Source organism: Dreissena polymorpha, unplaced genomic scaffold (assembly GCF_020536995.1).
Source record: "Dreissena polymorpha isolate Duluth1 unplaced genomic scaffold, UMN_Dpol_1.0 chrUn064, whole genome shotgun sequence".
Lineage (NCBI taxonomy): Eukaryota > Metazoa > Mollusca > Bivalvia > Myida > Dreissenidae > Dreissena > Dreissena polymorpha.
Window position 1 is genome coordinate 51,540 of NW_026273378.1, and position 72,089 is coordinate 123,628.

General features: G+C 33.0%; 1 protein-coding gene across 1 annotated transcript; it reads left to right on the top strand.

Moving 5' to 3' along the window:
- Nucleotides 1-25,943: 25,943 nt before the first annotated feature.
- On the top strand, nt 25,944-41,859 carry LOC127863940 (uncharacterized protein KIAA1958-like). The gene is made up of 4 exons (XM_052403622.1): nt 25,944-26,201; nt 26,490-26,662; nt 26,808-26,930; nt 41,727-41,859. Exons 1-4 carry the CDS (start codon nt 25,944-25,946, stop codon nt 41,857-41,859), a joined length of 687 nt encoding a protein of 228 aa, XP_052259582.1.
- Nucleotides 41,860-72,089: the final 30,230 nt, after the last annotated feature.

The window sequence follows — 72,089 nt, forward strand, 5'->3', positions numbered from 1 at the left end:
TCAGCAACAGAGGAAAAAGTCTCATTTTCTTGTGTGTTTTTTGTTTGTTCAATTATATATTTGAACGTCTCTTTCTTCTGAAAGAAAACATCAGAATAAAGCGGTGCCAAAAATCATAAAGATGCGGTGCTTTTACGGACATTGATGAGCGGTGTTCATATTTCTAATATGTCAGTGTTGAGCGGTGCATACTTGCTAACACGTGTAAATGTAAAAATCACAGTTATATTCAATAAAGCATGCCATAATGTGTTGTATATTGATTCTTCTACCATAAAATACCGTTTAACAAAAAATATTTATTTTAAAATGTTTAAAATCTGCAAAAAATGCGATTTTTTGCGTCATGAAAGTCACTTCTTTCCCGACATGCTCAAATTGTTTTCACTATTTTTAAGTTAATAGCGACTCAATTTTGATGCGATAAACGGCAATTAGATGTTAAGTATATACTTCGTTCGATGGAATATCTTTTTATTACCAACTTACCTTCTTTTCTCGTGTTTATCTTTCATTTCTGGGCTCGCAAAAAAGTTTGCGGCCATGTTTTTGACAGAAGGATACGGTGCTCTTGTCAGAGGTATAAAATTTCGACGGTGAGCGGAAAAGTTGTGGTATTCGACCTTTCACCGTGTTATTTGGCTTAAATTAGATAGTGAGTTGTTTTACTTAGATGAACATATTTATTTATGTGCAGCCTATGTTTAGAGTGAAGATTCGCCTATGTATATAACGTTTAATATTGACTTTTTTGAATTTCTAGAAAACGATATATCATGCTTTTCTGAATCGTGTAAAGTATTTATAAATGGGGATCTAAACAGTAGAGTATGCAGCAAACGTAATTATATTGTATACGACTGTAGGAGTCCTTTTTACGATGATATAGATTATTGCCCTGATCAAGTCTCTGTTAGGGCCTCGGTTGATAATGTATATAATAGACATGGTTGTAAATAGCTTGATTTGTGTAAGTCAACATCTAAACGTATTGTTAATTGTAGAATATGTGACAGTTCGAGGGCTGAACGGAAAACTGTCATATCTCCTTCTTTATTTAATATGAGTTACAACCGTCTTCCGTTCACCCCTCGAGTTGTAAACATACATTTTATGGCCATAACGGGACATCCATGATTTATTACGTCTTCGCTACTGAACGAAATGTGTAATGTATTGTTGATTTTACAGCGAAAGGCGAAATTAATGAATTAAGCGATCATGCCCCGTTACACCTGTCTCTTTGTTGCAGTAACTTTTTACCCAAACACGAGAAATTTACTTACTTAAAATGCAAATGGGACAGTTCCCTCAAAGATTGATTTCGAACAGAAATCATAGCTAAATTACCTGTTTTTAATCATATTGTACATAGTATTGATTATTTTAATAGATTGTCAGTAAATAATGCCATAAATGAGTTAACTGATACTCTCCGCATTGTAGCGGACCCATTATTGTCACATGCATATACGTTTAGTAATTAACCTAAGTACATGTTCGAAGAATACGATAGTTTAAATAATGCTGACTGGTTTGATAGTGATTGTAGCGATTGTGAGTCTGCCCGTCGTTTATATATTTATACCTTAAAGTGTTTTTATCTGAATAAATCAGATGATAGTAGATCAAGGCTTCGTCATAATAAGAAACTATATAAAGATTAAATACGGAAAAAAGGGATGTGCGTACCGTACACAAATGTCTGATATTGAAAACTTAAAGAAAAAAGACTCGCAATTAATAAACGCATCGAATGTTTTTATGAGAATAATACAAGTATTTTAGATGCACAATTCGGATTTCCTAAGGGTTATTCAACAATCGATGCTATATACATATTAATGTCTATTGTACAAAAATATGTTTATGAAAATACAAGGCTCTGTGTAATATATGTAGACCTGATGACATATTTTGATAGTATATATAGAAATGCATTGTGGGTAAAATTGTATAAAACTGGCACTAGAGGTAAAATATTGCATATTCTATTATATCAAGGAAACCACATAATGAGACATGTATATATGGACAGCTGGATGGCATTTATTTCACGACAAATCGTTTGTCTATTGTTACTCATAGAATGTTTAGTTTTGTCAAGCCCCTGAACGTCGCCCGAGAAATGGTAGGTAATCGGTTGAAATGGAGGTACCTGAAAAATATCAACCAGCGCCATGTGATAAACCGTTGAGGAATGAAGAGAACACCGTTAATAGATGTGATTCAGGTAACATAAGTAGCAACAAACAACGTCATGTGATTAGACATTCAAGTTATAAAGGTAAACATGTTTCGTAGGTTTCCGCTGTGGATTAAAAGAACACCAAAAGTGAACAAGTTTCATGACAATACAGGAAACAGATGAAATCACGCAAAACAAATGAATGGACAAGTCTATTGGTAAGCCAGTAGATTTATATCCAGCGTACCCCTGCTAAATTAGAGGTGTACCTGTCTGCTCCTTGTTTTTTGAAAAGAATTGTAATCGTATATTTACATATAATGATATGACATCAAAAAAGCATTGTATCACACTAAATATGTTAATTGTACCATAAATCATTTATTCATATACTATTATTTGGATTGGACTGTATGTTTTCCTTTGAGTATATACCGTAAAAAATAGTATATATATATATATATATATATATATATATATAGATATATATATATATATATATATATATATATATATATATATATATATATATATATATATATATATATATATATATATATATATATATATATATATATGTATGTATATATATATATACTAAAAAACTATTTAGATATTTATGTTGCAAACTAAATTACATTTCAAAATGAACTTCCCTTTTTCCAAGGTAAAAATACATTATAATGCATGTCAATTAAAAAAAGGCCATTGACTTTTTTCGGTAAATTCTAATTTGAAATGAGAACATAATGAAAGGTCTTCAAATGTCACATTTCATTGAAATTATCTAACAAAATTACGTTTTCTTTTCAAAATTAAATGGACTAAATCATGTGTTATGTAATATAGTGATAGTATTATGCCTGTAATTGAAAATGTAATTTATGTTTTGACATTCTCTGTATTTCGAAAGTATCTCGATGTTTAATAATCAATAGCTTGTCTAGAAGCCACATAGTTTTAAAATAACTTTTCGATATGATTGTTTTACATTGTTTTGTTATTTGCGTATCAGAATAGATAATGCACATTCCAAAAATAAAAATGTCTTCACATATTTAGCGTGATAGCATTTTAAAATAATCTTTTAGCTCCACGATGTCTAGATTTTTTGTATTTATCAATAACTTTAATTTTGGTTTCGTTATGATATGCTTTAGCTATTTAGCAGTGCATAAAACATAACTAGGATATACGGAATCAATGTACTTTCTAAAACCATACAGCCCCGATAACATTAATTAGTGTTTACATTAAGATCACTGGCTTTTACAATATTTATAAATGTGTTCTTAATATATAGTCCAAACGCTTCGATTGATCAAAAATTCATTAATATATGCACATCGTCATCAACTAAGACTTTGTGTTAACAATATTCACTTCAAGGATAAAACAATGTACATTAATAAAATATTTATAACGCAAAGTTTGCATCGTAACCGTTTTTGGTTCAATATCTGGCATATATAAAATCAGTGATACTGTTCAAATTGTAGAACATCTAAGTATGCGTTGGTAATGTATGTGTACGTTTCTGAATATACTATTTGATTTGCTGTTCTGTTTTCGAATATTTCCTATTGTTTTGGTATTCTGCATCCAAAGTAAAAGTGTACAAATATTGTACAGAAAAATTAAGGATTCTTAGACATTCGTCGTTGCCGAATCTATATCTTTGTCTCACATTCTTTTCGAAGCCACTTGTTTGCAATTGGTACCCATACATTTATATTGAACAAGCGATAGGTATTTGAAATTAATGAAAGAAATCGGGCAATAAAAAGCTGCTATTGCTTAGCTCATTTTGCTCACCCAAGCAAGTATTTTCAGAAGTACAGGTACTTTCTTTTCAAATACAATAATTAATGCAAACATGTTCAAGCACCGGTATATATTTATACATAAATGGGTAATATAGTTATCAATAACAGTATACGGGTTATATCAAGTAGACTAAAGACAAAAACACAATAAAATGATGTTATCTCTACTAAAAAACGTTATGAGTCATTTTTTCAGATATTTTGTATTGGCACAAGGAAAATACAAACCTTGAACATAGAGGTTTTCAATGCGGTTTAATTGATAAAAAATGGATAACAAAGTTTAGTTTCACCAAAAGCAATCAAAGTCAGAGCTTTACTTGCCTCGGCAAAACCAACGCTTTACTTCTACATTATGGAATATTTTGTTCTATTTGCTACTTTAAAAATAATAAGATGATGCTATTATAAACACATTGGGATAAATATCAAGCTGCTCTCAAATAAAACACACATTTGTTAAAAATGGGTGATTAACTTTGATTGTCAGGGTACTTTTCAGTTTTGGAAAAATTAGAATGTCATCTACAAGAACTAATTTGTCCATGGTCAGGGAAAGCGCTTATTTTTGACTTTTGGACGCTGAAAAATGGGCACCATACGTCAAAGGAAGTTAAAACACTAGCTGAACTCTATGAATGGTCACGTGCACGTTACATGACTATATCACCGTTGTACATGCTTGTGTACTTTTGGACGCTGAAAGATTTGCACGTTCAGTATAAATTATTAAACAATAATGCTAAATTAAATCACATACGAAAATGAATAGAATATATGCGTTATTCATATAAAAATGACCTGCATGAAATCATGGCATGTGTATGCGAACACAGGATCCTTTGTTTAAAGAAGGGACAGTTTATTATTATACATCACATTTCTGGTTTGACATTAAAATAATTAGACAAGGTTGTACCAGCAAACTACTAACATACGTTTGAATACTTTCTTTGTTCCCCGAATCAAACTAGAAGATGATGCATGTATTATTCGATTAATAAAAAGCACATGGTGTATTATGATAGTGATATTATATTCTTAAAGCGAAGAATCAGGGCATACATGTACTTAAAGGCTGGTATAGCATGTCATTTTAAATTGTTTTCTGTTGACTGTTTCCATGCTTATCTTGTAATTTGAGTGTTTTATCAACACTGTATTCATCTCTTAATTTATAAAAAAATAAAATGTTGGATTGTTCTTTTTAATTCTTTTATTATATGTACACAATTGATATATTGAAAAAGCCTTGAGTATTACGTTCAAATGAATGGTCGGGCAAATCTTCGTCACAGAAACATGAGTTAAAAGATTTCTAATCTTATTGCGTTCAACCAAGCTTTTTATCTGGATCAAGAGCACTTACACTTCCAAGTTGTGAGCAATGGAAAATAATACAAAAATAAAGTTAAATATGTACAGCTATTTTCGTAAACATAGTTGATTCATGAATATATGCTTTTATAAATGTGTCGTAGTCGGTCGGTCGTACAATTTAAACAAAACTTTAACTTTAAATTAGTGTAGTATTAAATTATGATTGTGTATTCCAAATTTAGTGTCAATCGATTTATTTAAATTTGATTGTATCGAAAGTCCATGGCTTATTGAAACGCTCTCGAGTAAATGTTTGGTAGAACCAGTACTCAGTGTCTTTTTGGAAAGTTAACAGAATGCCCCCAATAGCGATCGAAACGTTGGTCTCCCGGTCGCAAGGCGGACATAATATCCACTACCTATTCAAAATTTAGTGATTACAGATTCGTCTTTACTGTAAATACAGTGTTCGCAGAAACATAGACACGCGCTATCGTCAGAAGAAAATATTGTATAGAGTTTAAGAAATCGCCATCTAAGCTTAAGTCAATTGCTTAAGTTACAATAATCAGTAAAATGTTACCACATTAATAATAAAAAATATAAGCTCCATGAAATTAAGTATTTTTTTATGTTGCCACTAAATTCGAAATCATCTAATATAGTTATTGAATATTTATATTCAATCATATATAAAAATTACCCATCAAAACCTAAAATAAACATAAGTGACACGCAGGGGATATCCTGTATGGTATTCCACTTGCCAACCTGTGAAGTGCAGCATTTAAATTGTGCCTTTATTGAAGATTCTCTTTATGTATATAGAATTAAGTAATCAATAAATATATGTGTTTCTATGTTCGTTTAACAAGTGCAATAATTAAGCTTTCCCTAAATTTAAGAATTTGATATTTCGATGGCGTTCGTTTTCCCCGTTGCTTTTCCTCTAAAAAAACATTTGTAAAGAAAGTCTTAGACATATACACTGAATGCATTTGTCATTGAATAGTGATAGTGTCTATCGTATTTAAATCTCGAAAAATTACACATATATTAGTATATGAGTGTTTTAAAAAGAAGAGAAAGTAGATCATTGACAACGTGCGCATGACGTATCTCAATAACATCAACTGTTAACTTTAAATGGCATGTGGCTGTATCATTAGTATGTGTCTTGGTACTGACAAAACACGGAAAATCTTGCCAACTACATTTTCCACAAAAAGTATAATAACATTAAATATAATCATAACTAATGACCAAGCGACGCATAAAATGAAAGGTAAGTATAAGTGGACAAAAATGTTTGTACTTGAAACGACAGGAAGCAATGCATGAACCTTATAGAAGAAAATTATAAATCATAATTTCACATTCGTAATTTTGTTGTTGTTGTTGTTGTTTTTTTTTTGGGGGGGGAGGGGTAACGTGGTACTAATAGTTTAAGTTTTAGATTGTACTGTTTCATTTATTGTCTTATAGCTATACACATAGGGTAGTTTTATAGTGCCTTGTTGATCTTTCTAATCTATGGTTACTGTGCATGTTTTTACGTAGTACTTATAGTATAGGTATATAAGAGTAGTTTTATAGTATAATAGAGTAGTTTTGATCGATTTCTTTTGAAACAGTTTTGCAAAATGTATTTGTATCTGCGATACGTCAAATGGTCTTATGTAAAGCGTATTTGAACGTGCACTCTTGCATGAAAATGGCGCTATATAAATCCGGTATAATAATAATAATAATAATAATATGAACATTTCTTACAGTTGATTTAGATCCAGGATTCCTTCAAATACACCGTCGTCTATTGATTCGAGTTCGTTAGAGGATAAATCTCTTTAACAAAAACAAAACGAAAACTTAAGTAACGAACGATAACTATACTGCTATTAAATACTCTAACAAATATATTAAATAAGCTAAAAATGTTTTAACATTCGTCTGCTTATGTATTTATATGTAAAAGGCAAGCACGTGTCTATATTCAAAAAACAAAATTATCATAAGACAAGAATATTTTACAGTTTCATTGATAAACAGAAAATGCGCCAAAAACATTTTACAATCATAAGAAAACGAAACAACAAGAAATAAAGTTATTCCATTCTATTAAACAGACCCAAAACTAAGACATGTATATATGGACAGCTGGACGGTATTTATTTCACGACAAATCGTTTGTGTATTGTAACTCACAGTTTGTTAAGTTTTGTCAAGCCTCTGAATGTCGCCCGGGAAATGTTGCGTAATTGGTTTCCATGCAGCCACCTGAAATAAAAACAAACAGCGCCATTGTTTACAACATTCAAGTAGCATATGTCAATGCATTTCAAATGTGCTAGGTGAGGAATGAAAAACAACACACCGTAGTTTGTTGTAACTAAGGTATCTGAAGTAACAACAAACAACGTTAAGTGATTAGACATTCAAGTGATACTGGAAAACATATTTCGTACGTTCCCGGTAAGGATTCATGACAATACAGGCAATATATGAAATCAAGCAAATATTGAATGACAAGTCTAGTGGTAAGCCAGTAGAATGATCTCCAGCCAGATTCTACTAAATAACATGTATACCTGTCAGCTGCTAGCTATGTTAAAATCAATACAATCATATATTTATAAACTAAATGTGTTTATTGTACCATACATCATTCATTTTTATAACATAAGATTGGAAGGGTGTTTACCTTCGAGTTTACACCTTAAAACTAAAACAATCTTGAATGCTTCTATGGTACTCGCGTTAACAAGTACAACACGTCCTGAACGTATATAACACCAATGTTTGGGTGTTTCTTTTTTAAACATCATTTAAGTTCAAATTGAACTTGCCCTTTTCAAGCTGGAAATACATTTTTTTAATGCATTCCAATTTGAAAAAAAAGCTATTGACTTATTTTTGCGATACATTCTAATGTTTAATTAGAGCAAAAAGAAGGGTCTTCAAATGTCATTTTTCATTGAAATCATATTACAATATTACTTGTTCTTGTCAAATTAAATTAAACTAGTTCACTATATATATATATATATATATATATATATATATATATATATATATATATATATATATATATATATATATATATATGAATTAAGCGATCATGCCCCGTTACACCTGTCTCTTTGTTGTAGTAACTTTTTACCCAAACACGAGAAATTTACTTATTTAAACTGCAAATGGGACAGTTCCCTCAAAGATTGATTTCGAACAGAAATCATAGCTAAATTACCTGTTTTTAATCATATTGTACGTAGTATTGATTATTTTAATAGATTGTCAGTAAATAATGCCATAAATGAGTTAACTGATACTCTCCGCATTGTAGCGGACCCATTATTGGCACATGCATATACGTTTAGTAATTAACCGAAGTACATGTTCGAAGAATACGATAGTTTAAATAATGCTGACTGGTTTGATAGTGATTGTAGTGATTGTGAGTCTGCCCGTCGTTTATATATTGATACCTTAAAGTGTTTTAATCTGAATAAATCATATGATAGTAGATCAAGGCTTCGTCATTATAAGAAACTATATAAAGATTTAATACGGAAAAAGGGATGTGCATACCGTACACAAATGTCGGATATTGAAAACTTAAAGAAAAAAGACTCGCAATTAATAAACGCATCGAATGTTTTTATAAGAATAATAAAAGTATTTTAGATGCACAATTCGGATTTCCTAAGGGTTATTCAACAATCGATGCTATATACATATTAATGTCTATTGTACAAAAATATGTTTATGAAAATACAAGGCTCTGTGTAATATATGTAGACTTGATGACATATTTTGATAGTATATATAGAAATGCATTGTGGGTAAAATTGTATAAAATTGGCACTAGAGGTAAAATATTGCAAATTGTTTAATATATGTATGAAAGTGTTAAAACGTGTGTAAGTCATGTTCAACACATTCTGACTACTTCCGTTACTCGGTTGGTCTACGCCAAAGGAAGGTCGTGTCCCCTTTGCTCTTTTCTCTTTTTGTAGAGGACCTAGAGATGCTTTTACAACATGAAATAGTCTGGTTAAACTATTGACGATGTTTTAGTTATATTACTCTTTTTCGCCGATGATATAGTCATATTGGGTAAAATCCTGAAGAAGTCCAAACCCATTTGGATAATCTGATTGTGTATTGTCACACTTTGGGCCTTAAAGTAAACACTTCAAAAACTAAAATTATGGTTTTCCGTAAGAGGAGCCGTTTACGCCATAATAAGGCATGTATATAAGATGGCCATAACATCGAAACAGTCAATAACTTTAATTATATGGGAACTGTTATACCTTATACAGGTAGTTTCACATTTAACCTAGAACATTGAGTAGGTAAAGCCTTTAAGGCTATGAATAATTTGCTATACAAGTGTAGTAATATACATGATCTAAAACCTAAAATCAGTTACTTGTTGCATTTGTTGGTTCGAATCTTAACTGTACCTCCAAAATATGGTGTTTTACAAAGTCGAAAGAAATAAAACGTATCCAGTTAAAGTTCTGTCTTTACATTAGTCGTTTAATAAGAATGTTAAAATATTGGTTTAAAATTAGGCTGAGTAATAATATTATTCTCCATACTGTGTATAATATGAATGTTGGAGAGTGTCATAAAGGACACATCAATTAGGTCTCACATACTAAACAGTTGTTAACCGATTATTATTATGGATATGTTGTTGTTTTTTTAAACTAGCTCTGTGTGTGTTACTTATTTAATATGCCAGTTTAGAAATATACGTATAGATACATTTAAACAAGAATGGTATGGTACATTAAATAACAGTCCTGTATTAGTAATGTATAGGATTTTTAAACCTACAATAGTATACGAATCTTATTTTGATTTGTTACCAAGGAGTTTGCGTATTCACTTTGTTAAATTAGGAATTTATGTACAACCATTGAGGGGGTATGTCCATAATAATATTTCCCGCAACAAATGATACTGTGTATGTTGCAATAAAAGAGATATTGAAGATGAGTTTCACTTCGTTTGTATTTGCCCATGTTATAGTGTTATACGACAAAAATACCTGTTAAGGTATTTATATGTTACTCATTATGTGTTTAAGTATCACCAATTACTGACTTAATCCGATAAAATCAAGCTTGTCAAGTTGTGTTAATAAATAAAAGAAGCATTTGTAATTCGCAAATCATTGATAATTAATACTATATAACCGGTATCACCTACGAATCTTTCTGTCATTATATGTTTCGAAAATTTACTATATGCATTTTCTTCATTTGTATTTATTTTTTGTATTTTTTATATTTGTATTGAACTTAAATATATTGAAAACGTAAATACTTAATTTTATACTGTATGTATTAAGACGATGTACTTATGTATAAGTCTAAATATAATGTTTGTTCCGTTCTGTTCAGTATAACAATATGACGTTTTCTAACTTGGCCATTCATTAACTACGAATCTATCACGAATCCCTTAACTACACAAAATTTAAATAGTAAATGCTGAAAATATTAAATATTTTCACGGAACCTCATGAATTGCAATATATAGTAATTCATTCAATAAATTGTTGTCAAACACCAGGATGAATTGGTAATCCCACTGAAAATAATAGTCAGGTGGGCTGTATCGACGTCAGGCAGTTTAATTCGTACCTCAAGCTGTGTTCACCATAAATCACGATCGTATGTTGCATTGAGCCTTTAATCGCATACCTTCGTTACTCAATACAATGAGTCACACCGTTGTACAATACAATATTAAATGTCACTTATATCAGAACGTTTTCGAATAGATATCGAAAAACAAATTTAGAATTCAACCAAATAATAGTCAACTATTCAAACGGAAACAAAACCAAACCCTTGAAAAACGAATATTGTATTACATGTGTTATATCTTAAGTGTAGTTTTGTTCACAATACGTGTAAAATGAAGTACGAATCTTACCAGAAAATATACGTCGATCTATCTTTCCAGACATGGGTATTCTGAACAATTGTAAGACATATTAAATGAGCTTTAATAAATAAATGTTATGCAATATTGTCACCAGTATTTATTATTTACGAAATGTGTTAATTTCATCAAAGTCGTGTAAAAAGAAAATTCTGTAAATTACGCATTTTGTCATTGAAAACGAAAGAAAGCTATGCCTGAACCAAAACGAAAATTATAAATCATAATTTCACATTCGTAATATGTACTGTATTTAAACATTGAACATTTCTTACAGGTCATTTAGATCCGGCATTCCTTCAAATACACCGTCGTCTATGGATTCGAGTTCGTTGGAGTTTAAAGTCCAATAACAAAAGAATCACGTGCAACGAACGATAACTATACTGCTATAAAATACTTTATATATATATATATATATATATATATATATATATATATATATATATATATATATATATATATATATATATATATATATATATATATATATATACTCAAACATATTTAGATATTTATCTTGCAAACTAAATTACATTTCAAAATGAACTTCCCTTTTTCCAAGGTAAAAATACATTATAATGCATGCCAATTAAAAAAAGGCCATTGGCTTTTTTCGGTAAATTCTAATTTGAAATGAGAACATAATGAAAGGTCTTCAAATGTCACATTTCATTGAAATTATCTAACAATATAACGTTTTCTTTTCAAACTTAAATGGACTAAATCATGTGTTATGTGATACAGTAATAGTATTATGCTTGTAATTGAAAATATAATTTATGTTCTGACATTCGATGTATTTCGAAAGTATCTCGATGTTTAATAATCAATAGCTTGTCTAAAAGCCACCAAGTTTTAAAATAACATCAAACCTTTTCGATATTGATTGTTTTACATTGTTTTGTTATTTGCGTATCAGAATAGATAATGTACATTCCAAAAATAAAACTGTCTTCACATATTTAGCGTGATAGCATTTTTAAAGCATCTTTGCTCTAACAAATGTTTTCTTCATTTTAGCTCCACGATGTCTAGATTTGTTGTATTTAACAATAAATTTAATTTTGGTTTCGTTATGATATGCTTTAACTATTTAGCAGTGAATAAACATAATTAGGATGTAAGGAATGAATGTACTTTCTAAAACCATACAGTCCCGATAACATTAATTAGGGTTTACATAGAGATCACTGGCTTTTACAATATTTATAAATGTGTTCTTAATATATAGTCCAAACGCTTTGATTGATCAAAAATTCATTAATATATGCACATCGTCATCAACTAAGACTTTGTGTTAACAATATTCACTTAAAGGATAAAACAATGTACATTAATAAAATATTTATAACACAAAGTTTGCTTCGTAACCGTTTTTGGTTCAATATCTTGCATATATAAAATCAGTGATACTGTTCAAATTGTAGAACATCTAAGTATGCGTTGGTAATGTATGTGTACATTTCTGAATATACTATTTGATTTGCTGTTCTGTTTTCAAATATTTCCTATTGTTTTGGTATTCTGCATCCAAAGTAAAAGTGTACAAATATTGTACAGAAAAATTTAGGATTCTTAGACATTCGTCGTTGCCGAATCTATATCTTTGTCTCACATTCATTTGGAAGCCACTTGTTTGCAATTTGTACCCATACATTTATATTGAACACGCGATAGGTATTTGAAATTAATGAAAGAAATCGGGCAATAAAAAGCTGCTATTGCTTAGCTCATTTTGCTCACCCAAGCAAGTATTTTCAGAAGTACAGGTACTTTCTTTTCAAATACAATAATTAATGCAAACATGTTCAAGCACCGGTATATATTTATACATAAATGCATAATATAGTTTCAATAACAGTATACGGGTTATATCAAGTAGATTAAAGACAAAAACACAATAAAATGATGTTATCACTACAATAAAACGTTATGAGTCATTTTTTCAGATATTTTGTATTGGCACAAGGAAAATACAAACTTTGAACTATTATAAACACATTGGGATAAATATTAGGCTGCTCTCGAATAAAACACACATTTGTTGAAAATGGGTAATTAACTTTCATTGTCAGGGTACTTTTCAGTTTGGCAAAATGAGAATGTCATCTACAAGAACTAATTTGTCCATGGTCAGGGAAAGCGCTTAGTTTTGACTTTTGGACGCTGGAAAATGGGCACCATACGTTAAAGGAAGTTAAAACACTAGCTGAACTCTATGAATGGTCACGTGCACGTTACATGACTATATCACCGTTGTACATGCTTGTGTACTTTTGGACGCTGAAAGATTTGCACGTTCAGTATAAATTATCAAACAATTATGCTAAATTAAATCACATACGAACATGAATAGAATATATGCGTTATGCATACTAAAAATGACCTTCATGAAATCATGGCATGTGTATGCGAACACAGGATCCTTTGTTTAAAGAAGGGACAGTTTATACTTATACATCACATATCTGGTTGGACATTAAAATTATTAAACACGGTTGTACCAGCAAACTACTAACATACTTTTGAATACTTTTTTTTGTTCCCCGAATCAAACTAGAAGATGATGCATGTTTTATTCGATTAATAAAAGAACACATGTTGTATTATGATAGTGATATTATATTCTTAAAGCGAAGAATCAGGGCATACATGTACTTAAAGGCTGGTATAGCATGTCATTTTAAAATGTTTCTGTTGACTGTTTCCATGCTTATCTTGTAGTTTGAATGTTTTATCAACACTGTATTTATCTCTTAAATTATGAAAAAATAAAATGTTGGATTGTTCTTTTTAATTCTTTTATTATATGTACACAATTGATATCTTGAAAAAGCCTTGAGTGTTACGTTCAAATGAATGGTCGGGCAAATCTACATCACAGAAACATGAATTAAAAGATTTTTTATCTTATTGCGTTCAGCCAAGCTTTTTATCTGGATCAAGAGCACTTACACTCCCAAGTTGTGAGCAATGGCAAATTATACAAATAATAAAGTTAAATATGTACAGTTATTGTCGTAAACATAGTTGATTCATGAATATATGCTTTTATAAATGTGTCGTAGTCAGTCGGTCGTACAATTTAAACAAAACTTTAACTTTAAATAAGCGTAGTATTAAATTATGATTGTGTATTCCAAATTTAGTTTCAATCGATTTATTTAAATTCGATTGTATCGAAAGTCCAAGGCTTATTGAAACGCTCTCGAGTAAATTTTTGGTAGAACCAGTACTCAGTGTCTTTTTGGGAAGATAACAGAATGCCCCCAATAGCGATCGAAACGTTGGTCTCCCGGTCGCAAGGCGGACATAATATCCACTACCTATTCAAAATTTAGGGATAACATATTCGTCTTTACTGTAAATACTGTGTTCGCAGAAACACAAACACGCGCTTTCGTCAGAAGAAAACAGTTCATAGAGTTTAAGAAATCGCCAGCTAAGCTTAAGTCACTTGCTTGATAGTAAGTAACAATAATCAGTAAAATGTTACCACATTAATAATAAAAAATATAAGCTCCATGAAATTAAGTATTTTTTTTATGTTGCAACTAAATTCGAAATCGTCTTATATAGTTATTGAATATTTATATTCAATCATTTATAAAAATTACCCATCAAAACCTAAAATAAACATAAGTGACACGCAGGGGATATCTTGTATGGTATCCCACTTGCCAACCTGTGAAGTGCAGCATTTAAATTGTGCCTTTATTGAAGATTCTCTTTATGTATATAGAATTAGGTAATCAATAAATATATGTGTTTCTATGTTCGTTTAACAAGTGCAATAATTAAGCTTTCCCTAAATTTAAGAATTTGGTATTTCGATGGCGTTCGTTTTCCCCGTTGCTTTTCCTCTAAAAAAACCTTTTTTACAGAAAGTCTTAGACATATACACTGAATGCATTTGTCATTGAATAGTGATAGTGTCTATCGTATTTAAATCTCGAAAAATTACACATAAATTAGTATATGAGTGTTTTAAAAAGAAGAGAAAGTAGATCATTGACAACGTGCGCATGCCGTATCTCAATAAGATCAACGGTTAACTTTAAATGGCATGTGGCTGTATCATTAGTAGGTGTCTTGGTACTGACAAAACACGAAAAATCTTGCCAACTACATTTTCCACAAAAAAGTATAATAACATTAAATATTATCATAACTAATGACCAAGCGACGCATAAAATGAAAGGTAAGTATAAGTGGACAAAAATGTTTGTACTTGAAACGACAGGAAGCAATACATGAACCTTATGGAAAAAAATTATAAATCATAATTTCACATTCGTAATTTTGTTGTATTTTTTTTTGGGGGGGGGGGTTACGTGGTACTAATAGTTTTTTTGGGGGGGTTACGTGGTACTAATAGTTTAAGTTTTAGATTGAATTGTTTCATTTATTGTCTTATAGCTATTCACATAGGGTAGTTTTATAGTGTCTTGTTGATCTTTCTAATCTATGGTTACTGTGCATGTTTTTACGTAGTACTTATAGTAGTTTTGATCGATTTCTTTTGAAACTGTATTGCAAAATGTATTTGTATCTGCGATACGTCAACTGTTCTTATGTAAAGCGCATTTGAACGTGCACTCTTGTATGAAAATGGCGCTATATAAATCCGGTATAATAATAATAATAATAATAATAATAATAATATGAACATTTCTTACAGTAGATTTAGATCCGGCATTCCTTCAGATACACCGTCGTCTATTGATTCGAGTTCGTTAGAGGATAAACCCCTTTAACAAAAACAAAACGAAAACTTAAGTAACGAACGATAACTATACTGCTATTAAATACTCTAACACATATATTAAATAAGCTAATACTGTTTTAACATTCGTCTGCTTATGTATTTATATGTAAAAGTCAAGCACGTTTCTATATTCAAAAAACAAAATTAAACAAAAGACAAGAATATTTTACAGTTTTATTGATAAACAGCATTCTTCACAGAATGCGCCAAAAACATTTTACAATCATAAGAAAACGAAATAACAAGAAATAAAGTTATTCCTTTCTATTAAACAGACCCAAGACTAAGACATGTATATATGGACAGCTGGACGGTATTTATTTCACGACAAATCGTTTGTGTATTGTAACTCACAGTTCTTTTAGTTTTGTCAAGCCTCTGAACGTCGCCCGGGAAATGTTGCGTAATTGGTTTGCATCCAGCCTTCTGAAATAACATCAACAGCGCCATTGTTTACAACATTCAAGTAGCATATGTCAATGCATTTCAAATGTGTTTGGTGAGGAATGAAAAAAAAACACCGAAGTTTGTTGTAACTAAGGTACCTGAAGTAACAACAAACAACGTCTAGTGATTAGACATTCAAGTAATACTGGAAAACATATTTCGTATGTTCCCGGTATGGATTCATCACAATACAGGAAATATATGAAATCAAGCTAATATTGAATGACAAGTCTAGTGGTAAGCCAGTAGAATGATCTCCAGCCAGATTCTACTAAATAACATGTATACCTGTCAGCTGCTAGCTATGTGAAAATCAATGCAATCATATATTTATTAATTATGATAGGGTTTTGTGTATAAATAAAATGATTTTATAAAAATAAATGTGTTTATTGTACCATACATCATTCATTTATATCAGATAAGATTGGAAGGGTGTTTACCTTCGAGATTACACTTTCAAACTAAAACAACCTTGAACGCTTATATGGTACTCGCGTTAACAATTACACCATGTCCTCAAAGTATACCACACTGTTTGGATGTTTATTTTTTAACCATCATTTAAGTTCAAATTGAACTTTCCCTTTTCAAGCTGGAAATACATTTTTCTTTAATGCATTCCAATTTGAAAAAAAGCTATTGACTCATTTTTGCGATACATTCTTATGTTTAATTAAATATTTTCACGGAACCTCATGAATTGCAATATATAGTTATTCATTCAATACATTGTTGTCAAACACCAGGATGAATTGGTAATCCTACTGAAAAAATATAGTCAGTTGGGCTGTATCGACGTCAGGCAGTTTAATTCGTACCTCAAGCTGTGTTCACCATAAATCACGATCGTATGTAGCATTGAGCCTTTAATCGCATACCTTCGTTACTCAATACAATGAGTCACACCGTTGTACAATACAATATTAAATGTCACTTATATCAGAACGTTTTCGAATAGATATCGAAAAACAAATTTAGAATTCAACCAAATAATAGTCAACTATTCAAACGGAAACAAAACCAAACCCTTGAAAAACGAATATTGTATTACATGTGTTATATCTTAAGTGTAGTTTTGTTCACAATACGTGTAAAATGAAGTACGAATCTTACCAGAAAATATACGTCGATCTATCTTTCCAGACATGGGTATTCTGAACAATTTTAAGACATATTAAATGAGCTTTAATAAATAAATGTTATGCAATATTGTCACCAGTATTTATTATTTACGAAATGTGTTAATTTCATCAAAGTCGTGTAAAAAGAAAATTCTGTAAATTACGCATTTTGTCATTGAAAACGAAAGAAAGCTATGCCTGAACCAAATAGAAAATTATAAATCATAATTTCACATTCGTAATATGTACTGTATTTAAACATTGAACATTTCTTACAGGTCATTTAGATCCGGCATTCCTTCAAATACACCGTCGTCTATTGATTTGAGTTTGTTGGAGGTTAAATAACTATAACAAAAGAATCACGTTAACTTATGCAACGAACGATAACTATACTGCTATAAAATACTTTAACAAATATATTAAATAAGCTTAGAATAGTTTAACATTCGTCTGCATATGTATTTATATAGAAACAACAAGAAGGTGTCTATATTCAAAAACAAAATTTAGCTGCAGACAATAATATTTCACAGTTTCATTGATAACAACATTTTTCACAGAATGCGCCAACAACATTTCATCATAAGACAACGAAACAACAAGAAATAACGTTATTCTATTATATCAAGGAGACCACATACTAAGACATGTATATATGGACAGCTGGATGGCATTTATTTCACGACAAATCGTTTGTCTATTGTTACTCACAAAATGTTTAGTTTTGTCAAGCCCCTGAACGTCGCCCGAGAAATGGTAAGTAATCGGTTGGAATCGAGGTACCTGAAAAATATCAACCAGCGCCATGTGATAAACCGGTGAGGAATTAAGAGAACACCGTTAATAGTTGTGATTTAGGTAACATAAGTAGCAACAAACAACGTCATGTGATTAGAAATTCAATTTATAAAGGTAAACATGTTTCGTAGGTTTCCGTTGTGGATTAAAAGAACCCCAAAAGTGAACAAGTTTCATGACAATACAGGAAACAGACGAAATCACACTAAATATGTTAATTGTACCATACATCATTTATTCATAAAACATTATTTGGATTGGACTGTATGTTTTCCTTTGAGTATATACCGTAAAAAATAGTATATATATATATATATATATATATATATATATATATATATATAGATATATATATATATATATATATATATATATATATATATATATATATATATATATATATATATATTATATATATATATATTTATATATATTTAAACACTTTTTAGATATATATGTTGCAAACTTAATTACATTTCCAAATGAACTTCCCTTTTTCTAAGGTAAAAATACATTATAATGCATGCCAATTAAAAAAAGGCCATTGACTTTTTTCGGTAAATTCTAATTTGAAATGAGAACATAATGAAAGGTCTTCAAATGTCACATTTCAATGAAATTATCTAACAATCTAACGTTTTCTTTTCAAAATTAAATGGACTAAATCATGTGTTATGTGATACAGTGATAGTATTATGCCTGTAATTGAAATGTAATTTATGTTCTGACATTCTATGTATTTCGAAAGTATCTCGATGTTTAATAATCAATAGCTTGTCTAGAAGCCACATAGTTTTAAAATAGCATCAAACCTTTTCGATATTGATTGTTTTACATTGTTTTGTTATTTGCGTATCTGAATAGATAATGCACATTCCAAAAATAAAAATGTCTTCACATATTTAGCGTGATAGCATTTTTAAATCATCTTTGCTCTAACAAATGTTTTCTTCATTTTAGCTCCACGATGTCTAGATTTGTTGTATTTAACAATAACTTTAATTTTGGTTTCGTTATGATTGCTTTAACTATTTAGCAGTGCATAAAACATAATAAGGAAATAAGGAATCAATGTACTTTCTAAAATCATACAGTCCCGATAACATTAATTAGGGTTTACATTGAGATCACTGGCTTTTACAATATTTATAAATGTGTTCTTAATATGAGTCCAAACGCTTTGATTGATCAAAAATTCATTAATATATGCACATCGTCATCAACTAAGACTTTGTGTTAACAATTTTCACTTAAAGGATAAAACAATGTACATTAATAAAATATTTATAACGCAAAGTTTGCTTCGTAACCGTTTTTGGTTCAATATCTAGCATATATAAAATCAGTGATACTGTTCAAATTGTAGAACATCAAAGTATGCGTTGGTAATGTATGTGTACATTTCTGAATATACTATTTGATTTGCTGTTCTGTTTTAAAATATTTCCTATTGTGTTGGTATTCTGCATCCAAAGTAAAAGTTCACAAATATTGTACAGAAAAATTAAGGATTCTTAGACATTCGTCGTTGCCGAATCTATATCTTTGTCTCACACTCTTTTGGAAGCCACTTGTTTGCAATTTGTACCCATACATTTATATTGAACACGCGATAGGTATTTGAAATTAATTAAAGAAATCGGGCAATAAAAAGTTGCTATTGCTTAGCTCATTTTGCTCACCCAAGCAAGTATTTTCAGAAGTACAGGTACTTTCTTTTCAAATACAATAATTAATGCAAACATGTTCAAGCACCGGTACATATTTATACATAAATGCATAATATAGATATCAATAACAGTATACGGGTTATATCAAGTAGATTAAAGACAAAAACACAATAAAATGATGTTATCTCTACTAAAACAATTATGAGTCATTTTTTCAGATATGTTGTATTGGCACAAGGAAAATACAAACTTTGAACATAGAGGTTTTCAATGCTTTTTAATTGATAAAAAATGGAAAACAAAGTTTAGTTTCACCAAAAGCAATCAAAGTCAGAGCTTTATTTGCCTCGGCAAAACCAACGCTTTACTTCTACATTATGGAATATTTTGTTCTATTTGCTACTTTAAAAATAATAAGATGATGCTATTATAAACACATTGGGATAAATATCAAGCTGCTCTCGAATAAAACACACATTTGTTGAAAATGGGTAATTAACTTTGATTGTCAGGGTACTTTTCAGTTTGGCAAAATGAGAATGTCATCTACAAGAACTAATTTGTCCATGGTCAGGGAAAGCGCTTAGTTTTGACTTTTGGACGCTGGAAAATGGGCACCATACGTTAAAGGAAGTTAAAACACTAGCTGAACTCTATGAATGGTCACGTGCACGTTACATGACTATATCACCGTTGTACATGCTTGTGTATTTTTGGACGCTGAAAGATTTGCACGTTTAGTATAAATTATCAAACAATAATGCTAAATTAAATCACATACGAAAATGAATAGAATATATGCTTTCTGCGTTATGCATACTAAAAATGACCTGCATGAAATCGTGACATGTGTATGCGAACACAGGATCCTTTGTTTAAAGAAGGGACAGTTTATAATTATACATCACATATCTGGTTGGACATTAAAATAATTAAACACGGTTGTACCAGCAAACTACTAACATACGTTTGAATACTTTCTTTGTTCCCCGAATCAAACTAGAAGATGATGCATGTATTATTCGATTAATAAAAGAACACATGGTTTATTATGATAGTGATATTATATTCTTAAAGCGAAGAATCAGGGCATAAATGTACTAAAAGGCTGGTATAGCATGTCATTTTAAAATGTTTTCTGTTGACTGGTTCCATGATTATCTTGTAATTTGAATGTTTTATCAACACTGTATTAATCTCTTAAATTATATATAAAAAATGTTGGATTGTTCTTTTTGATTCTTTTATTATATGTACACAATTGATATCTTGAAAAAGCTTTGAGTGTTACGTTCAAATGAATGGTCGGGCAAATCTACGTCAAAGAAACATGAGTTAAAAGATTTCTAAACTTATTGCGTTCAAACAAGCTTTTTATCTGGATCAAGAGCACTTACACTCCCAGGTTGTGAGCAATGGCAAATAATACAAATAATAAAGTTAAATATGTACAGTTATTGTCGTAAACATAGTTGATTCATGAATATATGCTGTGTCGTAGTCAGTCGGGCGTACAATTTAAACACAACTTTAACTTTAAATAAGTGTAGTATTAAATTATGATTGTGTATTCCAAATTTAGTTTCAATCGATTTATTTAAATTCGATTGTATCGAAAGTCCAAGGCTTATTGAAACGCTCTCGAGTAAATTTTTGGTAGAACCAGTACTCAGTGTCTTTTTGGGAAGATAACAGAATGCCCCTAATAGCGATCGAAACGTTGGTCTCCCGGTCGCTAGGCGGACATAATATACACTACCTATTCAAAATTTAGGGATTACTGTACTGTACTGTAAATACTGTGTTCGCAGAAACACAGACATGCGCTATTGTCAGAAGAAAACAGTTCATAGAGTTTTAGAAATTGCCAGCTAAGCTTAAGTCACTTGCTTGATAGTAAGTAACAATTATCAGTAAAATGTTACCACATTAATAATAAAAAATATAAGCTCCATGAAATTAAGTATTTTTTGTTGTGGCCACTAAATTCGAAATCGTTTAATATAGTTATCGAATATTTATATTCAATCATTTATTAAAATTAACTATCGAAACTTTAAATAAACATCAGTGACACGCAGAGAATATCCTGTATGGTATCTCACTTGCCAACCTGTGAAGTGCAGCATTTGAATTGTGACGTTATTAAAGATTCTCTATAAGTATATAGAATAAGGTGATCCATAAATATATGTGTTTCTATTTTCGTTTAACAAGTGCAATAATTAAGCTTTCCCAAAAATTAAGAATTTGTTATTTCGATGGCGTTCGTATTTCCCGTTGCTTTTCCTCTAAAAAACCTTTGTAAAGAAAGTCTTAGACCTATACACTGAAAGCGTTTTATTTGTCATTGAATAGTGATAGTGTCAATTGTATTTGAATTTCGAAAAAGGACACATATATTAGAATATGAGTGTTTTAAAAAGGAAGAGAAAGTAGATCATTGGCAACGTGCGCATGACGTATTTCAAAAAGATCAACTGTTAACTTTAAATGGCATGTGGCTGTATCATTAGTAGGTGTCTTGGAAATGACAAAACACGGGAAATCTTGCCAAATACATTTTCGACAAAACATGCGTATAATCACATTAAATACCATAACTAATGACCAAGCGACGCATAAAATGATAGGTAAGTAGACAAACATATTTGTACTTGAAACGACAGGAAGCAATGCATGAATCTAATAGGAAAATATAAATCATAATTTCACATTCGTAATTTGAAAATTTCTTACAGTTCATTTAGATCCGGCATTCCTTCAAATACACCGTCGTCTATTGATTCGAGTTCGTTGGAGGATAAATCCCTTATAACACGGATAAAAAAACGTTAACTTAAGCAACGAACGATAAGTATACTGCTATTAAATACTCTAATATTTTTTTAACATTCGTCTGCTTATGTATTTATATGTAAAAGGCAAGCACGTGTCTATATTCAAAAACACAATTAAACAAAAGAAAAGAATATTTTACAGTTTCATTGAAAAACAGCAATCTTCACAGAATGCGCCAAAAACATTTTACAATCATAAGAAAACGAAACAACAAGAAATAAAGTTATTCCATTCTATCAAACAGACCCTAGACTGAGACATGTATATATGGACAGCTGGACGGTATTTATTTCACGACAAATCGTTTGTGTATTGTAACTCACAGTTTGTTTAGCTTTGTCAAGCTTCTGAACGTCGCCCGGGAAATGTTGCGTAAATGGTTTCCATGCAGCCACCTGAAATAACATCAAACAGCGCCATTGTTTACAACATTCAAGTAGCATATGTCAATGCATTTCAAATGTGCTTGGTGAGGAATGAAAAACAACACACCGTAGTTTGTTGTAACTAAGGTGTCTGAAGAAACAACAAACAACGTTAAGTGATAAGACATTCAAGTAAAACCTGAAAAACATATTTCGTATGTTCCCGGTATGGATTCATGACAATACAGGCAATATATGAAATTAAGCAACTATTGAATGACAAGTCTAGTGGTAAGCCAGTAGAATGATCTCCAGCGAGATTCTACTAAATAGCATGTGTACCTGTCAGCTGCTAGCTATGTGAAAATCAATGCAATCATATATTTATCAATTATGATAGGGTTTGTGTATAAATAAAATGATTTTATAAAACTAAATATGTTTATTGTACCATACATCATTCATTTATATAACAGAGGATTGGAAGGTTGTTAACCTTCGAGTTTACACCTTGAAATTAAAACAACCTTGAACTCTAATATGGTACTCTTGTTAACACTTACAACATGTCTTCAAAGTATATAACACTGTTTGGGTGTTTATTTTTAAATTTTCATTTAAGTTCAAATTGAACGTATCCTTTTTCAAGCTGGAAATACATTTTTCTATAATGCATTCCAATATGAAAAAAGCTATTGACTTTTTTTGCGATAAAATTCTAATGTTTAATTAGAGAAAAGGAAGGGTCTTCAAATGTCATATTTCATTGAAATCATATTACAATATTACTTGTTCTTGTCAAATTAAATTTACTATTCCCTTTATATATAAATCAGTCATAGTATTGTGCCTGACATAATTGAAAACGTAGCTGTTTATCTTACATTCTATGTAGTTCGATAGCATCCCGATGTAAAAGAAACAATATATTGTCCATACAGTATTTTTAATAAGAGCAAACCCGTTTGTTTAAAATAAGAGCAAACCTTTTCCATATTAATTTAAATTTTATAATTATTTGTTTATTTATTTTCAAAGTATGAATTTATTTTGAAATCATAACTACATGTAAATGAAAGGTAAATTTGAATACATAAATAGTTTCAGAAAATGTAAATCATGCAGGTCCCATGTTTAGCCACGAAAAGGAAATGGATTACCAGTAAACAAAACGAAATGGAAATATGAAGGTATAATACGTTTGACATCATTGGTATATGAACAATTACTTTCATCGTTTGGTTTATGTTAAGATATTATTAAAGTTAAACAACTGCCAGTCCCATGTTTGGCTTGAATAGCATTATTGTCATAGTTATGGGATACAGCTTGAAGAATCAACAATAATTGCTAAAGTGAAAAAAGCCAGATCTTTATTCGGCTTGAACAAGCAGATGGGATTTATTTCCTTACTAATAAGTAAACCTTTGTAAGCATTAGTTCGAATAAATAGTGTCACATCAGGACTGCATTTAAAATGACTGTCAAAGCTACGTAACTCAGATCGATGTATATGAAATCATAAGGTAAGTTAGACAATACTAGCTTCTTATTTAGTTTTAATAACAAAATAAAAAGCCTCTTCCTTAGTTATTGTTTTCCCGTGATATAGGAAATTAAAATGAGTAAATAAAATAATGTAATGATATCTTGTATGCAATATTTTTATGTCATACATACATGAAAAATTAATTTCATTGTTAAGGGCTGCAGTTGGAAGAATGGACAATTATTATTGCGGTTCATAAGAACCAGTTCTTTATTTGCTAGATATGGGGAGTAAAAAAACTGGCTAATGGATTGTATTGTAGCCGTAAAAAAGAGCTTTGATTATTAATAAACACAACTATGTAAAAATATATTTTTATCCCACTTTTACAGCGATTTCGGTTGATTAAAGCCCTGTTGATTAAATATCATCTATAATCAACGGCAAGGCTATAATCAATGGCTAGAAATGACGTCATCAACTGCCGAACCGGGACTACTTTTTCCCACGCACCTCGTCACCTGTATTTGCCTAGTGCATCAATAATAAAAACAATCTCAAATGTTTGTCAATCTTAATGACATTAAAACAAATACAAGTAGAAAAAAACGTGTTTGTTGTCATTTATTGTCACTAAACTTCTAGTATTTGGTAAGTTTAACACTATGTTACAAATAGGTGCTGTTGTTGTTGCTCCCCTTTGACGGAGTCAGTTCGAGTTGCTCCCCTTTGACTATAGAACACAATCGTCTGCGAAATTGTAAATACCTCAAAATGTCTGACGAATTTGACAAAGTCAATTTCTCATTAAATTGTGATGAATTAAATAATGAACATGAGCAACAATCAACTGAAATGGAATTAACACTAAGCCAGTTCCAGGAACAATATGGGTTTGATCCATCTATTTTGTTCACAAATGAAATTGAATTGACCATTGAGAATGAAACCAGCCCCAGTAGTAGGCCTAACGCACCATCCAGTAGCAATGTCTTCCCCCAAAATTTAGATCTGCATGAGAATAAAGAGTTCTTAGATGTTAACCTCACTGATGTTGATGATTTCATTGTCCAAAATGAAAATAAAAAGACTGTAGCGAAGACCTTGTCTGACATAAACAAATTTAAACGGTTTCTAATGTCAAAATCTGAATCAAAAGAAATCCACCACATAGAACCAACTCTTCTTGATGAGTATTTGGCCACTTTCCTGTTGTCCCTTAAAAAGTCAAATGGCACAGATTTTGAACCAAGCTCCCTCCGTGGCATCATTGCTAGTGTTGACAGGTACCTGAAACGACATCGCTATGGATGTTCAGTCATGACAGGGACTGGAGCCCAATTTGCACTCACAAGGGACACCTACAATGCAAAGAAAAAAAGTCTTAAGAAACAGGTAAAATTGAGATGAACGGTTATAATTAAAAGAAACTTGGCAAAATAACATATTCAACAGAAAATGTATCATTTATGACAAAATTGTGAAATAATCCCAAGTGAAGTCTGTACGAAACTAATACCCTGTCGACATAAAGTTGCAGTTAATAAATAAAAGTCGAAAAGTCACATTAAAAGTAATACTGTAAGCCTACGAAAGAAAGAGTACGAAAAAATAAATTTAAATTAAAAAATATAGTCGAAAAGTTAAATGAAACAGTATAATAAATATAAATCACCAATTTAGGGTATGGGAAACCGTCCTAGGGAGGCCCATCCGCTGAGTGATACCGACATCGATCTGCTCTGGGAGAAGGGGATCCTTGGCACCGAGTCTCCGAAGGCCTTGTTAAATACAATCTGGTTGAACAACTGCCTTCATTTTGGCTTGCTAGGAACAACGGAGCAATACAATTTGCGGTAAGAAACATTTTTAACACACAAAATATGTATCAATTTTTCTCATTATTTTTTCACCCCATTCACAAAGTACATCCGCTTCAACTTATATGCTGTATTTTATTATTGTTCATATCTGACATTAAAGATTCTTGTATTTTGTTAGGTGGGGGGACGTCCGCCTCCGTGTAGACTCGAATGGTGTCGAGTATCTCGAGTTGAACGAGCGGCAAACGAAAACGCGCACAGGAGAGAACATCGCTGACATAAGAAAAGTGTCTCCCAAGATGTTCGGCACTTCTGGACCAAGAAATCCCGTGTTGATTTACAAGCTGTACTCGAATATGCGTCCATCTGATTTTTCTTCAGATCAGCACCCTTTCTACCTGGCAACACGCACAATTGACACTGCATCCCAGTGGTTCTTGCGTCAACAATTGGGTGTCAACAAGCTTGGTCAGATGCTGAAGGTCATGGCAAAAGACGCCAGCTTTCCCGAGCACAAGAAAATAACCAACTACCCAGTTCGCAAATTCCTGGTCCCAAAACTTCGAAATGCAAACATTCCACCCACTGAAATCATGGTCATAACAGGGCACAAAAATGTCCAGTCCATAACCAATTATTCCACCATATCTGTTGAACAGCAGCAAAAATGTTCCAACATTCTTGCTCAGTCCAGTAAATGTAACAACCAAACAGCTTCCTCTTGTTCACCTTCATGCACTGAAACTATGGTCGAAATGCAGCCTACACAACCACTGTCTACCGTTGAACAAGTTGATCTTGATGTTCGTCCCACCCAGTCACTTCACCAGCAAATGTCTTTCTCTCGTTCGAACAACTTTGCCTCACAATTCTTTGGTGCCACTTTCCACATTCAAAATTTTAATGTGAATAATTAGATTAAATCCAAGTTGTTATTGTTATTTCGTCACGAAATAACCACATATTACAACAAAGAAGCAAATGTTTTGCACCTCGTGTTCTAGTTGATAGTTTGTACATCGAAAGTGAATTGTGTGTGGTGTTAGGCTACGTTGTATACAAATGTAGTTCCTTGTATATAACAACTAAATGTTATATTAATGTTATAAAACTTTTAGATTTGCAATTCAATATGAATAAAATTGTTATTAGTAACGCACGACTCTTGTCATAGAACGATATTCTGATTTTTAAAATGACAATTTGATCAGCGGTTATTTTTGGAACGCGGAGTAATACACTGACCTTGGTTACACTACAGTCATTATCAAAGTACGACAAACACTCATGAAAACTAATTTTGTTAAAATAAAAAGGTTTACTGAATAAAAAAGTGGGATAAATAGAATAATAGGTTAGTGTTGATTATAGATCAGGTTTATCATGCTCGGCACGAAAACGAAAAAGCACTCGCCAAGGCTCGTGCTTTTTGTTTTCTAAGCCTCGCATGTAAGTTCGATTTTCGGTTTGAAAAAGAAAGGGGTTCATAGTTCATTATTCGGTCGAAATAAGGAGGAAGAAACAAGTTTATCCAGTTGCAAAACAAGGTCTGGATCGTGTATACGGTTTCCGCTAAATGTGACGTATATTTCAAGATGCTACACATACTGAATGAAACTTACACCACTACTTTAACATAATCGTTACCCACGTCAGCGCTATATTTTCCTTAGTCAAATGAATTGGATGTCGCGTATAAAGAGGACTATTTTGAAAAATGTTATGTTATAAGCTTTGATATGTGCTTTCAAACAGAGACACATACTTGCATATTCTGCTCTCCGGATAATCCAAAGATTATTTAGCAATTTTTCAAAATAATTTTTCCAAAAACATTGTTGATCAGTATTAAAGTATGTTAAATACATTGATCTTAACATGAAAAAATGTGTATCAAAAACATATTGAAAACTTTCTTTATCCAGGATAAACGAATTATTTAAATATGGTTATGCTATGTGGCGTGTACCATGACATAAGTAAGTATTTAATGTCCGGTGGTAAAACGGGTTATGTGTTTGTATATTTTCTTCTTTTTTACGCACAATTGTTATGCGATTGATGTATTATAGCTGGTTGAAACTTTTGGATTAAATACAATTAATCAACATGTACTTATAAAAAGTGCTTTTATGACTTTCCTATATTAAATTTAAACATTAGTTTATTTATTTTTTAATAAATGCGTATAATCATATTGATAATGTAACAGTGATTATAAAAGAAAAACAGACGTCATTAAAACACATGCATATATAAATCCAATACATAAGAACAAAATGATCAAGAAATATATCTTATTTATGAGTTACATTAGCGCATGGAGTACCTTGTTGTAATTAACCTACACGTAAGAACAGTAATTATTGAGATATCGTGTTTTATCGCAATTGTGAGCATATTGCAACGCTGGCTATGGCAATGCATGTAATAAGTAAAACAAATAGCGTAAAACAAATGTCACATGACATATTTATTAACCCGATATTGAATATAAACATAAAGACAGAAAAACGAAAATGAACAAGTTAAAGATTGATAAACCGACACAATACAACTGGATAAAAATATAAATAATACTAAAAAGCAGACACTTGCATATAAGTAAGGACTTTTTCTGTGCTAAGTGTTAAGAGATGTTAGCCTTTTTACCGGTGTAACGTTTTGGATTGACAGTTCCAATGCGCTGACGGTAATAAGATTTACTCTATAATAATGTTTCTGAACTTTTATGATTATAATGTTTGGGTCATTATTACAAAAGTTAATCCTCATTAAGTCATCATTTAGAACGTCATAGGAAAGCTATGGGATTTAACTTGACATAATGGAGCGAGTGATGACGCGTGCTGTGTGATGTCATACATGGTGTTGATGAATCAGTTAAAATATGCCTGTGAAGCACAATAATGAAATACCACGACAAAATTATCAAATGTACTATGCATTGGCGTGTTCTGCTTATAGATGTATATAATTATTTATGTCGTGTGCGTTGTAAAACGTTCTTCACAAATTGTCAAAAAAGTTGCATGAATGAGAGGTTCATGTTAACAGGGCTTTACCTTTTAGATACATTGCTGTCACATTATATAATATTTTTAAATACATTATATGATAAATAACAAATTAATATCACAATTAATATTGGAAACTATATCGCTAAACTTCCCAATTCCAAATTTATACTATTTACACTGCCTCAATTGTATTCCAACGCCACATGGATTGGCGTTCTGTCTACCTTTTTACGGCGACCAATGACTCGTGAGAACGCATACAATGACTCGCAAGTACAGTCTATGGGACTGTGAGGTCGTCGTGATATGCATGAAATGACTCGCAAGGCCAGTCTAGGAGAGTGTGTGGTCGTCGTGATATGCATGAAATGACTCGCAAGGCCAGTCTAGGAGACTGTGTGGTCGTCGTGATATGCATGAAATGACTCGCAAGGCCAGTCTAGGAGACTGTGTGGTCGTCGTGATATGCATGAAATTACTCGCAAGGCCAGTCTAGGAGACTGTGTGGTCGTCGTGATATGCATGAAATGACTCGCAAGGCCCGTCTAGGAGACTGTGAGGTCTTCGTGAGAACGCATGAAAGAACTCGCAAGGACAGCTTAGGAGACTGTGAGGTCGTCGTGATAGTGCATGGAAATGCGCCCTAACAGCAAGAAGGCCATGAGCGGCAAAGTAAACGTCAAAGATATGGCCTTCTTATCGCCACTTTGCCAATAGGCCGAATGGTTGCCCATACGACGTCAAAAACGCAGCAGCTATGGGAAGTAGAACATGCGTACTAGAGTCACCATGGTAAAGTCGAGAAATCGTTACATTGACGTCCGGAGATTCTGGGTCGTTACATATGCGTTACCAGTTAGTATATGGATTTTTAAAACCCTGTCACGTTATTGTTTATAGTGCCGTCGAATTACAAACGCCAATGTCATATTTGAGTCGAAGAAGATGTGCCAGAAATGTAGTATGGCCGCCATGACATCCTTAAAGATTGACGCCTGACCGAAGGTTAATCGCAGAATAATCGTTGTGTAGAAGCGCAGAACGAGGTGTTGACGTTGCTTTCACGCGAAGTAAACATAATACAGGTTTCGGTTGCTATGGTTGAAATACCATTTATTTCGTAAGCTGTTACACAAATCGGTCTTCTGAGCTGAATATGGGCTCTTCACAAAAACGGACTGTTTGTGTCGCAGTAATGAGGCCGGTCCAGTGTAACGCGAGTACAAAGGCCATTTTATGTATTACAGAATAGTATAAACAAGGAAATCGGGGAAAATGGGGAACATGATATTGTATACATAAAATTAATATTTAGCTACTTGTTTATCATTCAAATACAAGATTAAACTGCAATTTGTTTATAGAAAGTGCTGCCTAATTATTCTTACAATCAGGTAAATTATAGTGTTTTGATACTGTTTGTATAAGTCATTTTTGGGAAATTTAGTTTGATTAAATGTTTAAACAAGTTTTTATTACATCGATTTTGCAAAACAATTCACAGGTATGTTATTCCGATATTAAACTTGATGTAGTTTATTAATCTGTGAAACATTTAAGTCATTGCATATTAAGTAAACACAAAGTTTTGCCAAAAATATCTATTGATTGCATTGTTGCTGTAGCTCTTTTCCGATAATTAATGTTATGATTCACTCTATCATGATGGTAATAGTGATGGCATACCAATATAAAAAGATCATAAGGATTTGTCAACCATGTGTGATGAGAACATTATGCGAAATACCTAAAGTTTAATATTCTATGGATGTAATGTTACTATTTACAAAAAGGTATATGGGACAAAGAATGTAAGTGTTTTAACGTTTTATGGCATTTTTTACGTTTCAATCATAGTTTCGGTCCTATAAAGCATCGTAGTCTTACAGATCAGGTCGTGAAGCTGTTGGCATATTTACGTAAACGTTACATTTAATATATATTTAGCAATGAATGTCTGTACAACTGTTTACAAATGTGTGTAGGTAATACAACATAAAACTCATAAAAGCAAGGAATACAAGAAACTGCCAACTGGATTATTATCAGTAAATAGCGTCATTTTTTCTGTACACAAAGTTTGGTGAAGTAGCCCGCCTTTATATTAAACTTATGAAAGTGAGAACATATGGTTACCAAATGTAGACTGCGCGAAAACAACATTAGTTTTGTTGAACAATACACACATGCTTCGTTCGCGTCATGTTAAAGGAAATGATCACGACGGGGAGCTAGTTCAGGGTAGTGGCAAGCAGCCTAGCTAGACATGGACAACACAAATTGGTGTTCTCTGCGAATGCCTGTGTTTCAATATTTTGTGATTAGTACAATAATAATTTAAAAAAAAAACGGTTAAAGATAAAATGCATTCAAAATATAAATACGAAAACTTCTTTTCTATATGATAGAGGTCAACATGCAATAACATTGTTCAATAATCACTGAGACCGGGTGTTTAAAGTTTCAGAGACAACCTCAGACACTTTTCAAACACGTGTCTAGATAAATCACTAAATACTTCAAACTATATGTTTATAGATGGGTTTTTAGTGAAAGTTCCGGAAACAAGTCTCCATATAAATACAATACCTGAGTCATGATCAAAATGCATATGTTTTTTCTGAAAAAAAGCATTCGATGATAATGCAATGTTGTTCTCAAGCATGTCACATGATGTGCATCTTTAACACTTGAAACAAATTATGTATTCAAATATATTACAACGCAATGTCTCCTATAAAATACTCTCGCACAGAAAGATTCTTGTAATGATAAATACCGGTTATGATCTGAAAAGATGCAAAGTGCTGCTGAAAAAGAAAAATAAGAAAGATCATAAGGTGTTTTTGTGGTAGAGCCATTTGCATAATCGCACTCGTTAAAGTGGGAACATGGTTATTAATTTAACCGTTCATCATAAGTGTATCTATGTCAAATCAAATTCTTATTGTCAATAAAATATATACAAATTATTGTTTGCAACTTGCGCCTAATATGTACGTTTTTTTTATATGCAAATACGGAATATTTACAGACATCGATCCTTACTTGAGGCAAAAATATAGTTATATAAGGAATGGACCCGAGTTGAGATACATAGCAATGTATTGACATTCTCGCAAATACGGCAACACACTCATACACAAATATAAATAAATTATCCAAAACAACATAAATACAGTTAGACAATTTACGCGCTAAAGAATTTTGTTTTATGTGTATTGACGATAAAGATTAATAGAAGACAATATAAAAAATAAAAAAGTTAATTAAATGTAGATAAACCGAATATACCGAATACATAAAAGTATACGTGCGAATAAATGTAGGGACTGCCTATTTACATATTGTAAGGTAAAGCTAGCGTATAACTGGATAAACCAACAATCCTTTGCATTTACCGTTTCCTAGCGCTTACCCCAGCTTTCATCATAATTATGGTGCTTTGTGTTATGCATGTTGTTACTTGTATAAAACTAATTATTATTCTCATAATGTTTTTTGGTTTATTGTTATCATATTATTAGCAGTACTGTACATGAAATAAAACTGTCACGTGACCCAACAAGTCAACATCAGTAGGTGTTTTTTGAAGGAAAACAGCTGCATCAGGTAGTTTTTTTTTTTTTCAATATCTTTGCTGATCGTCATCTTGCTTTCAAACGACCCAGTGGAAGCAATAAGGCATGGGTAAGGCTGTACCACGCGTCGCGTGTGTTGCTCTGGTTTTCAAGAACACTTCGACACAAATTTCAATTGTAGAAGCAAACGTCAGTAGTAAAATTACAAAAAGATTGTGTTTACAAAAATAAACGATCACACAACTGTCAATGCCTTACCGGACGAACATATATTACATATGTATATGCATAAACACATACAAATATGTAATTAATATACGTTAAAAGAGTAAAAACTGATATGGCAAACGTCAGTAGTAGGAATAAAAATGGCAAACATCAGTAGCCATAAAATGAAAACGGCAGTTGACGAATATATGCAGGCATTCCTCTACCGTTTAGGCACACCTATTACTATGTTTACTAAAATAATGACAATAACTTTAAAAAGTATTGCATTTATGTAGATTTAGAACATTGATAGTATTTATTACTTTGCACACATAAGAACAAAACCTGTGCTATATATACATTTATACGTACGAACAGTGAAAAGGTTCCTTTGAAAAGGACGTTTATGAACGAAAATGGTAAATCAGCTCGACGCGCGTGTGTGTGTGTGTGTTGTTCATGTACCTTTTCTCAAGAGTGGTCGTCAGCCGTTATAAATAATAAATATATGCCATAAAATTGTTACATTACATTTTATTTACGACATTTTTTTAGTGTAAACTCTTATTCATTTTGTATGGCTAATTGTTACAAGAAATAATTATCGCTCAAAAAATATGTTTTTAAAAACTAACCAAGGTCAATATCTTCAAATGATTTGTATACATTATACATAATCTGTGTTAAGTTTCTTAACACGATGAATATTTTCATACGGTATATTTAACCTGTTTTCAGATATGTCATATGTGTTTCGTTTGTGCGGAGACGCCCTCAATGTGAGGGTTAAAACTGGACGATGACAGGCACATCGGCTTGTCAAAATATTCATGTTGTGAGAAGCAATTTAGTAGAAAAGTGGACCTTACCAGACACATGTGAGTATTTGTCAAATAAACAGCAAGAAGAATTAACTGACATTTTTAATAAGTATCGGCACAATATACATACACTAATTCATTCAAAAATCCTTTAATCAAAGGGACTCAGTCACTATAGAGCCCCAACAACTCTGAAATGAAGAATATACTATGTGTAAATAATAGATTTATAATATTTATAAGCAAAATATTTCTTGTGAAACGTATCAAGATATTTTAAGATGAAATAGTAAAAATGCATTGAAATTTGCGAACGTATACGTGATGACCATCTTCGTAGATCGACATAATATGGGTGTTTACTCGATGAAGTTAGACACGGAAAATGTCAAACGCCGACATGTTTGACTTGGATTGTGATGAAAACGCAAAAAACTTGCTGCTAAACACGAACAAAAGATTCGCCACATGGTAAATACAAAACGAGAAGAGAAGAAATCAAATAAAGTGCAAGAAAATAGAGATGCAAACGTGCTTAAAACAAATAACGATGATCGACCAAAGTAAGATTCATTGTCAAGCAATCGCCGAAACAACGGTTGGAAATCAAAGGATTCAGTGAATCGCAAAAGGGATAAACGCATCGAAATTTCGAAAAATACGGCGCAATGTGTTTCTGATTCCAAGAATACGGACAACGCAGTATTACATCACACACTGGAAACACAGTCATCGGAACAAAAAGGCGAGAGTTCAATACCTGACGATAGAGCAACACGGTCAAAAAACGAGCAAGCCCCGGGTCCAAAGAAAACTTACGCACAGACATTGAGCAACGGTGCACATGTAAATCTAAACTTCATATTTCAACTTTTCAAACATCGTTGGTTAGCCTAACAAAAACCGTTGCGCAACTATAAGCAGCAACGTCTCAAAGGAGAAACGACAGAGACGTTTTGTCCGTGTTTCAGACCAAAACACATGGCGAAAGACAAATAAACAGCTTCGCAAAATTCAGAAAGGAAAGAAGACAGTTTTAAACCTTTTATCCAGGCGTCTCACTGATGATGATTACATCCTGTTCGGCAAAGGTTTGAAATTTTGTCCCAAGATACGTTCTCATAATAACATTAAATAACTTAAATACAGTAGGCGTTTAAGACTTAAATAATTTTTCAATGACTTAAATAACCCTGATACACAGTCTACTACTATTAATAATGATGAAGACTTTACACGGCCATTCTTCAATAAACGCGAATCTACGTTTACTCCTGCCGCCAGACATGTACCTTGACTTTTATATCCCAGCTATCACAGAAGAAATAGTACAGTCCGCTTGTAAAAAACGACAGTATAGTAATATTACAAAGGAGGAACTAGCTTCAATTCAAAAACTGCCCCAAGATGACAGCAATTTAATTTACAGAAGAATATGAACTGTGCATCTAAAGATGTAATTTAAGAATTACATGTACACAGTTTAATAAGCAGTGCGTTGGACAAACCATGCGACCGGTGTCAAAGAGAATGACGGTCATCGATTTGACATAACAAACTTTTCTGACGATGCATTTGCAACATTGGTTGCATCACATTTTATTGAAGATCAGGACAGTGGAAATGACTTTTGCTTTATGCCAATTGATGTTGTTAGTAACAACATAAATCGTCAGTGTAAACTTACTGGATACATAGACTTAAAACATTATACTCTAATGGTATAAATAACACGGTTCCTTTTAACATAAAAGACTAGCTCTGCAATTTAATTAAGCTTACTTTTGTTATATGTAATTTTATAGGAAATTGTGTATTTTTTAATCCGAAAGTTATCTTCATTTAATTGACGTTCATTTAATTTACGTACATTTTCGCTCAATTTAATGTAAAGACAATGACGTAACATCCGCTTTCTGTTATTATTTGTGTTATCCTGATGAAGGCGTAAGCCGAGACGTTGATAAAAAAGGGTAGAAAAATATGTGTTTTATTGGATTTATCATACTAAGATGAAATAGTAAACACTACTATTCTGGTTGTTAAATTATAATGTTTAATATTCTGTATAACATTAACAGTTGAGTAGAACTAGTAGTTCGATATTTCTTCATTTCAGCCATAGGTCGTGAGCTTGATCCCCGCTCTTGGTTTTAAATCTTTTAACGTGTTATCGATTTGTTTTATTTTCTGACAAATGTGTTAATGCCAAAAAAACAACTTAAATTAATTTCACGAACAGAAAAAAAAACATTACCAAATAAATAAACAAATGTTAAGCTATTTGTTTCATTGAGTTCACAAGATTCAAATGCAGTCGAAAAAGCGTATCGTTTAAATATGTACATGTTCCTTTCAAAATAGAACCTCTGGTAATTGTAAAATTATGTTTAAGGCCCATTGTGCATTCGGACACGCGACAATGTGTTGTTCAGAATTTGCTACCAAAACAATTTTGACAAAACACCGAAGAAGAGAGGAATCAGCCGTAAGATAGATTCAAGTCTAATGGGTGGCGCTGGATTGAAAGAAAGTTGGACTTATTCAAACTCATATTGATGAGAAAAGGCAAATGTGACATATGTGGGTAGTCGTACGGACAAAGAAGTAGTCTATTAAAACAAAAGGATAAATAATGCCAATTAAATGTTCAGATTATTCAGATTACCAGTAGATCAAGTTGTTGCACGCTATTTTTATTATTTAGTTCCGTTTTGTTTTCAATTATTATTTTCCATTGTTACCGATAGTATATTTTACAGTCAATATGATCTCACAATGTTTGTTTTTTTCCGTCTAAAAGTCCAAAACAGGAGGTATACTGTTTATCCCTCTCGGAAGGACACTATTTTAGCTTTGTCCGTCCGTTCTTCCGTCAAACGTTTCCGCTGAGAGATGGTTTAAAACCGTTGTATTAAATTATATGAACCTTACATAAAGTTTATCATCAAACTGAGGTGGTAAATGCTAGATTCTGTCGGATTCGACTTGATAATGCCAGGCCCTCCCCCCCCCTTAATAATCAATATGAAAGTTTTGTCAATCTTTTGAATATGTTTTTTCTTTCGTTACCTCAGTTTGATTTTTAATATAACCGGTTGATGGTATTTTTTGGTAATAATTGAACATCCCCATGGAACAAATATGTGTGTTAACCCCAATATCACAATTCAAACATGCAAAGCAGTCATTTTAATCTCTTTGGCAGAGATTCGTTTATTTTACTTTACATAGAAGTTAAGGTGCATAGTACTTTTGTATTCGTATTCATCGCAATTGTTATTGGATCCTAAAACCCTTTGAACATCGAAGGCGATGAATACATTTGAGGGATTATATATTGCGATTATACAGTCAAATGCTAAAATGGTGCTTCGCAATCTAACCGTTCTTTTTCTGGATTGGAAACAAAACATAAAAAACAAGTTTTGACTCGAAAACCAAGTTCCATTGTTGTTGTTTTTTTCTTTTGAAATTAAGTGGCACTATTTATGTCCTTTTGCTTTTTTTTTTAAATCTGATTACGTTATGTTTTTCTGAATTTCTTTTTAAATTATGCTGTGATAATCTGTATGTTTCCTTATTTTAATTTTTTGCTCTGTGTAGTTTATTTGTAAAACTTATTAATGTACACTAAATTAAAGGCGAATTGTGGTGCAATCATCATAATTAAAAAGTAGTTTGCTTTCCTATTTAATGTCACCTTCTGATTTGATTTTGCATTACGGTTTATTCCGAGAGCTATACTCAAATAGTGTGTGTGCTCGCCTGCGTGCGCGTTTGCGTTAATGATATGTGTCAAAAATAAAATAAGTAAACTAGTTGTTTTATTTTGTCAACACAGTAAGAATATTTCGTAAATCGCTATATGCTAATGCGTATTAATGCACATTAACACCGAAGCAAAAGCTTGTGTTCGCAATTCTAAGACGATACACGACTTTTTTCTATCAAGATAATGTGGGAAATCAAGTTAAGGATATTCTGCAATAATTATGGGCATACCTTTATATTTTAAAAATAGAACCTTACAGTTTACCAAAACATTGTAGCAAAATGCATATTCTAAAAGCTCGCTCTAAATGAAATGTTACAAACTTGACTTGTATATAAATATAATGCATTTGATCGTCAATTTGTTTGTACCAATTTATATTATCATCGTTTGATTCTGCACTAGGAAATATATTTATATTGGCAAATTGTATTGCTTTGAGAAGCAGGCCATTTGCAAGAGGCAAGAGCTAAACTTTCATTTGCATTTGAAGACTGATTATCATCCAGGCGATGTTACTGGAGATTGTTATACAAGAACTCATTGAATCGGATCGACCTTTCATGTGTGTCCGAATCGACAGAAAACTTTTCCTTCGTGTCATTCTTAAAAAAAATCTATTTTTTCCACAATTTAATATAAGTAGACATCATGAAAAGAAACTATATCTATTAACTATTATGGGATTGATTAATTATATCAGCTTACACAAGTAAAAAAAAAATGAAGAAATATTTATTGATCATACAATGTATACGGTTTTGCGTTATTTACTTTTGCTTAAGGTAATATAAAGAATTATGGTTGATATTGTCACTTCAGTAGATGTCAAGCAGCAAATGCGTACAAGTGTATGAACTGCATGGTTACGTTTGAAAACAACAACAACGTATATAAGTACTTCGAACTGTATTGAAACAAAGACTTTAGTGCGTTCCTCTTTTGAGCGGCTGGTGACGCAGATGTTATTAACTGTAGGGGACAAAACCATTAAGTTGAGGCTTAGATGAAAGAAACAACAAGCACCTTAGCACTTTAAACAATACACTGTAATCATCCTTGACACAATTTAAATGATCTTTATATTTTAAAAAAAATGATGAAACAGTTAAAATATAAAAAGGCAAAAATAAATAAAGTTACATGTTATTATATTTACATTCGCTAATATTTGATGCTGCAAAAGTTAAATAAGTCGTGCATTGTGACATCAATTTTAAATTGTAATATTTTACCATAAATTAGTATAAATAAAAATGTTTCACATGTTTTTTAAATGAAACGCCTGCATATAATCGTCAACTGCCGTTTGCATTTTTCGCTACTGACGTTTGCCATTCTTAAACGTACCATTGTCGTTTGACATATTTGTGTTTACTCATTAAACGTATATTTTATATCCTATACAAAATATATGTAATATATGTTCGTCTGGTAAGGCATAGGCAGTTCTGTGATCGGTATATTTTGTAAACACCCATTCTTTGTAATTTTACTACTGACATTTACTTCTACAATGGAAATTTGTGTCGAAGTTTTCTCGAAAACCAGAGCAACACACACAACGCGTGATACACCGATCTCAAGCTTTACGCATGCCTTATTGCATGTACTATGTCGTACGAAAGCCAATAGGCGGTAAGCAAAGATATTGAAAAATAACCTACCTGATGCGGCTGTTTTCCTTCATAAAACACCTACTGACGTTGACTTCTGGGGTCACGTGACATTTTTTGTTCATTTCAAGTAACTATTGTAACGACAGCTGATTTTACTGATATCACCATTCAGAACGTCATGTGACAGCTTCTAAACGTAGTATTATGGAACGTGTGATAAGGCTTGCTGTGTGATGTAATATGCCATCCTGATAAATCCGTTAAAAAGCAACAGCGAAACACAAATATCGCAAACCGTGCGTATATGTTCATAATAGGTACCACTGCAAACGCCGATGTGGTATTTAAGCCGTAGAAGACACGCATGACATATAGTGATACCAGAATACAGGCCTCAGATGCTATGGTTGAAATAGCATTTATTTCGTCGGGAGAAACAAAAATAAGTGTTTTTAGGACGAATATCAGCGTTTCAAAAATGACTGTTCGAACGCGTTTACGAATCCAGTGTTTTGTGACGTGGATATAAATGACAACTATTTTTTGACATTAAAATATAAATCAGTAGATTAAAGGGAAGGCCAGAGGCGTCGAGTTATTTATCAAACATGGACGCTGACAGCGGACGAAGCAAAGTCTTTAGCTACGATTATGGGTGAATTTGACACTTATGTGAATCCGAAATAGAACAAAGTGTTTGCTAGATATAAATTCAAATGCAAAGTGCAGTAAACAAAAGTTAATCTGCAGAATAATTCATCACTGATCTAAAATTGTTGATAAAATACTGTGGCAGTATGAACGCAAAAGAAATTCTTAGTGTAAACACAATAAGAAGACAAAGGCCATTTAAGTATGCTCAAGCCAATGGTGGTGCTAAACCAAAGCATTATGAGAAGAATTCCAAGCCTGCTATTTACCAGAGGTGTAGGCATGTACATAACAGCATTTAGGAAAACATGCATGAAGCGTCACAGATAAAATTATTTCACGAAAATGTGTAAAGGCGCATGTAAAGCAAAATATAAAAAGTACATCAACTAGAGGATATGGACTTTGAATTTGTTGCTTTATTTGTTGGAGCGATTGATAGTCAAAAGAATCAAAAGCCAGGTTTATTTTATAAGGAACTTTCAATTAATGGAAAGAACATTCCGTTTCAATAAGACACGGGTGCTAAGTGTAATGTACTGTCAAAACGAGATCTTGAAAAGCTTTAAATTAATCAACCATAAATGAAAACAAACACTGCTTTGCGTTCATTTTCCGGACACAGAATTTAACCGTTGGATATAATAACACTACCATTAACGCTTAAGAGCAAAATACAATTCGGTCAGTTTTATATGGTCACAACCAGATCACAGTCGGTGTAAAGTGGTGAGACGTCGGAAAAGATAGAATTTATAAAAAGGATAAACTCTATAGAACAAAACATGGATGTGTTTGAAGGTTAGGTTTAGGTTGTTTACCAGGATCATATCACATATAATAGACCCAAACGTAAAGCGTGTTGTTCAGCATGTGCGTAAAGTGCCAATTCCCATGAAACAAAAAGTCAAAGATGAGCTTCCGATAATGGAGTCACTAGGCGTTATAACACAACACATTGAGCCAACTGAATGCGTGAACGCTTTCGTAACAGTGAAATAAAACTCCTGTGATGTAAGAATATGCATCGACCCGCGACATCTGAATGAAGCACAATGGAGAGAACATTATCCGATGAAAAAAGTGTAGGATATAGTATCAGAGATGCATAACGCGAAAGATTTTAGCACACTAGATGCAACAAGTGGGTTCTGGACTTAAAAGACACTAGATGCAGAAAGTTCAACAACGTTTCAAACACCATTCGGTATATACAAATTCTTAAAAGCTCCGTTTGGAATTAAGTCCATTCCGGAAATGTATCAGCGTGTCATGACAGAGATGATACACGATCAAGAAGGAACGCAGGTGATAGTACATAGTCTGGGGAGAAAACATCCAAGACCATATACAAAGACTTAAGCGAGTATAAGACAGAGTGCAGCAAAACAACTTAAAACATCTTTTTGGTAAATGCCAGTTCAAGAATGAAGAAGTCCATGATGTGGGTCATTAAATCAGTCAAAATGGAATTGAGGCAGACCCTTACAAGGTCAGAACTGTTCAAGACATGGAAAGACCTGATAATAAGAAAGAACTATCTCCATGTCTAAGCTTCAGCACATACATGAAGAAATGTTTGCCAAATATGTTATAGAAAAATGCGCCAATTCGAAAATTGTTGGAAAAGGACATACTGGCAGTGGGAAAACCCAAAGAAGAATGCTTTAAACAAATTAAGGAAATTACATCGACAACACCTGTTTTAGTTTTTTTTATCCAAGTTAGGGTCTTACGTTGAATGTAGATGCTAGTTCATTCGGACTTGGAACAGTCCTTTTGCAAATCAAAAAAAAAAATGCATATGCATCCCACGCATTGAATCCAACACAGCAAAGATAATCCCAAATTGAGAAAGAGACTCTTGCAATTGTTTTTTGTTGTAAAAAAATTATACCATTATTTGTATGGACGCAAGTTTACAGTAAAGATTGATAACAAACCTCTTGAGAGTATTCCGTAAATCGATAGTGGAGAGTCCATTGCGTATTTCAAGATTTATCTTGCAGTTGCACATGTATGATTTCAAGTTGAACTATAAAGCTTTTTAAACTATGTTTTTGTCAAGAAATAACTTACCAGATACTGAGGACAAAATACCAGATATTGATATCAATCAATTACAGTTATATGCTTATTTAACTTTGTCTGAGGAGAAATATAGGGCGTTAAAAAAGCTTCTGAAGAACATGAGGACATGCAATGTATCAAACCCTTTATTGGGAAAAGATGGACATAACAGAAGTACCAGACTCCATTAAACGTTACACAGTATTGGTCGTTTAGACACGATCTCACATGACTGTGTTGATGGAATTCAATTCAAAGGTTCAAGGTTATAATCACAAAACGGCTACAACGAAGCATGTCGCATATTGTGAATCGAACACATTAAGGTATAGTAGCAAGAAAAAAGAGAAATGTTATCCCGTATCTTAAAAAGCAAATTCCGCAATTTGGCTACATATATGAACTTGTTACTGATAATTGACCGCAATTTGCTTATAATCAGCCTGTTAAAATAGTAATCAAAGTCAGTTAAATGAGTGTGATGAATTCAGTAAATCAATGTTATTGAAGATCAGTGTAATGTCAGTAAATTCTTTAAAGTACATTTTAGTGCTCACTGAAGAGTAATGAAGAAGAGTTTGATTCAGGAATGAGTAGAAGAAAGGAATAAAAACAGTGCCATGAACACACGATAAAGTCGAAATACGTTTCAAGATTATTTGTCATTTTAAATTTAAATTGTCGAACACTTAGTGTGATATTTTATTTAGTTGCTTATTCAATTTATAAGTTACATTGAGCCAATGTATACATACATTGTGAAAAATAACTTTAAAATATTTAGTCCAAAGTTAAAGTGAACATTCGTATGAAAGGTTGAAAAACTGAACATTGAAGTAGAAAGTTTTAAATCTGAATAATTTAAAGATTATTGAATTAGTATGCAATGTATGTTCAGTGAGAACAGTTTTATGGCTATGTATTATACAAACAAAACATTTGGAAACATTGCATAATTTCTTGAATCTCAGAACAAGAGGGGTGTTATATAGGTTAAATTGAAATGTGTTTGGTAACCAGTCTATAAAGTGTTGAAAATGATGTATGTCTCTTATAAACTCTTCTGAAGAAAGATTCTTGTCTTTATTCAATATGTAATCATACATATTTTACAAATTACATGTATTGATTAGAAGCGCCATTTTGTTTAAATATCGTTTTATGTTAAGTCATTAATTATCAACGGTAAACACAATCAGAACAAGAGTTCCGCGGTCGGAGTCATATGCCCCGCAAACAGGGCTTTGAACTATTGACCCCTATTTCAATAGGGGTCATCTACTGTCCAAGGCAAATGCACATGTAAAGAATCAAACCCATCGGTCAATTCGTTGATGGGTAATTCATTGGAAACAATGTTCACACTTATTTTGAGAATGACCATGACCTTTGACCTTGTGACCCCAATTTCAATAGGGGTCATATACTGTCCAAGGCCAATGAGCATGGGAAGTATCAAGCCAATCCGTCAATTCGTTTACGAGTTATTGATTAGAAAAGCTTTTCCCACTTATTGTGCAAGTGACAATGACCTCTGACCAAGTGACACCAATTTCAATAGGGGTATCTTCTTCCAAGGCCAATGCACATGATAATTATCAAGCCAATTTGTTAATCAGTAGACAAGTTATTGATCGGAAACGAGTTCACACTTAGTGTGTTACAGTGACCTTGACCTTCGACCTAGAGATCCCAATTTCAATAGGGGCCATCCACTGTCCAATGCCAATGCACATGGGAAGTATCAAGCCAATCAGTGAACCAGTTGACCAATTATTGATCGGAAACGATTTCACACTTGGTGTTTATCAGTGACCTTGACCTTTGACCTAGAGACCTCAATGTCAATAGTGGTCCTTTACTGTCTAAGATTAGTGCACATGAGAAGTATCAAGCCAATCGGTCAATTCGTTGACGAGTTATTGATCGGAAACTATTTTCACACTTAGTGTGATAGTGACCTTGACCTTTGACCTATTGACACCAAAATCGATAGGGGTCATCTACTGCCCAAGGCCAATGCACATGTAAAGAAAGTATCAAGCCAATCAGTAAATTGGTTGACAAGTTATTGATCGGAAACGATTTTCACACTTAGTGTGATACTGACATTGACCTGTGACCTAGTGACCCCAATTTCAATATGGGTCATAAACTGTCAAAGGTAAATGCACATGTAAAGTATCAAGCAAATCAGTAAATTGGTTGACGAGTTATTGATCGGAAACGATTTTCACACTTAGTGTGATAGTGACATTGACCTGTGACCTAGTGACCGATATTTCAATAGGGGTCATATACTGTCCAAGGCAAATGCACATGTAAAGTATCAAGCCAACCAGTCAATGCGTTGATGAGTTATTGATCGGAAACGAACTGGTCTACCGACAGACAGACCAACCGACATCCAGCAAAACAATATAAGTGTTATAGTGACCTTGACCTTTGACCTAGTGACCCCAATTTGAAGAGGGGTCAGCTACTGGCCGAAGCCAATGCACATGTGAAGTATCACGTCAATTGGTCAATTCGTTTACGAGTTATTGGTCGGAAACGAACTGATCTACCGACAGACAGACCGACATCCAGCAAAACATTAGAATGACGGTTTGTAAATATACTTATTTAATGATTTTGATGCAAACATATTACATCAAATTAGTTACTTTTCATCAAGACGCGCTGCAAAAACACATTTAAAACCAATTGAACGGACGAAATGATTTTATTGTGTTAAATAAAATATTGTAGAAAAGTATTATATCAATTATCATTGTTATACTTCTCATTTTATATCACACTGTAACATAGTATTGTTGTTATTTCTCATAAGCCCACTGATTTTAGAGGGAAAACACAATGTATTGTAATTAATATTAAAATACATACATATTTTATACGATGAATTGAGTCCTTAGGTCACACATATACTCTATTCCACTGTTGTGCTCAATAAAGATAAATGTCAAAAATGCTCCCAAATATCAAAGTGCGCAAGTTCAAGTGATTTGTCATTTCAGTAAATAATATATATATATATATATATATAACTAAATCAAGTTAATCGTGGCATATATGCACTTTAATTTTCAACTTTATCTCAGATGTTTTCCCCATTGGAAATTGTTTTCCATCAATTTATTTCAAACGATAATTGACACAAGTGCATCAATTCTGATTAACTATAAAAAAAAGCCTACTTAAAACAATTAAACATCTATCGGAATGTGTTACATGCATAAAGTTGGGTGAAAAATCCCATAATACAATCATGGAATAACAATGAAAAATACAAATTCCATGAGAAAAGGTAAAAATCAAATTGAAAGGCTAATTTTGCCCACAACTTCCATTATTAAAAACAGAGTAATTTCTAAGCGAAGATAATCAGGTATTGTTCACGCAGAGCATATATACAATACTGGATTCATATAAAGGCATCTTACAAAGATTAAGGATACGTAAGATTTGCAAAATTTCGGTTTCGCATGTAAAATGTCATGTCATGTCATCATGTATTTGTATTGCAGACCGATATACAGTATTTGAGAGCGACATACAGTGACAAACAGTTTGCAGAAATATATAAAATTACGAAAGTCTAACTTCAAATTTGTTTTTATTGTTTACTGCTTTAGATCTATGAAAACGTCTTACAGTACTCTTAGATTCGACCATCCAGCAAATGCATCGTTGGGTAGTGATGCGATCATGTTGTTGGTTAAGTCCCTGGAACACAAATACAATCAGCATAAATAATAATGATTATAATAATATGAAACAAATAATCATTTTAAATAAGCAAATAATTGGTTAGCATGCATTTGATTATTCCAGTATACGGTGAAAAACTATATATATATTTAACCACACGTAGGAACAAGCAAAATATTTCAGCAAACAGTACTGTTCCCAGAATGCGTGGACAATAGGAAATCCATATTCGAGAGGAGACTCAAAGGCACACAACATAGAGAGTTCTTCCATTAAATCAAGCAGACCACAAAATGAAATGTTACGCATGGACATTACTCCTAGTAGACACAATTTTTTGAACGCCTACTAAATATTAGCAACCTACGCCATGTGAGTACAAAGCAACACAAGTAAACGTAATGCTTATGCTTAAGATGCAGATGATGGTGACGATGATGATGATGATTATAAATATGGAGAAGGAGACAAAATATTAGATGACGATGATTATTAAGAAGAACATACTGATATTTATTATAATGATAATTACATTTGTATAGTGATGACGACGACGATGAGGAGGAGGAGGAGGAGAAGGAGGAGGAGGAGGAGGAGGAGGAGGAGGAGGAGGAGGAGGAGGAGGAGGAGGAGGAGGAGGAGGAGGAGGATGGTGATGATAAAGACAGACAGACAGACAGACAGAAAGAAAGACAGACAGACAGACAGACAGATAGGCATACAGACAGTTAGACATATAAACAGATAGACAGACAGAAATTTAGAGAGATAGACAGACAGACACACAGAAATACTAATAACACACACAACAGCTGATACATCGTTCCGGTTCTTACAAGAGGGTAGCGTCCGGTAGGGAATCGGGTATGGTCGACATTTTTTGGCTCTTGCAGCTTACTTCAGTTCCGTGGCATTGACACTTCGCTGGACACTGGCCCCTCGAGATACCCGTGCAAAGCGCAAGAATCACCGCCAACACGAACGCTTTGCACGTGGACATTGTAGTATGTGGTGTTATCTATAAACCATCAAATGTTCGAGATTTTATATATTATTACTATATTAAACATTCCAAATGATCTATATAAAGAGAATGTAAACTGTCTATTGCACAAACTTTCTTCTTATTTGACATCAATAACTGTTAAAGGTATTATTGTTAGCGTATTAACACTTTTTTACTCTTGTTTAAACACTTTTTATTCTTAAAATAATTTGAACATATATGGCAAATAACTTAACACGTATATGAGTTATTCCCAATAGATTTTCACACAAGCCTGCAACAGGTTATTTTCGAGGCACTAAAGGAATAACCGTTTGCGTGTAAACACCGTATTTATATATCGGATTAATGATCACAGTTATAAATATCATAGTTATGTTCATGTCGGTATCCAAAATCTTCCGAGCTAGAGCAGAACAAACGGCAGACTGAGTGGAAAGACGAAGAACAGCAAAGGAAGCCAGAAACAATCTGTGACCGGTTATTATGCTTAACGTTTTGTCAAAACGATAAATATATATCGTTTGACATGAAGATATACTTTTATTTTGCTCTGGTGTAAGGCATTTACTTCAAAATAGTAAATTGTTTCTAGTAAGAGGACACAGGATATTTCCAAACATATTTTTCCAAACAAGTTTGTTGTACCGACAATGTAGAGGGGATTGGTTGGCAATTTCAATGTCTCTACATGAGCAAAGAGGACTATCCCCAAGCGATTTTCAGAATCGGTCGTTGTTTAAGGAAGTGCATTTCCTTAAATAATGGCCAATTCCAAAAAATATATACGAACTACATTTATCGGCAGCATTAGGAGTACAAATCGACTTCCTTCCCCTTCCCCTTCCCCCTTTTCCAACACTGTAACGGATCGTGTATCCCCTCCGGATTCGGCCCTTCCCCTTCAAATAAAGAAGGTTTACTCTAGGCGGCGTTTAAGCGTTAAAACCTTTCCGACGAGGTCAGGCGAGCATGTTCCAACTACTGCGCTAACCGCAAATGCTGCATTTTATTCCAAACAAGTTATGTCTGCATGTACACAAAAGGCCTTTCACTTAAACGCATACGAGAATACGCACCCGATAAAGATTACATAGGAAAACGCATACACTATACACAAAGAAGGAAAACGCAGACGGTGATCAGTAAACTTGGTAATAAATGTTCTTTTGTTGTTTTAATTTTTATTTTTAACGTTATCAATTCACGGTAAATATAAGGTACAGATGTTGTACTAACAACAATATATGTTCAGATTTAAATCTAAATATGCACGAAGACGTTAAAAGCAGACGGAAATTGTTGTATGTTAATATGGTTTGAAATTGTTCTCGGTTTGAAAACAACATGTTTTCTCATTTCGTAAAAGAATCATAATAAGTAATCACATATGCATATTTTGTTAAAAAAAGTACAATTAATTTGTTTTGTTAATTCAGTATAATGAAGTTATTGATAGCAATGTATTTATATTTTATTTATTATTTAGGTTCACAATATTTTAAAATTTTAAAATATTACATTGTAAATTGCTTACTAAAATTAGACGCATTATTTTATAACATATGGTAAAACGTTTAACCACAATTGAATATAGCTTTGTGTTTTATTATTAATAACAATTATTTGTAATCAGAATTATTAAACCCAATAGTACTCGATGGAACTTAACAGCCGATTTAAGTGCTTACTTTCGCATCATATATTGCCAAGGTCAAGGAAATGGGGAAGTTCGTATCGTTCTCAGCTGTCGCTTAACAATCACTTAACTCAATTCATGATTTGACTGGTTCGGAGGAAAGCACTTAGAGCTCGTTACTTCACCAGCATAGATAGCATTCGGCTCGACTGTTTGAAAATGAACCGTTCTATTTTAATCGTTAAACCATCTTTCGATGAAAAATAAACCGAGAACAGTCAATATGTATAACAGATTCGTTTTCATTTCAAACAATACAAATATATTTGAATATATTTTTGTATTGTTGGACACGAGGGCCGCCAGTTTCGGATATGTAACCGGACCTTAGGATATGTAATCGAAAATGTCCGAGGTCAGACGTCTTTCGCATGGGTTGCTGTTCAATATTACAACAAAACGATTGTCATGCATAAGAAACACGACCAAAAATTGGTGATAATGTTTCGTTACTGTTTTAATTACATTATAAGCAATCCAGTGATCATTCTCTTCGTCAAAGACAGGTATTTGCACAGATAAATGAAGGCCAATTATAACTTCCCCTTAGTACCTTGCGTTTTAATAATACATCAGCGGTTTCTATGCAACTTGAATAAAATACATTATTTGATAATAACACGTCATTGTCTGTAATTCTCGGCTGTACTCTGAATCTAGATCGTTGCATTCACAGTTCATTTTTGTGTTATTTGAATATATTCATCTCTGGATATTAATATTTTACTTTGATAAATAGTTATAACAATGGCCTACTAGTGTGTGATATAATGAGACCCGACTTCCAGAGTGACATGGGTGTTAAAATATTAAATTGCCGATTCCGAGTTGTCTTGTCGCCTTAATAGCGAATACATTGGTAATACAAAGGGTCTCGTTTAAATTCATCGGAAGGCTTTTTTGATGCAGTGTCATTTCTAATATATCCCTTAGTGTCGCGTTTTGTACCCTGTTTTGGGCGTTTGTTTAGTGCGACAATTGTGCCTAGGTTGAGTTAAATTATATACCATTTTGTCTCATAGCATCCAATGGTTGCATGGAATTTCCAATATTAGTTTGGAAAAAATTGTGACCAAATATTTGCGATGCCTACTTCCCTAAGCTATAAGGGTCCCATTTTCGATACAAGACGAATGGCCCAATCATTGATGGCTTGAAAGACCGTGGACGTTTTAGTTGTTTACGATTTTATAGTGCTTTTTTATTCCGTCAGGATGATTAGTATTACCAAAAGTTTTGAACGTTTCCACATACTTTTTCATGGCGGCAATCAATTAATTATTCTAACAGGATGACCGACGTTTATAAACAAAACAATTGATGTTTCCGCATTGCAAAGGTTTTTTATTCGAGCACATGCGTTGATAACTATTTATATTACACCTCAGACATATTGGTCCTTCTATATCTATATGACCGGTTTCAGTCTATAAAATGCGATAGAGTAATCTAATAGTATATGGACCGGTCACTATTTTTTGTATATGGACCGTTCGGGGTTACACACCACTAAATTTGCACTGTTTTACGGATTTTTTAACGAAATGACGTCATTATTCCTGCGAAATTTTTCAGTGTATCTATTTTAGATCTAAACCAAAAACAATCGTACAACACTGTACAATGGTTAAGGGTAAAACTCTTCGGTGTAATATAAGTAATAGTAAACTCCACTTCTGTCCCAATGGCATTATAGTGACCAGCCAGGCAGCCAAAAACTGTATATGAACCTCAGCCTACGGCTTCGGTCCATATACGGTTTGTGGCTGCCTGGCTGGTCGCTATAATGCCATAGGGACCTCAGTGGGGTTTACTATTTCTTAAAGTCTCTTTAACGCTCAAAATCAACAAAAATTTCGTTAAGTATTTCGTAAAATAAAGTTAACACCTTAAACATCAGTGTTCCATATAGCAATAGCCAAAATTTCAACGCTAGATGTGGTATGATTACATAGATTTTTGTAGATACAAAATGCTCGTTTTTATTTATTTGTGGCCACAATTAATTCCCGCGAATATATCTATTCATACGACACACGAACACCATTTTAGTGTTCATGTGTCGTATGAATAGATATGCAAAACAATAATAAAAACGAGAATTTTTTATCTACAAACATCTATTTTACCAGACCACATCTGACGTTGATATTTCGGCAATTGCCATAAGGAACACTGATTTTTAATAGGTTAAGTTTATTTTACGAACAATTGTACGAAATTTTCGTTGATTTTGAATAGTAATGTTGCTTTAAATATTGTATCCTTGATTTATACTGAAGATCTTTATTTCCGATATTTAAATTATAAATTTAAAGCATTTCAAAACATTCCAAAATCCGTGAACAAGTCCCTTTCAAAAACATTAAGTCTGATGGTTCATTGAATTCTGTAGTTCTAGACAAAATCTGTATGGGACATTCTTGAACTTGTGCAAGTTCTTGTTTTCCGTTGCCGTTACAAAAAAAAAACTGGGGTAATGCATTCACGGAATACTTTAATCAATGAAAATGATATGGTTTGTTTGCTTTGGTGTTGGCGAGTATTTCGTTTCCGATATTCCATCTTGTAGTGCCAGAAAAGATTCGCTCCTGCCGTAATAAAAAGATAACGTGTTATTATTAAATTAACTCTTTGCGAACAAGATCTGTCATCAACGACGCGTTCGATTGTTTTTTAAAAGCTTTTCTGTGTTATGTTGTTCACTTTGAAGTTATTTTACCATAATTTCCAAAACTGTGGCCATCCAATTGCAAATCTATAAGCATTGACTTGCGCTGCTAAATGTCGTAAATGAAATACATATTTTTAAGTTTCCATTAAGATTAACTTATAAAAACAACCTTTGCCATGCGAATGCAATAACGTTTGTACATTTTTACAACGGATATAATATGACTTCATATCTATCATACATTACTATGCTAATTTTATATAATATACGTCTTTCTAAACATAATATAATTATATATATATTTATATATCACAGTGGTTTAGTGGATATGGTGTCCGCCTAGCGATCGGGAGGACACGGGTTCGATCCCCACTTTGGGAGTGTTCTTTAGATTGTCCCCACAGACACCAAGTACTGTTTCTAGTCCCAGAAAACGGACTCGGAGAGTGTTTCAAATAAGCCTTAGGCGTTGTATGCAATCGAGCTAAAATAAATAGGTTTAAACTAAAACTAAAATGTATATAATTATATATAAAAATAACGTTTAGATTGTATTTTTATGTAAGAATAACTAATTCTTGACTAGTTTCCAAATATCTGTATTTACTTATTTATCTAATATATAAGAAACTTCACTCTTTATTATTTTATTTTGTTATTTGTGTTATTTTGCCTTGTTTATTGTGAAAGCAAAATATCGAATAAAGGGCTAGCGATTTATATATGTTTTAAAGGGATATCATGTACTTGATTAATGTCGTCAAGCTATATACAAACATAAACATTCATGAATATTTTCTTTAATTATGACAATCAAAAGGTTGTCGGTGTTTTTTTTTCTTGAGAAAACGGGAAAGGAAAAACAGGGACTATACATAAGATCGACAACTTACTTACGGAAACAATGGAATCACCTCGCGAAACTGTCCAGTCCTCTTTTCCGGATTCGCACGCGAACGTCCCGGCTTTGGCAAATAAACACAAGTATTCTAACAAAACGCAGTGTATTAAGACGATATAAACTAATAAATGCTCAAATATAATAAATTGCCAGTTTTCCTAACGAACGCAACGCAGTTTTAAATCAGTGTTTATGTATTCAATGTTCTGATCACAATGGACAGTTGTAAGGGTGCGTAATTCAACTTTAAATGGATCCTTCCGTTTCTTAAATGTGCTTTGTTCTGGTCACAATAAACACTTGTAAATATGAGTGTGAGTATTTCAAATCTAATTAGGGCCTTCCGCGCCTGAAGCTGCTTTATGTATGGGCCGGAGTGTGTCCTATTACTACTACACGATTAACAAACATTTACTAGAATCTCGAACGTTGTGGCGGCTTTTAGTTAAATCATCAATTTCAAGATATTCAAATGTTACTAAAACATTTTAAATTTTGGCCTTGCCCTGAGTTGTGAGGGGGGGGGGGGGAGATTAAACTCCACCAACCCGGAATAGTGATCACAAACCAACTCACATGCTTTTGAGGACGGTATTTATCACGGGTTAACTAGATGCGAAGCGCGTGCACAAACCACTGCGCTTACCGCCTGGCAAATATAAACCTGTGTTTGTTTTTTATGTCTAATGTTTGTTTGAAAGATTTATTTAATAAAAGGGGCTCTGACAGGAGCCACGGCTATTGGAAACCCATCTATTATCAATATCAAGCAGGCCCTTGTATCGCATGTTATGGCGACAACAGCACGGTACGACAGTGCCATGCATTCAATATTTATTGCCAAACCTAATCTAGTAGGATTCTATGCCCGGATGTGTCCTCTGTGTTGCTGCTAATAAATGTAAATGTTATTTACGCGTTGGGGTATTGAACTATATTTTAGAAAAGTCTTAACAGAACGTAAATGTATAATGGTATTCGGACTTTTTTGTTCATGCGGACAATTGTTCCCACGTTAAATCTGACATATGTGGATATTCGTTCTTTCGTGTATTTTTTACTAACAGTACAATTGTACCACATTTTTTGACACCCCGGACAACCGTTCCAACTATATTTTAAGATGCCGAACATTAGTTCCTGCATGTTTTTGACACGCATTGACATTCTAAAACTAGACGCCAAACATACCAATATATCATACGAAAAAGTTCAGTTCAGTTCAACATATAAGTAATGCCGTTCATTGTCGCCTACATTATTTGCCAGAATTTGTTTTACCAAATATATATATAACAAATTCTTTGCTCAATTAAGTTAATTGTATCTTGGCCACCAGAATGTGTTGTTGGTAATTATTATTGACATGTAAACATGTTCAACATGCCAAACGTGTACATGTATATTTCATAGTGTTTATTTGTATATAAATGTATGTATGTGCTTCTTTTGGGGTTCTGTACGTTCTTGTGCATAACCCATGATTATAATCATATACAGAAAACATACCAAATCCTATGCGGTTGTCATGTTTAATTCTATTTAAAAAATCTTAATACATATAATATATATTTCTACTCTGAAAAGAAAGACGGACATCCTAATGAAGAGAAACAGTACAGGAAGAAGACGCCGTCAACATGGACTCCAAAAGCAGGCCGCAATAAATGGTTGGATGCGTATATCAATGCTGTAAAGGATGACATCATCAAGGGTCTCAAAGGAAAGTTGAAGCTCAATATGAGTAAATCTGAAGAATACGCTCTGGAAGAACTTTTTAACGACGACGAAATTGTCATTCGGCCTGCTGATAAAGGTTCTGGTATAGTCGTAATGGATAGCACAGATTACATAAAAAAATTAAAAGGTGCAATTTCCGATAGCGGCACATATGTGGAAGTTACCGACGACAAAACAAAATCAGTGCAGAACAACGTAAAAAAAAGGTGGTAGACAAACTGTACAAAAGAGGTTCCATAGACAGTGATCTACGACAATACATGACAGGGTACGATGATACTTCTGGTAAGCTTCAAGGGAACCCGAAGTTACATAAGCCAGGAATGCCGTTACGCACCATTGTGAATGGTAGAAGCCACCCGACAGAGAAAATGGCGGAAATTGTTGAGGACCAGTTGCGAAGCCATGTGACGTCACTTCCGTCGTTTGTAAGAGACACTATGGACTTCTTAAACAAAATACAAAAAGTGAAACAACCTCTTCCGGTAGGTACGCTAATATTCTGTTTAGATGTGAAGGCCCTGTATCCGAGTGTCCCGAGATATGATGCCCGTGCTGCGGCTATAGAGGCTTAAACAGGCGAGCGGACCCGGAAATTCCTACAGAGGACGTCATCGTGATGATGGACACTGTGTTGGAAAACAACACCTCCTTCAATGACGAACACTTTATACAGACGGAAGGGACGGCAATTGGCTCACGCCTCGGACTAAACTATGCATCAACCTACATGGGTGCTTGGGAAGAGGAACTGTTCCGGCGGTCAGAAAAGCAACCGCTCGCATACTTCCGGTTTGTGGATGATGTGTGGGGCTTATGGACGCATGGTATCGAGGCACTTAAAACTTTCCACACACAAGGAAATGAAACCAACCCTCGCATTAAACTCGAGCTCCGCTATTCTTCGTAAAAACTCGAGTTCCTGGACACGGTGACATCAATACGGAACGGGCGCCTTCAAACCGAACTATATACTAAACCTACCGATAAACATATGTGCCTACACAGGGATTCTTCGCACCCGGAGACTACAAAAAAGCGATACTATATGGTCTGGGTGTGCGTGCGAAAAGAATTTGTTCAGAGGAGGTTGCCTACCGGAAGCACAGACAGGCGGCGAAAGCACAGCTCGTGAACCGTGGATATGACGGGGCGTTTGTAGAGACCGAATTGATAAAGGTCGACAATAAAAAGGGAGAGGACCTTCTACGCGAAAAGACATTGTATAATATGTCCAATTATCACAATACAACAATTATGATAGACGTGATTTCTCGTTATCGCTTTTTACGATTAAAGTTAAAATACTTATAATGACAACAGTTTATGTGTTTCTGATATGCTCATATGTTTGAGAATAACGTGTTTGTTTTTAAGAACACAATGTCAAAGTAAACATTATGTTCATTCTCAAACATGATCAATCATATAAAACACGTACCTTGAGAGCAGCTTTTGCCTACATATTCGGCGTCACACACACACAACTTTCTAGTGGATTGTCAAATATATTCCGACATGTACGTTCCTTTATTTTCACATTACACTTGTTTACAATTATCGTTATCTAAAACAAAATATATATTATAACGAGTAATATTCACGGGTCATGATAAATAAGTAAATTATTGTGTGTTTTTGATTTTATAACTGACGATATTCAAATTGTCCCCATGGCTAGCACAACGGAAAGTGTTGTTGTATTTGCACTTACCAAATATAATGTCTAGAACACATTTTGGTTTCGACGTTATTCTGAATGAAATCAAATAGGCAATCATATTATTTAAATAACAGTTAACTGTAATGTAAGAGTATATATATAAAACGGCAATAAAGGGAACTAATATAAAACAACATTTTGAAATAAATAAACTGACATCATATACAATCACCCCATATTATCAACGCCCCAGACACAGAACTTAAAGTCTGCTATGTGGTCAGGAGGGTGTGGTGTCCAGTCTACACTTAACTTGATAACATCTGTTCTATTCAAGTCGTCGCTTTGATAGACATATTTCATAAAACTCGGACCACTGATCATAAAATCCAAGCTTCTTAAAGCAATATTAATAAATACTGTATATTGTAATTATCTTAACAAGATCAGTATTGATGCAAAGCATCAAAGGGCGTCGGGAATTTCAGTGTAAAAGGCACTCAATGAAATTACATGGAACGATTTTTTTTCTACTGTAAATATTAATATATTGGCCGATCATTTTAAACAAAATAGAAAAAGATACTGGTATAACCATTATCTATGATTTGGTGTTATAACCCCCAAATAACCATTATCTATGATGTTGTGTTATAACCCCCAAATAACCATTATCTATGATTTTGTGTTGAAACCACCAAATATTTCATAGCTCATTTTATTTACATTGGTTTTCTTTTTTACTGGCATCCGTGTGCAGTTTTCATTAATGGAATTGAACTGTGTAGGCACTATGACGTGCGCACGTCATAACTATGACGTGCGCACGTCATGTCTATCGCGTGCGCACGTCATAGCTATGACGTGCGCACGTCATAGCTACGACGTGCGCACGTCATAGAGACTGTCAAACAAAATATTGCCTATGCCCCCTTTATGCAACTCTATGACGTGCGCACGTCATAGCTATGACGTGCGCACGTCATAGAGACTGTTAAACAAAATATTGCCTAGGTCCCCTTTATGCCACCGTACTTTGCATTATTGGCAATAAATGTTGTAGTAATTGTAATAGGCACAAATGCAGTACTTATTTACACTAATTTACACACAAAAATCACCACTATGCAAGATATTCTGACAACAAAAATATATACATTGATCCGTATAATAACTTCTCCTCCCATAAGCGAAAAAAACGTATTACATACTGGTCGCAGCACTTCAGTGCGACGCCAATAATAATGTGATTATAAAACGGGCAAGTGCGCAAAATGTTAATAAATATTTAAATTGTTCAACTTTGAGTTTGAAAAACAGAAAAAACGGCGCTTTAAGAAAATCGCGACGGTGAAACGTTAGATAATTATTTTAAGATTGAATTCATTTGTTCGATGTGATTCTTTGATGTTTCCTGTCATGCCTGAACACTATACACCAATCCACAGGGAAAACAGAGCGCATTCTATTGCTCGCTCAGGAACTTCAAATTCAAAACGGGCAAGTGATTAAATAATGTAACTTAGACGACTTGCTCCTTCTGGCAAGTTTGTGTTCAAAACAGGCAAGTGCGGAAAATGTTGATAGATGCTAAAAGTTGCTCAACTTTGGGCTTGAATATCTGACGAACAACGACATTTAAAAAAATCGATACGGTCAAATTTAAGATTTTTAAATTTAATTGTTTTAAGATTGGAATCGGATATTTAAGCTGTTCCTTGGATGAGTTGTGTGATGCCCGGTCACGTTTTGCCAAGGTATATAAAAAATTGTTGTTTTCTTGCCTGATCGGGCATTTTTACAATCAATATTTCCCGATCAGGCAAGTAAAAAGGGGATTCCCCAACTTTCCCAATCGGGCAAGATCCCCGATTGGTATAACACACCCGACTGTAGTAGTTGTAGTAGAAGTAGTAGAAATAGAAGTAGAAGTAGTAGAATTAGTAGTAGTAGTAGTAGTAGTAAAATTAGTAGTAGTAGTAATAGTAGTAGAGTAGTAGTAGTAGTAGTAGAGTAGTAGTAGTAGTAGTAGAAGTAGTTGTAGAAGTAGGAGTAGGAGTAGCAGTGGCAGTGTTTGTTGTAGTGGTAGTAGTAATAGTAGTAGTTGTAGTAGTAGTAGCAATAGCAGCAGCTGCAGCAGAAGCAGTAGCAGTTGCAGTAGCAGTAGACGTTTTATGGATATGTTAACTTTGTTTTTCCTGAAAACGAAGCACGAACAAATAAATGACAATACTGCATTTTACTGCTTGGTTACTATATCATGGTTTCCTGCGCTATTATTTCCTATTATCATAGTGTACAAATGGTATTTCCGGTTTAAAATGACATCCCTATCCAGAAATTCTACCTTGCGAGAAACAAAAAAACTCCAAAAAACATCACGTCTAGACCTAGCGTAAGAACGGGTATATACAAACGAATTAAATAAGCATATGTGTCTTTTTGCAGTTATATTATGGTCGCGGTTTGCGATTTAATTATTTAACTTCTCAAGGGAAAGTAAATCAATCTATAATTTTACGGATCTTACTTTAATGTAGTGATTAAAGTCTTTTTATATGTAAATACCTAGTACAAATAGGCAAGGTTCATGTAAATTTGTTACGGCAGATGAAATATTGAACTAGCAATGTTTTTGAACATGCAAGCCACGTTGAAATTAACATTGATGTACTATTGGTCCTAAATAAACAACAACAACAAAACAAAGATGATGGGTAACGTGTATTCGCGGAGTCATGATATTCGGTCCATCGACACTCCTCGAAAACTAAATTTTTCGCACTCCATGACCCATAATGTATGCGTGTCAATAATTATTTATAATATAAACCGTGAATAATGCGATCATATACCACCGCATGTTTTATCAGTAAAATAACCTAAATCTGCTACGCGTTAAGGCAAATGCTGCGCCAGCTCAGCACTCCAGCGAGACATTCTAGATCAGCATTCGATTTTAAAGTATTACGGCGAATGCTGAGCCAGCTCAGCACTACAGCGTGACATTTTAGATCAACATTCGTTTCAAAAGCGTTAAGGCGAACGCTGAGCCAGCTCAGCACTCAAGCGCGACATTTTAGATCAGCATCCGTTTTAAAAGTATTACGGCGAATGTTGAGCCAGCTCAGCATTACAGCGCAACATTCTTAATCAGCATTCGTTTTATAAGTATTACGGCGAATGCTGAGCCAGCTCAGCACTCCATCGCGACATTCTAGATCAGCATGAGTTTAAAAAGTGTTACGGCGGATGCTGAGCCAGCTCAGCACTCCAGTGCGACATTCTACATCAGCATTCGTTTTAAAGTATTACGGCGAATGTTGAGCCAGCTCAGCATTACAGCGCGACATTCCAGATCAGCATTCGTTTTAAAGTATTACGGCGAATGTTGAGCTAGCTCAGCATTACAGCGCGACATTCCAGAACAGCATTCGTTTTAAAAGTATTACGGCGAATGCTGAGCCAGCTCAGCATTACAGCGCGACATTCTAGATTAGCATTTGTTTCAAAAGCGTTAAGGCGAATGCTGAGCCAGCTCAGCACTCCACCGCGTCATTCCAGATCAGCATTCGTCTTATAAAGGGTACGGCGAATGCTTTCCAAGCTCAATACTCATGAGTATGATGATTATAATGATGATAATAATGATAATGATGATGGTAATGGTTATAATGATAATCATGATTGTAATAATTATAATTTTGATAATGATAATGTAAATATTGATAATGATAATAATGATAATAATGAAAATGATGGTGATAATTATGATGGTAATAAAGATAATGCTAGTGATAATGATGATAATGATCATAATGATTATAATGATGATGATAATGATGATGATAATAATTATTATGATGATAATGTAGATGGTTATGTCGATGTTGATAATGATTATGATAATAATGATAACGACGATAATGCTGGTGATGATCATGATGATAAAGATGATGGTAATGAAGATAATGATATATATATTATAATGATAATGATGATAATGATAATCATGATGATGACGATTATGATAAGAATAATAATGATAATGAGGAGTTTGGTAATGATTATCATATTAATCATGATGATAATAAAGGAAATTTTGAGTTTAATGATAATGATAATGCCGATGATAATAATAATGATTATGATTATATAGAGGATATTTGTTGGATCCGGTGGATTATCGATTTTAATTCACGAGTGATCATAGAAAATAATATTTTCATGAGTGGCGCAGCCACGAGTGAAAATATATGTTTTCTATGATTACGAGTGAATTAAAGTCGATAATCCACCAAATCCAACAAATTTTCTTTTTATTTAATGCATTTTTCACAGTTTATAAACATTGTTCAAGAGTTTAACTAACGAATTTTCCTGGGATAATGACGTCATTTCGTCAAAAAAATGACGTCATTTCACAGTAAACAATGAAAATTATCGATAATTCTCACTGATAATTTTCACTGTTTGAAACAGTGAAATTATCAGTTTTAATTCACTGATATTTCTCTATAAACCACCGGAAAGCATTAAATAAAATGATGATAATAATGGTGATGATAATCCCGATGATGATAATGCTGATGAACATAATGACAATGATGTTAATGGTAATGTTGTTGATGTTAATGATAATAATGATAATGAAGGTGATAATGTCGATTATGATAATGAATATAATAATGATAATGATATTGATGATGATGATACTGATAATGATGATGATAATGATATACATTGTGATGCTTGATAGTCCGGCTTTATACGACGTTAATCAGCATTTAATTATTCGATTACCTGGCGAAGATCTGGTGTAGAGCTCTTCTTGTAATTTAAAAACTGTTTTGTAACAGTTACATCTAATGCTGAACCAGCTCATCAACCTAGCGCGTCATTTGCATATCAACATTTGTTTGATAACAGCTATATACATCAGCTCTGCACTCCATAGTGAAATCAACATATGGCAATCCATGTACTTGTCTGACACTACACGCCGGGACGAAATATTTTTTAGGAATTTTCTGATCTGAGATATATTTAATTTTATCTCGCGGATCAACGTTAAAGTGAGATTGTATGATTTGTATATGTGTTAAATTACACATAATAATACACATAGTAATGTATTAATAAAAATGTGTTACAATAACAGAAAATAGGCAAGAAAAAGTATACATTGAAGGCGAATTTCATGAATGCAGCAAATACAAATTAGCTCCCCGAGCCGATTGTGACGAAGATATTTCGTACATATTTTCCTACAATAACCGAAGCATTCGTCTATTTATTAGGATCGGAGTTAGTGTTCGTGCATTGTGTCACACCGGTCTTACTGACAATAACGTAGTGACGTCACCATCTATGTATAGAATGAGTGTTCGTGTGTCGTATTAATAGATATCGTTGCAGGATATTATCAAAGCGCTGAAGGCATTGAATTTGTTCGCTATTGCATAACTTAGAAGCAAGTCAGTTTTCAAACTTATGTTATAGCTTTTTATATCGCAAGTTTGAAATTAACACAATCCATTCAAATTTTTAAGAGTGTGTCTTAAAGCACAGGTCGAGATGTGTGTGACTGTTTATCCTCATATTTATGTTATAGAGATAACTTAGACAAAATAACAACAATATGTCTTTTTTCACAATTGGTCGCTGCACTGGCAACCATCTTCTGAATTGTGGTTGCCTTGCTAAAGAATAACATGCCTATAATCATATACATGTTGTGATATGTGTATCTAATACTTTATCTACCGGTATTTTCTTTTAATTATTGAGAAACAATTTTACCCACATGACAGACTTTTACTGCAGCATAAAGCCCCGTTTTCCATAAAGCAGCCAATATGTACCGATTTCAATGATAAACTTACCAAAAAAGTTTATAACACTTGATAAAGCAATTTACTATTAAGAATAATTTAAATTGTGCTTCATCAAGTGTTATTTACTTGATAACGTGTAAAAAATGTCTAAAACAATATGTTGGTCAAACTAATCAAAAATGTAGTCAAAGAATGAATAGCCATAAATTTGACATTAAACATTTTCCCGACTGTTTAACTAATGTCTCAGAACATTTTAATTCGGCTGGACATAGCATTGATGTTTTTTCTTTTGTTCCTATTGAACAAATACAAAATAACTGGAAACGCCTATTAAAAGAATGTTCTTGGATGCATTACCTAGGAACTATAGCTCCCCTAGGTATGAATTCTAAAGTTCTCTTCTAATTTTCTAGTTTTAAGGTAGTTTTTACTGGTTCATTTAACATTTTCGCATTCAAACTGCATTTGTCCAGTAATTTTGTATCATAACTGATCCTACTTTAATAATCTAGTTAATTAGATAACATATACATATATGAACTGTATGCTTTTTATAATGATGTTGTATATTATTTTGGTTATATGTTAATCTTAACGCCAAGTAGTATGTAACACTTTGACGTTGTTGCAATTGACGTCATGTGATTGTGACATCATTTCCTTTATTTAATAACAAAATGTTTACTCCTGATGAAGGTCTAAATTGACCGAAACGTTGAGTGAATAGATTTTTTTTAAAACAAATAAGTTGTTTCTCTGTTTTATATAATTATTTATTGGAAAAAAAAGTTTATGTCATCGCACAAGCTGTTATAAACACTAGACTGGCCAATATGCCCCACAAGCTCTTAAACCTATTGTTTACATAATTACAGGCTGTCGTCTGCTGCAGTGTACCAGTTAAGTATAAACAGAAACGCTTTATATTTATTAAGCATTTGTCGTCTGCTAAATTTGACTGGAGTTATCCACACAGGCAGTCATGGTTTACTGGCCCTACCGTAGCTAAGGCATACTGATTTGCAAAATTGCGTCAAACATTTTCGATTTCAGAATTAAATATCTGGCTTATTTCGCATTTTTCGACACATGTTCTTCTTAACTTTTATTTTAATTTATATTGAAATATAAGTTAATTTAAGTTTTTTACAAATTTTATATAAATTCATAAATATTTGACAAAATCGTACAATCTCACCTTAACAGGAATAAGGTCGCGGTGGCGTAGTGGATTTGGGGATCGCCTAGCGACCAGGACGTCACGGGTTGATTGTCCCCTGTGGGAGCGATCTTGAGATCTCCCCAAGTATTGTTTTTATTCCCAGAAAAAAAAATCGAGGGCGTTTCCAAGGAGCTTAACGACACAGTCAAAACAAAGCAATTCAGTTAATTAAATGAAACTAGGTGGGCACGAAATCGCGAGTACCCAAACATTAAGGTAAAATACAGCATTCGTGATTGTGTGATAAACATTTTCAATATCCGCTGTTAATGCTATTAAGTGGACTAAACTATATATGTTTGTAGAGTTTTTACGGCGCACAATTTTTGTATCTACTAGTTTAGCCCCGGAGCATACTGAAAATGTTTTCACGATGTTAATACATTTGTTTTCACGTAAATAAGACCTCCAACCAATTGAAAAAGCAAAAATTTATTTAAAACTGTACCGGACAATGTACGATTGGTTTTCGCCGAAGCTCGAAATAATCAAGTTTTCCTCGATACTCGTTTCTGATATTCGACTTTCAATAGGAGTTTTCTTCCGATGCCGACATCGTACAATCGCTCGAACAGGATTTAGAAAATGTATACACTTGTCTTTGGACGCTATCTCAAGTAAGCACGTAATTGGTAATTAAATGGTCCTATTATCAGATGGTCCAGACGGAGCTTTGTTCAATTTCATCTGCTTTCAATGCCCCAAATAGAACATCTGAATCAGATATTTGACAATGCATAATCAAGGACGTTAAGTCCATAACTATACAATAACAGCAATATATACATAACAAGGAACCGGACAGAACGGAAGGTCTACTATAAAAATATCTACTACTACTACTACTACTACTACTACTACTACCACTACTACTACGACTTCTACTACTACTGCAACTACTCCTACTACTACGTAAGATTATAAATAGTCAGTTTGCATAGACACCTAACTGTATTGCATGTGCGATGTTGCCATCTATCACAGACGTGATACCATGCTGCGAAACAACCGACAAACAAGGGACAAAATTGTCACAAAACCTGTTTTCAATAATAAAAAAAGTCTGAAAAAGGGAGACAACTGCAACTCAAAATATGCATTGCTACTGATTGTTCATCACAACTACCCCCCTTGTTTCAAAATCAATCTGTTTTTCGACCCCGTGACCTAGTTTCTGACCCGGCATGACCCATATCCAAACTTTAAACATACACATAAAAATGGTACTTGACTATGCATGTAAACATATTGTGGCAATGTTCAACCACTTTGTGATCTGGAAAACCCTCAAATATTATTATTTTGTAACAAACATATTACACATCTGTGTATTCCTTTTTCTATAATTATTATATTAAAATAGTCCTATTTGGATTCAAACATTTAAAACACAGATCACAAAGTCTAAAGACTCCAACAAACCCATTGCAGTATATACTGAACAGTGGGTCTGGTAATGATGCTGCCACATACAACAGTATGTGTGTTTTCACCATCTTTACTTATAAAAATTGGGCTATTCTTTCTCTCTCTCCTCCGTAAAAAACAATACAAACAATAACATACAATAACAACATCATATGAATGATAATAATTAATAATAAGTACAGTAACATAACAAAAACATAGTAATCTAATACTATAAAACAACTCCAAGTTCTTTTGGATTAACTCATTCTTTTTCTTTCATTTATATTTTTGCATATAAACCATTATTGTTTACTTTTCCTTAAAGTACAAAGTCAGCCGTGGGAAAATCTATTTTTAAACGGATTGACATACTGGCAATCCTTAATAAGAAATTTCGGCCAATCAGCGCCATCGTTATATAAGCGCATCAACCAATTAAAACGCCGATTTTTAACCGGCTGTAAAGCACTGCGTCTTTTTAACGCTTCATTTAAAGGTTATATATTTTTAAACCAATTCCCTGTCTGCAAGTGTTCAACATTGAGCCACATACATAAACTTGTACTCATTAATTTTTTATCAACTCAATACTCAATTGCAATATTAATATATAATTGAGAGTTACACACTCTATGTGATATCATATATTGTCTTTTTTTCTTTTTTTCCTTTCCTTCTCATATAATTGCATTTGCACATGCAACTTCACTCTACATTTGAGAGCTGTTAAATCAGGCTCTGGCATCCCTATTAATAAATGTTCTTAGATATAAACATATCTCTCTTATGATAAGATCTTGTTGTTTGGCGTTTAGTTTAAACTTTAAACATACACATAAAAATGGTACTTGACTATGCATGTAAACATATTGTGGCAATGTTCAACAACTTTGTGATCTGGAAAACCCTCAAATATTATTATTTTGTTACACAAACATATTACACATCTGTGTATTCCTTTTTCTATAATTAATATATTAAAATAGTCCTATTTGGATTCAAATTTTTAAACCACAGATCACAAAGTCTAAAGACTCCAACAAACCCATTGCAGTATATACTGAACAGTGGGTCTGGTAATGATGCTGCCACATACAACAGTATGTGTGTTTTCACCATCTTTACTTATAAAAATTGGGCTATTCTTTCTCTCTCTCCTCCTTAAAAAACAATACAAAGAATAACATACAATAACAACATCATATGAATGATATAAATTAATAATAAGTACAGTAACGTAACAAAACATAGTAATCTAATACTATAAAACAACTCCAAGTTCTTTTGGATTTACTCATTCTTTTTTCTTTCATTTATATTTTTGCATATAAACCATTATTGTTTACATTTTTCTTAAAAGTACAAAGTCAGCCGTGGGAAAATCTATTTTAAAACGGATTGACCTACTGGCAATCCTTAATAAGAAATTTCGGCCAATCAGCGCCATCGTTATATAAGCGCATCAACCAATTAAAACGCCGCTTTTTTAACCGCGTTAGGCCTATTCACTGTATAGCACTGCGTCTTTTTAACGCTTCATATAAGGGTTATATATTTTTAAACCAATAGATTTTTATTAAGGCACCGCACCAACACTGCAAAGTTTTATATTTATACCAATGGTACAGCCCAGTAAAATCGGGCTGTCCATTTTATGGCCGTTTTCGGCTTTTTATGCAGAGTTCTATGTTAAGCAGTGTGCTCGGGCAATGGTTTTTAACCGAAGTCCCAAGGGTAAATAACCCCAATAGTCAGTCGGAAACCAATAGATTTTTATTAAGGCACCGCACCAACACTGCAAAGTTTTATATTTATACCAATGGTACAGCCCAGTAAAATCGGGCTGTCCATTTTATGGCCGTTTTCGGCTTTTTATGCAGAGTTCTATGTTAAGCAGTGTGCTCGGGCAATGGTTTTTAACCGAAGTCCCGAGGGTAAATAACCCCAATAGTCAGTTAAACCAATAGATTTTTATTAAGGCACCGCACCAACACTGCAAAGTTTTATATTTATACCAATGGTACAGCCCAGTAAAATCGGGCTGTCCATTTTATGGCCGTTTTCGGCTTTTTATGCAGAGTTCTATGTTAAGCAGTGTGCTCGGGCAATGGTTTTTAACCGAAGTCCCGAGGGTAAATAACCCCATTAGCAGCAGCCGAACTTGACCTAGATATCGTCTAGATACAACTTCTGACCAAGTTTCGTAAAGATCGGATGAAAACTATTTGAATTAGAGAGCGGACAAGCTTGTTCCGCCCGCCCGCCAGCCCGCCCGCATTCGCCAATCTAATAACCAGTTTTTTCCTTCGGAAAACCTGGTTAAAAACAAAACAAAAAAGCTTTAACATATCAATCAAGTACTCATCATTTACACCTTTAAGCAAATATTTAACAAACGAACCGACAATCGATTCAATTAAAAACCTACATAATTACACAAACTGGTAACAGTTTGTAAAACGATAATGGTGTCTAATTAATTTCCTTTAATCAATCATAAAATCAAAAGCAATATTTAACAATCGAACCAACTAACTAATTAAACATATCAACCAATTACTCATCATTAACACATTTATTCACTTATAATCAAGAGAAAATGCCAACAAGCGGTAACCTGTAGCCAATCTATAACCGCTGTAATCAATTAAGTTTTAACGAAAAGGGTGTAATAAAATATAGGGCCTTATAAGCCTGGTCTATTTGGGGCCGAATCAGAACAGAACAGAACAGAACAACTCTTTATTTTACACCCAAGTATACAAGGTATACAATAAGGGCAACATACCAAAAATGAGTTTTACAATATTTTCCGGTTCAAGGGTGGGAACAGTTATAGAAAAGCTAATATTATATAGTGTTAGGTCAGAGGTAGTGTTACTCTTAAAGATACAAAGGGAACTATAAAATGGGGAGTTCAAACACAATCAGCTTGGGACCAAATAAGCTTGGGGCCGAATGTGCCTGAAACTACTACTACTACTACTACTACTACTACTACTACTACTACTACTACCACTACAACAACTACTACTACAACTACTTCTACTACTGCAACAACAACAACAACTACTACTACTACTAAAACTGTTACTACTACTACTACAACAACAACTACTACTACAACAACTACTTCTACTACTACCACTACTACTACTACTACTACTACTACTACTATTACCACTATTACTACTACTACTACTACTACTAAGGAACAAAAAACATACATTATATCCACAGCTGGTTAGTAAGTAAATTAAATAAATAAAATAAATCCCCGCCCACAACAACAGAATCTAAAGACTACAGTTTTATTAAGTTTTAAAGACTGTCACATATGTGAATGTTCTTAAGACATGATTTAACGTTCAAATCCATATTTGACAAGCCTTCTTTTTGTGATTATTTGACTCTTATTTCCCCAAAAAATATGTATGGACCAAAACTGTTTACATGGTTGTTTTATATATAATATATGTTATATATACTATTATATATATATATGTACTACGTTCACAGTGTTCACGGTATCTCCCAAGTAACTTTGGACAGAACAGAACAGAACAGAACAGAATTTTTATTTTGACTTAAGCATAACAAGCGTATCGTCATATACAAATACATGATAATGTTACAGACATGCGTGATGAATATAAATAATAACATTGTATAAATTACATTCATCAATTCATAAATCACTCATCACTGGAGAGTGAGAGTGCTCTAATTGCAAGTTATAATGTGACATGGAATACATATAAAAACATAACCACATTTGATACATCCATGGTTAACAAACAACATGTACCAAGCAAAGTACCCTCAATTGTTAGTATAAGCTATAGTTCTTCTTAACATTCATGTGATAATAAACAAAGTGTTATCTCTTTTTTTGAAACATGATATACAATAGATGGCTAACTTTCTAAGTGTCGTTTTCTTACTACTATTACACGCCGGGTATGCGAATACTTCGTTTACGGATGGCACTTCACTAACAGAGAACAACAAACGCCACGCGCTAGAGGTAAGTTCCTCTGTTTTATTTAAAGTTATATCCTAAAGATTAGTTTTTAAGACAAGACACATGGTCGAGTTGATAAATGGTGTATCCTTTTGTATTGGGAATACACAATTTCACGGAAGAATGGAACAGTTTTGCCCAAAAAATAGAAAATTTGATCGGAAAACAGCATAAACTGGATGATCAGTAAACATTTTAACAAAATAAAACTACTTAGAATTATTGCAAGAAATTTTTTTGCTATTCCAGCATGTAGAGTAATCACTGTGCTTCAAATACTGAAATTTTGATAGCATTCAATGAAATATAAACAAAGATAGTACATTTTGTAATAGGTGGCATACATAAAGTTGCAGCCACTTTGTTTACCGATAAAGGGCACTTCAGATTACGGAGACTTTCAACAAAGCGGGCACTCTAATAACTGAGTTTTATCTTCTACCTCAAATGCATTTATTTATATTATGGCTATTCATACGAAACATTTTAAAAATATATTTTTCAAAAATCACATGACTATTAATTTATACTATGTTTATTATAATTGCAATTTTCAAATAAGATAATATTTATTATTAAATAAATGTGTACGGATAATGCGAATCAACACAATCGTGTTTAATTTTACTTATAGCAGGGCTCTAGATAACGGTAGTGAAGGGGTCTTTATGACGCAAATACACATTTGTTCTTCATAAAATCCTATGTCGGTTGTGCTTATTTGAATCGCATCATCAAGACGATACTTATGCGTAGCAACAAAATTAAAAAGAGAATGGTAAAACTCCCTGTATTTTGAGCCCTGCTTATAGGGAGCACTTCCCTTTACGCAACGCTAACGTTTGCTCGAAGTGCGATTCACCTGACCCTAAATCACTGTATTGGTTGAGTTTTAAGAATCACGGTTAAAATTAAATCGTAAAATCAACTGATTCTGGAAAAAAAGGAATGCGTACATAAAATGTTTAAATGTCATATTATGGAGTCAGTACTTAGTATACCCACACAAACGAAGTTTAGGGTGCTATATTGGATAGAACTTCATATGCAGCATGTGTTGTGTTTATATTAAAAAAAAGACGGATATGCATAATTTTTACACCACTATCGTGTGATTAAATCAACCCCGCCCGTTCTTTTATTGCTATTTTCGTTTATTGGCATTGAGCCAAAAAGTTCCAATAGAATTTCGAACCTGCATCGCTGCTGATATTAATCTCTGAGAGGCAGTTTAAGCAGAGTGATTATTCATGACATGCTATCTAATATAAAAGAAAATAGCCATAGTACCTTCATTTGGACATAAAGATAAATGCTTTAGATCAACCGCTTAGAACGTAATTTAAAATATATGGTCATATAGATTTTACTCATTAGACATATCCAATTTGTTTAACATTTATCTTTCACATTTATACCAAATCATAATCATATTTCAAAGGGATAAGAACATGCTTCGGTTATTCGTTTTTTATTTGCGTACTAAGTACATACATTTTTATTTATTGCCTGCTTACTTTAACAGTATTCCACAGCGAATTCTGCATTTTTGATTCAAAAAATACGAGTGTGTTATATCTGGAAAAAAGTGTCTAGATGTCAGGAAACGAAGTGCCATTGTTTTTTAGATGATCGGTAAACGAAGTGCAGATGAAAAATGTGCATGCGACTCTTAAAACATTTGAATTTTCTCAAATACATTAGTAAACTAAAATGTAACATGTTGTAACATTACTGGATATATTGATCTTTTATTTCGAATAGTAAGCACGTTCTTGATTTATTTCCAAGTATGTTTATTTTGTTTAAATATGTACTGATCATTCAATTCATGCTGATTATCGATGAAATTTTATCGTTTTTTTTAAATAATTCACCGTTTTTCCGCGAATTTCTTTCTTCGCAATACGAAGTGCTATACCATTAATCACCCAAACAATGTTCTGTGTCTAAAACCCAAATAAACAGAACATAAATACAAGAAAGCTGAAGAACTCACCTCTCGCGCGTGGCGTTTGTTGTTCTCTGTAAGTGAAGTGCCATCCGTAAACGAAGTATTCGCATACCCGGCGTGTATTAAGGAGTTTAATAAATTTGAACATACTAGGTCGCTTGTAATAGAATTCAGGGATATATTTGATTCTTTCTTCTAGGTATAACGGACATATTAGTATGAAATGGTACTCAGTAAGTTTGTAAGTAACTTTGGACACTTAATAAAGGTTGAGTTTCTTCCCTTGTTCGTATATTAGCCACTTGTTTATCACCAATAATAGTTATTGTCAACAAAACGTTAAAACATCAGTGTTTGCAATAATGTTCCCCAGATCAAAAATGATTTTTAACAAGATAACACGTAAGGATTGTTTTAAATATCATTTTATTGTATGTAAAAAATATTGTTTATCACTAGATCTAACGTCTATTGTAATTTGTGTTATGAGACAGTCAGCAAATTGTCATTTTACCATAGAATACCGTAGAATAGATGTTAGGCTCGCAAATAAGGATCAGGATCCTTATTAGCCTACATTTTCGTTATCTAATGATGACTCGACTTCTTTAGTACATTCAAGTTACCATTACCTGATCATTACCCATAGCGGATCACTTCGATGTTCAAGACTGGGTATCGCGATAAATAGTTGACATTTTTATGTTCCCAAGTATATACCGCCATAACTTTTGCAATATTGAAGATAGCCACTTCATATTTGAGATGCACATTTTTAATGGTAAAAGGTCAAGTTCATCCTTTAAGGTCAAAGGTCAAATATATTGGTCAAAATAGTCAAACTTTAACATTTGCCATAACTTTTGCAATATTGAAAATAGCAACTTCATATTTGGCGGCCGTCACTAAAAGGCTTACGGATTATGCATACAATATAGATAACGTTGAAAACTGCATACGATATGAACAAAGAAGAAAATTGCATACGATATGGACAAAGAAGGAAAATGCAGACGGGCTTTAATAAAATGGATTTAAATCATTATTTACACGTCACTAAGATGCGCAACACTTGTAAATGTGATATTTTATTAAATATAGTAGCATTATTATCCATTATTATCCATAGTACCGATAGTTTAATCAAAAAGAAAATATTTAAAACCGGTTGAAGTCCGTCGGTAATTTTTCAGGTTTTTTTTCTTTGCAATTTCATATACAATTAAAAAAGACAGGAAATGTATAGGTATTTCTGCGTTTTTATATAAATGACACGCAGACGATATAGAGAACGCTGAAAACTAATATATATTTCCACTTTTTTTAAAGAATTAACGCACACGATCCATGTTCTAAGAAAAACAACACAAAACATCTAACTTAATGATTAATATCCGGTCACACGTGTCATATGGCTTCAACAGGTGTTAACATTTTCTATACTGGTCTCGAAAAATATCCACAATCCCCCTGCGCGACACCATAGCAGAAGTGTAGAATATACTTACTCTGCAGTACTTGTGTTTTTATAGCAAAAAATTTTTTTTCCACTTTTTGCCCTTTATACACAAGTTAAGTGTCAGCAGAGCTGGCAGGTGGACTCCATAGTATTCGAGTTAAGAGACCCCATGCTAATTAATATCCATCAATTTCCGCAACAATTATCAGTTTGATGTGACGATAATCTAGAATGTGTTACAAATGCTGTCGTTATTTAACAACTCGATTTGTATCTAAGAACAGAGTTTAAATGTTTAAATAACTGTAAATCATTGTATTTATTATTTAAATAAGAACATAAATTAATTTTGTATATTACTTGCCGACGGGAATAAGTTAGATGTACATTGCTTATACATCTTCTCA

Coding starts and splice junctions, on each gene's coding strand:
- LOC127863940 (XM_052403622.1), top strand. CDS start 25,944: ATGTCAAAATCTGAATCAAAAGAAATCCACCACATAGAACCAACTCTT. Junction 26,663..26,807: donor ACGGAGCAATACAATTTGCG/GTAAGAAACATT, acceptor GTATTTTGTTAG/GTGGGGGGACGTCCGCCTCC. Junction 26,931..41,726: donor AGAAAAGTGTCTCCCAAGAT/GTTCGGCACTTC, acceptor GGTAAATGCCAG/TTCAAGAATGAAGAAGTCCA.